This window comes from Paramacrobiotus metropolitanus, unplaced genomic scaffold (assembly GCF_019649055.1).
Source record: "Paramacrobiotus metropolitanus isolate TYO unplaced genomic scaffold, Prichtersi_v1.0 Parri_scaffold0000058, whole genome shotgun sequence".
In the NCBI taxonomy this organism is placed as follows: Eukaryota; Metazoa; Tardigrada; class Eutardigrada; order Parachela; family Macrobiotidae; genus Paramacrobiotus; species Paramacrobiotus metropolitanus.
This window is the reverse complement of record NW_026570278.1, coordinates 277,318-349,406: the sequence shown is the minus strand read 5'-3', so window position 1 is coordinate 349,406 and position 72,089 is coordinate 277,318. Positions and strand designations below refer to the sequence as shown.

Below are 72,089 nucleotides of genomic sequence, written 5' to 3'. Positions count from 1 at the left end.
TGAAGATCGTTCTTAAAGCGATCCACTGTTCCAGCATTGTTTTTCATTTTTTAAAATGAATTTCAAAAATTTTAAAATTCATTTTAAAATTCGGAAAAATCGTGGAAGTCGGGTTCAGTGTAAGAACGATCTTCATGGTTATGTGCATCTGCATGCAAAATTTAAAAGGGATCGGTCCATAATGAGACTTTTGCTACATCTTAATGCATTTAAACTTTTTGCAGTTTTGTTACCCTCATAACTTAGCAGTCGGATGTTGCGCGCGAAAACGGATTCACGCCTAGGTATATAAATCATTTTGCTACACAATGTTAAAAAGCAATAAAATAAAAGTGTCTAAAAGTGCGCGAAAGCGGATATTCCCGTCAATGTGCACGAATTTAGTGCTATGTGCCGGGCCAAATCCCTTAACTTAACTGTTACAGTAAATATAGAATAGAATTAGTCAGCAACACGAATCAGGAATCCCTAAGGAATTGTGCTGAATACTCCTAACTTCCGGTCGTAGATAACGCAGATTAAATAAGATATAAGCATACGTGCTAACAGTAAACGGTAAAAGCCAGTTGGAAAACTGACAGTAACACACCACTGGTGCTAACCACGTTATACTCCGTGATTTATTTCGAACGTCGGTAAGCACAGAGGAATGAGAGGATGTATTTGTTATCTAACTGACTCACAATCGTCATCACAGCACAAGGAAAGTTAGAAGCAAATAGTCTCAAGATCAAAAATCGTAAGACTGATACCGTTAACACAGGAACAGGATCTTATGTAGACTTCGAGGAGCAAGAGATACACCGCCATCAAGACGAGAACAGGCGAATAAAGAAACAACCGCAGTGACGTAGAAGAAGGCGTACAGTAATTATAGTTAAGGCACGTACGTACGGATGTGTGTAGCTCCCACACGTCAATATCTGCGAAAATTAAGGAGCAAAAGTTTCCAAATTTAAAAAAGTTTAAGTAAACTCGCAGGAGAAATGGAAGTCATGGACGTACTGATCGTCTGTTTACCGAGACAGTGACCAAAACTGCAGGAAATGATAATATGTACGAAGGGGTCCGCTCTGACTCATCTTTGATACGGATAACAATATAGAGTGATACGAATCTTTTTGTTCTGTGGCTTAGGGCCTTGTGCATGACGCGCCATATCGTCGCTTAACCTACGGCATTTCTGTAACGTGTTATATCTGTAGTGTATGCTGTTTTTCAACAGATCGTGGTGACTTGACTAGCGGTAGTATGTATATTCGATGTTCTTCGTGACCAAGGATATAGGGAAACTGTACGCAAACAAGAAAGGAAAAACGCACTTTTCGTTGGTCAACGTAAACATAGGTTTCGCTTTTTGTACCCTTTTTGCAAAAACCTGTTTTTCACAAGCTTGCTCATTAAGACAACAAGTGAAGTGCGAAAGTTAAGGATCGATACAGTTAGGATCAATTTCACTGCGGCAACGGCTACCTTAAAGACCTACATTTCCTGGCGTCAAAAGATATGACTGCCATAGCTGGTCTCTTTACTCATCCACCATCCAGAATGTATAGTGCTCAGAAATGTGCTAGTGCATAAATGTGTAAAGGGTAAAAATTTGGCAGTTTGGCGGTAAACGTTATCCACAAACATCACAATGAACGTTACAGCGGATTGTTACATTCTCAGCGAAAGGACCAACAACGAATTACTGGCGAATAATGGCACCAACAAAACGTCCTTTGATTACGAATTAGACTCTTTTAATTACGGAACGTTTACGGTTGAATGGTATGAAATTGTTAAGTGGATAGCATATCCATTCCTTTTGGCTTGTTGTACTGTCGGCAATACGATCAACATTGCCGTGTTGATGTCAGCCAAAAAGCGTACCAGCACCAATGTGTTCATGACAACTATCAGCGTCGCCAACTTGACAGCGTTGTAAGAACAATGGCGAAATTATTTCACGTACCGAACGGGCACAATAATCATTGTGTACTTGTGCAGATGGGCTAACTTCCCAACATATATTTGGGAACTGCCCATCCTTTCTCCGGAGTTCTGGTTGGAAATCCATCGTGCTGTGGGATGGTGGGTGACATATACGATAGCCAAATACCTGCGCGTTTTATGCATGGAAATATGTGATTGGTGGGTCATAACTACTCGTAACATTCAGAAATTCAACCCGTAATGCATTATAATATCTTAAATAATAAAAGATATTTGGAAATAAAATGTTGACAATCCCACATTTTTGAATGCGATGGATAAGTCATTACGATACTTTCAGGACTTTAATTGCATTCGCGGGTGGACGACTGTTAGCCTATACCAATCCGTTTGGAGTGATTCTGACGCACCCCACGCTGCCAGCCCGGCTTACGGTGTGCCTTATCATATTGACTGTTGGCATTGTGACTTCGTATGAGGTTGCTAATGTTTACTGGAAACTTTTCATTATAATCCCGGCGAGCAAAGACCCTACTGAACAAATGGAATTCTTGATGGGAAAGTTAAATCTCACGCCGCACTGGTTATTGCGATGGGCCTCGGCTCATGGCACTTTGATAGTAAGTAGTTTAGTGCACACCGCGCAAACAAAAATTATTAGCTGGAGATTTCATTTTTACCATACTCCGTATTTAAAAAAATCTTGCGGTCTTCGTATGTAATGTGAGAGCACGCGTTAGCAAATAACATATTTTGCACTTGTACAGTATGATATAATGCTGTAAATTTGCATACCATAGTACGTAATAACTCAACCACCTATCAACTCAAATTGAGTTGATAGGTGGTTGAATTAGTGAACTACACAATCCCAGATAGGCAGTTGAGTTACTCAACTACCTATCTGTGATGAAGCAGTTTTTTTGTGATCTTGGCAGGTTTTTAAGAAACTGCTTGGGCTAAATAATTTGTAAACTTTGTTGGAAGTTTTTGGCCTCTGTTAATGTTAACGAGTGGCATTTTACAGGCATTTCTCAGCTTTGAGAAATTTCTTCTCTTGCTGCTGTTCAGCAGTATCCTTATTTGCGCCATTCGCAGAGAATACCGCGCAACACAATCTCTTCTGCATTCCGACCAAACCCGCGACTCTCGCAATAAGCACACCATCTCCCACCATATTCTGCTGTGGGTAACCGTCGCCGTCTACGTTGTCACAAATAGTCCCACTCTGCTAGCCGGTGGTCTCGTGCTGGCCCAGGTTTTTGGGCTGAATATTACACTTATGCACACCAACTATGTTATTCTACCGATCATTTGCGATGTCTCACTGATGGCGAATTATTCGCTGAACTTCTTCGTATATCTTGCTGCCAGCATGGAGTATCGACAACAAGTGCGCCAGCTGCTGACCATGATATGTGCAAAAGTTGTGTCCCAGTGCACCAAACGATCAGCCAGCCCCATTGTATCGTACTCCACGGCGACAAAGGCGACGGCCGGTGGCAAGCGTTCCGCCCATGTCCAACCAGGAACAACTGGCATGCATCCGTAAAGGTCACAATCAAAAACCGTTTCGTTATTTTATTCATCCTCACAATGTCAATGCCGGAGTACAATTTCAGGACCGGTCGTTACTGCTGGAGTCTTGTTATTTATCCGGTCGTTTCTGTCGGATTGTAATTTCGTACCTGCTCGTTCCTGCCGGAGTGCAGTTTCGGACACGAAATTACACTCAAACAGAAACGACCGGATGCGAAACTACAATCCGGCGGAAACGACCCGATACGAAATTAAACTTATTTTATTTGGATGTGATCAAAATCGCAAAACTAACTGGGTGGATTTACGGCGTCGTTTTGGTCAGTTACATTTGTTGTACAACTAAGAGTCATACACACTATCTGTGCATACTTCTTGCAATTACAGTGAAAATATGCGTTTAGTTATAGCTCTCATTCTACCTTTTATCTCACTCCATCGTGTTTTTCTTGCATAGCTGTGAGCTTTGCATAAGCAACCTTCTTACTCGTGTTTTCACTAAAGTTACCGTATTGTGTGCGCAGCTTATGCTTATAGGAAAATCATAGGAAATCAATTGCAATGCATAAAGGAGTTCGAGGTCATTTCTCTAAACGGTATTTCTTGTTTATGTTAACGCGACATGCATACATGTAAATTGATGTAATGAATTAGTATATCACGCTGATAACAAGTCCGCACGGACAAGCAAAAAGCAAGCAGAATCCGGCTTTTACCATTAGATGTTTAATGTCCCATTTTCTCATGTTTTCACTAGTAGTTGTCATACACAGTTACACACCAACGTTGTTATGTGTTTTTATTCTTTGCTCGGCAGTCGGCAGTCGACGTTGACTATCAATGCATTTCAAAATCATAGGAAAACTACGTAGTCACGGGCTTAGCCTATGATCGTGCGCAGATAGCAACACATATGCTATAAACAAAACAATTTTCCAGCTCTTTATTAAACAGGCAAGTGTGCAAACATGGACGAATACTTTAGACGTATCATAGAGGCAGCGATAAGTACGGCTGTTCGTGGGCAGGGGATAAAAGGTGGCTGTGGCACCTGTCACTGGCACCTGGCAGTGGCAGTTGCCACTATGCTTTCTGGCAGGTGATAAAATGTGGAAACTGGCAACTGCCAAGATATGGCTATAAGTGTATTATTATGCACTTTTTAGCGCAGTAAAGGAGCAAATGAAAGCCAACACTAAAATACTGTAAGCATCGTAAACCTGTGCATTCGGAAAATCAGTGCCTACAGAATGCTCATCCATCGTATCTTCAGATATGATGAAAATGCGATAAAGAACAAGACAGAGTAATTTAGCTATACGTTGTCAGCTACATCGGCTATGATATCTGCAGCACAATAAAAACGCGCTACCGAACGTTAACAGTTTTGAACAAGAGCTGCTTGTTCCTTTTTTCAGGCATTGCCTTGCTCTGGCTAACTTGGGGCGCGTTTAAACTTGAACGCCCACTGCAGTGCGGTCGCCGTCACATGCGCCCTATTCATACTGAACAGTAAGCCCCGATCTTCTTTCTACACTGCGTTAGCCGCAGTAGTGACTCAGTGGCCCTTGGATCATTTGATTTAAAATTTTAGTTATTCCTAATCACAGTTTCTGGAGATTTAGTCTATTGTGCAGTAAATATACAAGTTTTTTTTAGACGCTCCATGTTTCAGCAGCTTCATGTGCTTTGGGCAATCCGCTGTTGTGATGCAGAAAAGCACTTAGCGAAGGACTCTGCGATTTCGTTGGGCTCTCGTATGGTTTAATAAACATATCTGGAGCAAGCTGTGATTATTTGCAAGTGATAGATGAATAAATCAATTATTTATGGACTAGGTTCTCCATACTTATACGATCCGTGTAGATCGCCCTTGTTTTACTGCATGCCGCTGCATGAGCAGCATTCCATGGAGCAGCATGGAGCCCCTCAGCCTTCCTTTTCACTCCATGCTGTTACTGCCGATTGTTTCCAGTTTGTGTGGTACTCTGCGTTTACCATGAGGCACCAATTTAGCGGATGCCGTATAATAATGTCGCAAGCAAATAGGGTGTGTTCTGGGACACTTGGGACAGGCAGTAAACAGTGTGCCTGCACTCAGAGCATTAGCTCTCAGGCTCACGCGGCGAGAGATTACTTCGTTGTATAAAGGCAGCTTACTCCGTTTTGAATTATCCTGAGATTTTATACAGAGATTATCGGTGGACGGTAGAACCAAGTCATTCAAGATTCCGGCAGTTGCCACGTTTTATCGCTTGCCAGAACACGTAGTGGCAACTGCCACTGTCGGTGGCAGTTGCCAGTGGCAGGTGCCACTGCCACCTTTTAACCCCTGCCCTGTTCGTGGTTGTCTCAGCGAGGAAAGACGGTTAGGTTAAGTCCCAGCTCTAGAAAGAATTCAAAAACATGACGAATGAGAGGAATCGAACCGCTGGCTACCGAGTGTGATAGCACAGCCACTATAGCACAGTAACACAGCCACTATACCAACGCCGCTTGTTGGCTGAGACAGTGCCGCTCTACAGTAGTATAGGCTACTGGCGTAGCTATACAGGCCTGCTAATGATCATAAAACCCTGATGGGCGGAGCCTAGCTGTTCCGGAAAATAGCATAGATGTCTACGGAAAAATTCAGTTAAAGCCGAACCTTTTGGATTTAATTTGGTCGTTTGCCCATTTGGTTGGTTCTGACAGATAGAGAAAGTCTGGGCGATCAGAACCATATGGATTTGGTTTAATAAATCTGGCTTGTCGCTGAAAAAATCAGGTATTAAACAAGCCCAGCGGAAATGGGCGTCCGATGTGGACAACCAGACATTTTAGCGCCAAGAATACAATAGCACACAATGAAACCAGTCGCATGGGCAAGAAGAAAGCGTGCACATGCCATTGGCTTTCGATAGCATGCCAATTAAACTACAACAGTGAACGTTCTAATTACCAAAATCGGCCGCGTTTGGCATCTTTAGAAAGAAGACGAAATTCTACAGATGATGGTGGTGTTTAAAGTTCCAAAAGTGTGAAAATTTAGTAGATATGGACAGGATAGTACACGATAAATTTTTCAGGACACTTTCTAACGGATGTATCCATAGTTTCCCACAGTATGCGTACGTATGCCACCTGTATCCCGTAAGCGACCTATATGTATCCCTACCGTTCAGTTTTGAGACCCAGCTGTACCCGTTCCGTATCCCACAGTATGCGTTCGTATGCCAAATGTATCCCGTAAACGACCTTTATGTATCCCTGCCGTTCAGTTTAGGGATCCCGCTGTACCCGCTCCGTATACCACAGTATGCGTACGTATGCTACCTGTATCCCGTAAGCGACATTTATGTATCCCTGCCGTTCAGTTTAGGGATCCCGCTGTACCCGTTCCGTAGCCCACAGTATGCTTACGTATGCTACCTGTATCCCGTAAGCGAAGTTTATGTATCCCTGCCGTTCAGTTTTATGACCTCGCTGTACCTGCTCCGTATCCCACAGTATGCGTTCGTATGCCACATGTATCCCGTAAGCGACCTTTATGTATCCCTGCCGTTCAGTTTTGAGACCCCGCTGTACCCGCTCCGTATCCCACAGTATGCTTACGTATGCCACCTGTATCCCGTAAGCGACCTTTATGTATCCCTGCCGTTCAGTTTAGGGATCCAACTGTACCCGCTACGTATCCCACAGTATGCGTACGTATGGCACCTGCATCCCGTCAGAGACCATTTTGTATCCCTGCCGTTCAGTTTTGAGACCCCGCTGTACCCGTTCCGTAGCCCACAGTATGCTTACGTATGCTACCTGTATCCCGTAAGCGAAGTTTATGTATCCCTGCCGTTCAGTTTCATGACCCCGCTATACCCGCTCCGTATCCCACAGTATGCGTACGTATGCCACCTGTATCCCGTCAGAGACCATTTTGTATCCCTGCCATTCAGTTTTATGATCCCGCTGTACCCGTTCCGTATCCCACGGTATGCGTTCGTATGCCACATGTATCCCGTAAGCGACCTTTATGTATCCCTGCCGTTCAGTTTTGAGACCCCGCTGTACCCGCTCCGTATCCCACAGTATGCTTACGTATGCCACCTGTATCCCGTAAGCGACCTTTTTGTATCCCTGCCGTTCACTTTAGAGGCCCCGCTGTACCCGCTCCGTATCCCACAGTATACGTACGTATGCTATCTGTATCCCGTAAGCGACCTTTATGTATCCCTGCCGTTCAGTTTAGGGATCCAACTGTACCCGCTCCGTATCCCACAGTATGCGTACGTATGCCACCTGTATCCCGTAAGCGACATTTATGTATCCCTGCCGTTCAGTTTAGGGATCCCGCTGTACCCGTTCCGTAGCCCACAGTATGCTTACGTATGCTACCTGTATCCCGTAAGCGAAGTTTATGTATCCCTGCCGTTCAGTTTTATGACCTCGCTGTACCTGCTCCGTATCCCACAGTATGCGTTCGTATGCCACATGTATCCCGTAAGCGACCTTTATGTATCCCTGCCGTTCAGTTTTGAGACCCCGCTGTACCCGCTCCGTATCCCACAGTATGCTTACGTATGCCACCTGTATCCCGTAAGCGACCTTTATGTATCCCTGCCGTTCAGTTTAGGGATCCAACTGTACCCGCTACGTATCCCACAGTATGCGTACGTATGGCACCTGCATCCCGTCAGAGACCATTTTGTATCCCTGCCGTTCAGTTTTGAGACCCCGCTGTACCCGTTCCGTAGCCCACAGTATGCTTACGTATGCTACCTGTATCCCGTAAGCGAAGTTTATGTATCCCTGCCGTTCAGTTTCATGACCCCGCTATACCCGCTCCGTATCCCACAGTATGCGTACGTATGCCACCTGTATCCCGTCAGAGACCATTTTGTATCCCTGCCATTCAGTTTTATGATCCCGCTGTACCCGTTCCGTATCCCACGGTATGCGTTCGTATGCCACATGTATCCCGTAAGCGACCTTTATGTATCCCTGCCGTTCAGTTTTGAGACCCCGCTGTACCCGCTCCGTATCCCACAGTATGCTTACGTATCCCACCTGTATCCCGTAAGCGACCTTTTTGTATCCCTGCCGTTCACTTTAGAGGCCCCGCTGTACCCGCTCCGTATCCCACAGTATACGTACGTATGCTATCTGTATCCCGTAAGCGACCTTTATGTATCCCTGCCGTTCAGTTTAGGGATCCAACTGTACCCGCTCCGTATCCCACAGTATGCGTACGTATGCCACCTGTATCCCATAAGCGAAGTTTATGTTTCCCTGCCGTTCAGTTTTATGAAACCGCTGTACCCGCTCCGTATCCCACAGTATGCGTACGTATGCCACCTGTATCCCGTAAGCGACCTTTATGTATCCCTGCCGTTCAGTTTAGGGATCCAACTGTACCCGCTCCGTATCCCACAGTATACGTACGTATGCTACCTGCATCCCGTCAGAGACCATTTTGTATCCCTGCCGTTCAGTTTTGAGACCCCGCTGTACCCGTTCCGTAGCCTACAGTATGCTTACGTATGCTACCTGTATCTCGTAAGCGAAGTTTATGTATCCCTGCCGTTCAGTTTTATGACCCCGCTGTACCCGCTCCGTATCCCACAGTATGCGTACGTATGCCACCTGTATCCCGTCAGAGACCATTTTGTATCCCTGCCATTCAGTTTTTTGATCCCGCTGTACCCGTTCCGTATCCCACAGTATGCTTACGTATGCCACCTGTATCCCGTAAGCGACCTTTATGTATCCCTGCCGTTCAGTTTTAAGACCCCGCTGTACCCGCTCTGTATCCCACAGTATGCTAACGTATGCCACCTGTATCCCGTAAGCGACCATTATGTATCCCTGCCGTTCACTTTAGAGGCCCCGTTGTACCCGCTCCGTATCCCACAGTATGCGTACGTATGCCACCTGTATCCCGTCAGAGACCATTTTGTATCCCTGCCGTTCAGTTTTATGATCCCGCTGTACCCGTTCCGTATCCCACAGTATGCTACGTATGCAACCTGTATCCCGTAAGCGACCTTTATGTATCCCTGCCGTTCAGTTTTTAAGACCCCGCTGTACCCGCTCCGTATCCCACAGTATGCTTACGTATGCCACCTGTATCCCGTAAGCGACCTTTATGTATCCCTGCCGTTCACTTTAGAGGCCCCGCTGTACCCGCTCCGTATCCCACAGTATGCGTACGTATGCCACCTGTATCCCGTAAGCGATCTCTATGTATCCCTGCCGTTCAGTTTTAAGACCCCGCTGTACCCGCTCCGTATCCCACAGTATGCGTACGTATGCCACCTGTATCCCGTAAGCGACCTCTATGTATCCCTGCCGTTCAGTTTTAAGACCCCGCTGTACCCGCTCCGTATCCCACAGTATGCGTACGTATGCCACCTGTATCCCGTAAGCGACCTATATGTATCCCTGCCGTTCATTTTCATAATTGATTTTCATAATTAAGCAGATTAGTATCACATTTATTCTAAACCTCGCAATGAAATCATTTCGTTTTTAATTAATTAATTGTTTTTAAAAGTTGTGTTGCAAGGCAGATTTTTTAGTCACCTTCTTGAATAAATTTGCTGTACAGTAAAACCTCTCGTTACATACACTTCGTTATTAAATTCACTTCTCTATAGCATACAAACTGTAAGGAACCGAATTGGCTCGCATGTTATAATGTAGGGGGATTCTCTTTATAACATTCATCTCTTTATAAGCCATACATACAATTTCCGCGGAACCGAATGAAGTTTAACTAGTGTAGAGAACCTCTGAACAACTTTCAGCTCCGGTTAAATACAGCTGCATACAAGATAGCCGGATACAATCTGACGTTATCTTAACATCTTGGACTAATATGGAGCTACATTAACGTCGTTTGTGTACATGATAATTACTACATGCAGAAGTATATATCTACAGAATAATTTTATTTTCCCAGTTCTCAAGTACTAATCATACTTTATGATGAACTCAAAATGAAGTTTGTATTTTTTAATGTACTCGTATGTAATACAAATTTGGAAGTACTACAGATTCTTGCTACTGCCGTACGTTAGATCTATAAATAGCATGTACTGCGACGCTCCCACCCTAAATTATAGCAGCACCCCTGAAAGCAGTTTCCCTTTATAAAATACACCCTCGTATAACATACGAAACTGATGGAACCGTGCCTGTATTTTATAGAGAAGTTTTACTGTACTGCAATTAAAATGACTACAAATTTCCGAAATTACCTTTTGGCTAGATGAAATGACAGATTCGGTAACTCGTGTACGCTAAGTTACGCCTAAACATGGAGCAAGCGAGTCATTTCGTTGATGCACTTTAATTCCAAACCACGATAACGATATCAGGACTCAATTATTCCGGTTAAAACTAACACTTTCGACAGTACCCATGACAGAAGCAGCATTACCACGCTGAATTGCTAAAGAGATATTCTGCAGTAAATACTCGTGGCTGCGAATGTCGCCGGTATGTAGCGCAATCCTTCTTCCTATCGCTTTAAAGAGGATTTTGGCTGATGAACCGAAGCTTCCAAAAGTTTCAAGTGCGACGGCAGCAAACTCGTATCGTCCTACGAGGAAGCTGTATTTTCGTACTTTATCCGCTTCCGCCTGGTCGGCTGCCGCTCCGGCTTTCACACTTGTATGGTCCAGGTAAGACCGGGCGACCGTATCCACGCATGTCACATCCCACGCCAAGCACAGGCCTCTTGTCCAAGGAAAGGTGGTGATACCGTCGGGGCGTGTTTCATTTTCGTGGTGCATGCCTCTGGGTTCTGTCCGCGCGGGAATGCCTGCCGAACCCAGTGCGCGGCGCAATATGTCGTTAATGCAGTCGTGTCTCGGCCGCCTTCCTGCTGAGAACTTACAGCTCAGGCCGTGGTGGCCGTCGACCGCGACTTCGGTTCCGCACCTGCACCGGTGGTCAGATGAAGCTGGCGCGCCAAGTCTGATTGCGACAGCAATTCGGAACATTTCATATATGTCATTTCATATACGAGTACTATATTTTCCATCAAACATACAATCTTTTCAATGCAGACTATCACCGACAGCATTTGCTGAGCAGATCTTAAGTTCTTAACATTTCCGAAAGATTTCCATTTCTTGGCGTAAGCAGGAACAAGTTTCCCACCTTCCCGTTCCTTGTACAATGGTGAGAAAAAGGCCATGGCTAGTTCGGCTTTATTCCTAATAGGCCATTTTGCAAAAAGAAGGCGCTTTACAGATTGAAGACTGCTCTATCCGATGGTAAAAAGAGCGAAGTGATAAAATTCCAGGGTTATGAAATATAGATTTTTTAAGTTAGCTGCCCAAACTGAGTAACGGTGCTGGCAGTGACTGGCCCGGCTCACCATTACGAACGCAAATGCAAGTTAGCGCACTTGCGATGAAATCAATGGAGATCACAGAATCGTGATACGCATCTTTTGTTCTGCTGCCAGCCATAAAACAGAGCACTGATCAGCGGAATCAAAGCAAACACCGAAAGACAATAGATTTTGATCACACTCAAGTGTGGTAAGAAGCGGGCAATGGCTGTCTGGATAGTCACTATGGTTTGATATATGTGGTGGGCTGAAACAATCAACATGCCCATGAGTGATGTAAACTTGAATGAACTTTCGAAGGCTACCGTTCAAAATGCACCAGATAAAGTTTGAAAACTAACTCCTAATTCAGGCGATCTAACATAATTTTTAAACTTGATGCATTGGGTGTAGAAATACCTTAGAAGTATAATTGCGAGAGCGATTTTGAAAAAAATCGTTTTAACTCAAGTTATTTACGAAAATCGAAACCCTAATATTTTTTTTTAAGTTTGTGAAGTTTAAAACTTTTTTTTTTTAAAAAAGCCCTCGCAAGGTGCAGGAGGAATATGTTTATGATTTTCTGGGTGGTCTATCTAAAATTCTGTATGGTTACCTGAAGACTAGTTAATTTTTTAGCGTGATTTTTTCGATTCACATTTTAAACTGTATGTTTAAAGCCGATCTTTCCGGTTTTAAGTTGTGAATTTTTCTCAATTTAAACTGGATATAACGAAGTATCAAGAAAGAAAATACAATTTCAAATACCTTAAAAAACCGACCTTTTTCATCTGAATATAGCCAAACTAGCCTTGGCCTTAATCTGCAACATCCAGTACGCAGACCATGCTCTGGTTTGCTCCAGCAGCTGCTCTATATCAATTTGTTCTACATGGTTGCAAGTGCTGTACTCAGCAAAGTGCAGTGTACGGTTACCCTGAACTTATTGAGACGTTTTTTACGGCACCGCGACATTTCGTCGAGAACAACTACTACTTGCAGCTAACGGCCGCAGAAATTTGGCCGCAACATTATCTCGTCGCGGGATATTATATCATCAGGGCATTATGCAGTGAAACGCTATACACCGCAGGCCGTCCCGACGAAAATACAGAAATTAACGCGAAGTGGGTAGCAACTCGGTCCTTTTGCGGAAACGGGCATACCGCCGACGCGTTACACTTTTATACTATACGAGGAGAAAGCTAATATCTTCGGTAGCGCAGTCAAAATCCCGAGTGATTTCGAACACTTGGCCCATGCACATTTGACTTTAACAGCCAACCGAAGAAGGCTGTCAATCCTCTTAACTTGACCGTCCGCCGTGGATAGGTGTGCCAATCAACACCGTTCTAGCTAAACGGAGACTGGCAACCTCCTACGGTTGACTGTTTAGTCAATCGTGCATGCGCACAGTCAGTGCCACAGTGTTCGAAGAGTCTCAGGAATTTGAACGCGCTACCGAAGATATTAGCTTTCTCCTCGTACAGTAGCATATGCCACATAACGAAATTATTTTTGTGCTTTAAAATATTATCAATAGTAATTACGCATACGTTGTTACTGAGATATTAGCTTTTAAAGTGAAAAACTTGAAGTCGATTTTTACAGAGTACAGATATGAAAAAAAATATTCTGAAACGGCCATTTCAAAGATTCAAGTATTAGAAGCTTATTATACGGACAGAATTTTGATTGAGAAAAAACAGAAAAAGGAAAAAAATCAGGGGTGCCAAGGAAGTGCTTGGGGCACTCTGCCCCTGGATATTTCTGACCATATCTGCCGAACGAAGCCCTAAGCAGAGATTCTGTCCGTAGAATAAGCTCAGACTGCGGTACTGTATTCAATGCGATTTTATTCGTATTTTTTGGTAAACAAATGTGTTTACAGCAAATTCTCAAAGTTTTTTTACGTTTTGTTCACTGTTAGCTTGCAAAAGTACATCTCTTTCTCGGCTCTGGTGCCGGTACCGAGAGATGGTGGCTGCCGCACACAAAAGCACCTGCACATGTGGAGCAACGCAGAACAGGCAGGCAGCCATAGAACTTTCATGCCGAGTGCACTGTTCAGACTGATCCAGTTATAGACGCTAAAACAAAAGACTGCAATCAGACAGCAGATCTGAATTTATGGCGTCTTTTGTTTCAGCTTCTTGTGAGCAAGCTCAACAAAGCTGGATGGGGCAGTTGTAGATTCTGATCGCACCTGATTGCGATTGCTGCTCTGCAAACCAGTGATGTCGGCGGCGATTGAAGGAATATGGCATTAATCACAATAAGTGCGGCGCAAGCAGTTATTTTGCTGTTCACCTTACGTGCCCCCCTTTACCAGTTGTACAACTTTATTTTTTTGCTTGTTAACGAATTAGGATAATATGCTCTTTACAGTTATCGGGATATGTAGTAAAAAACACGCTCTATAAGTTGAGCTATGATGATTTTTGAGTATTATTTCGAAAATTCGCTAGCCACTTCGCGTTAAGACACTTAACAAAATATCAGAAAACCTAACAATATCAGATTGTGTTCTTCATTTACCATACTTAGGACATTATAAAACCATTTTATGTTCGGTTAGATTATTCTGGCGATTTTATTAACTGAACCGTGGCTGTACCTCGGTCACTCACCCATCTAGCGATTTTATTCACTGGGCAGTCGTGCTAGCTCGGTTAAGGCGGCCTCATAGTTCACCGAAAACAGCAGTTTCGACTTAATGGTTTTCAGATTTCGAGTGACTTTGAGGACACCGTTCCTCGACTCTCCGTCCCATTTTTACGGATGAGTTGAAACCGGATCGTCGAAATTGGTGGTTTCGACGACTTCGGTGTAGGAGAGGATGGCTCCTCCTAACACAGTTTCCGTTGTTTTTTTCGCCCAATCATACATACGTTTTCCCAAGCGGCCACCGCCCACCTGGACGCCCAGATTATTAATACACGTACATCTATATTTTATGTACGAGGACATTTGGGTGCTATGAACATACCCTTCACGATTAGGGTGCGTTGAAAACCCGGGAACTAACTTTACAGAAAATTTTATTTTGACTATATCCAAGTATTTTCACCGAAAGGTTGCGCCAAATTACGGTCCACAAAAAAATATCGTATCTTCAAACCCCATTTTAAAAGATCATAGTGATTCACAATTTTAAGTCACAGAACAGAAATTCCAGAACAGAAACTCCCTCCTGACATGACTAGACTGCTGCGTCCATAGCAGCATTATGACAAGCTCTGGCGACTAGATCCATAGCTGATATTAGTGGACAGTTGAATTTATTACACGTAGCAAATCAGAATAATAAGTAAAAAAAGAAAATCAAAACCTCACTACAACAAATCTAGAACAACAAGATACTGGAAATAAGCAAATATGTGCGAGTACTCGTACTCGTACTGGATGCTGTGCGTTTTAAACTTTAAACTTTGATTTAATTTCAAATTACCGTGATGCCAGTAGGGTTGCGAGCTGCAGAGCAGTCGGGTGTTCATCGCACCCTAATCGTGAAGGGTATGTTCACAGCACTCAAATGTCCTCGTACCTGTAGTTTCATTACAAAATAATTATATCTGTACGTATATTTTTTCATATCTGTAAGTTAGTGCATATTACACATGATTTTCCATCTGGGAGCCGTTTGGAAAGTTTTACGTAAGTTTTACATCTGCTTATTACCGGGTGGCCCTCTCCGCTTTTAGTTTGGCCCTCGCAAACTTCTGGGCGTACTGTAAACGGCTTAGACTCGTTCGATAGACAATTTTATTAGCTACAAAAATCAACATAAGGTTTTCCGAAAAATTGATTGTTCTTCGCCAGCAATGGCGCCAAGTAAAATCGTTTCGAAATTTTTGTTGTCGCAGCTCGCACAGATGAAAAGTTCGTCTAACTTTTTTTCCATGTGTAATATTTTTATTTTTGTAATTGTTTTATCTAGAGACGGACTTTCTCTTTCAACCGGGAAAAAGTTGTTGGCATGGTGCATGCGCTGGATTAACTGTGCACCAAGCAAATTTTTTGAATTTCGCAAAAACTGCAAGTTTTTTATTCTGATTTTTTAAGTATTTTAGTTACCATTTTTTTGCTCGTGACAGGGTGCAACGAAAAACGCCGGTTCGACTGGCAACGGTAGGTGGGTGATTGCCCTTTCAAACAGGGGTTTGACCCACGACTGCTTTCGAAGCGATGGTTTGATAACCGTTTTTAAAAGACCTGCTACCCCGTTGCATGAGGATCAAATGTCGGGAGCATCAAATCTTTCGGTCCCTGGTCGAACAAAGTCACTCGAATGGCGTCATTTCTTACAGTGAAAAAACTAGGAACAATTCCTCTTTCCGAAACAGTAATCTGATTAACAATAATAAACTTGGCTGAATATCTGCAATTTTGGTTTTAAAATAGATAAATTTGAGTTTTTGTTTCCAGGACATTATTCAACTGCACCCATTATTTTATTTTAACATTATTTTAACATTAACATTATTTTAACATTATTTTAACATTTTAACATTATTTTAAAATAATTCAGAAAAAAACCAAATCTGTTTAGACTAATGGTTTGACATAACTTTTATGTGCTATAGACGTTGCTCTTTCGAATAAAACTAATATCATCTCAATCAAACACTGGACAGACCCAGTGCATCTCCGTAAAACAGAGGGCCATTTTGTTCAGCCACCCGGTAAATTGTAGCAAAATGCTTCGTAAAACATTAGCAGCATAAAAAGTTAATACCGAGTAACTCTGAATTCACAGCTGCTGTGTAAAATATTGAAGGCATTTGGGGATAACAATAAATATGGAAAACTACTAATGAAGTATTTTTTGCCAAAAATTACCGTGAGTGGGTAGATTGTGTATTTGTGTTACAGAGAAGTGCGAGGAGCTCACAAATGTCTTTACTGACAAAATAAAGGCTGCGTAATAGCAGGAAGAAAGAACAATGCCAGTCTGGCCAGAATCTAGAAACGTGTTGCTAGAACGTTCTTGAGCGTTTGTCTAGATGTGAAAGAATGCTGGCGGCAAGAACGTGCGTAATACAGGCCAGATGAATCAGCTGTGTAATGATGCGCAGACTGGACTCAATCCAACGCGAGCCTATGGACGCTGAGCGGTGCTGCGAGAAAGGGACGAGAGAGCAAGTACAGCTCAGCGTGGGAGCTGCGTATATACGCTTCAGCGGATGAGTGCAGTGCAGCAGCACACGTACGTTAGAGCCCTGCACGAGCAGCAAAACTGTTGCTCAACTCGCTCATTTTAGTTTTTCGAAGCTTTCTGCTCGCTCAACTCGCTCGCACCGTAATGGCTGCTCGCTCAGCTTGCTCGTTATCAATTTTTTTCATTTTGTGCTCGTTTAGCTCGCTCGTTAGTTTTTCAGTAACAATCAGCTCGCTCGTTAGTTTTTCAGTAACAATCAGCTCGCTCGCAAAATCGTAGATTTTTGCCGCTTCTTGTAAACATATATAATAGTCAGTGCTACATACTGTATATAACGTGCCTACGATTACGTCGAAACGTATTAAATATTGCAATCAAAAATTTATTTCAAATGACTATGTAAAAATAGAACATCATCAACTTTCTCAGGCTTCAGCGACGTACGCCTAGCATCAACTAGAAACCCACTCAGACTAAATGCCCGTTCAGAAGGGGTACTTGTAGCCGGCACCGCAAAAACTTTGAAAGCAAGAGCGCTCAAACCCGGAAACCGCCCTTTTTCTCCATTCCAGTAGTCCAACAGTTCAACTGATTTAAGTGGAATTGACGACAGCGAATAACTGGATACTTCATCGTTGGCTTCAGTCGGCTGCTGTTCGAAACGATCGTGGAAGCTGCTCGAAGATGCGGCAATCGAGCTGGAATTATTGATTTCTAGACTGGAAGAGGACATCGGCATAAGTTTTCGGACAGTATGGTAAATAGCATCCTTTTCTGACTTATTGTACATGGACAACGACTTCTTAAAAGGGTCCAAAAAGCAGGCTACTTTTTCGATATCGTTCAGAACATACTTCTTTTGCAAAACCTGCAACGCCCGCTTTGCGATGATATTAACCGCCACGAATTCACTTGTGAATTTCCCCAAATCATCTCGAAGAATAAAATACCACGGCACACATTTTTGCAGAGACGGCTCTTTCGACGTGCTGAGTTCTTTTGTTGCATCATCAAAAAGTTTGAGTAGCTGTGCCAAATCGTCTACCATTCGTTTTGGTCCCGGTAGAAGTTCCGTGCCTTTCTCACCGTTGTCCTCGCGTGTACGCAAAATGGCTCGCACGTTTTCATACTCCCGCAAGAGGGACTGCAGCATCTGATAAACGAAAGAAAGGCACATTATTTTTTTAAGCAATTGTACAGTGAATATGCACCGATGTCTTTAATTTTAATAAAAACCAACAAAACGTCTCGCAATCTGTACAATGTACATACTATATTTTTTCATACATACTGTACATACAAAACGTCTCGGAATCTGTACATACTAAGCGAACAGTTTCCTAAATAATTTACAACAGTAAATAACATAAACATTTTTGGGAATAGTTATTACTATTATTTACCCGATATTTAGAATTCCATCGCGTTTCACATTCTTGCTTTAAGGTAGTGTTAAGCTGCTTCATGAGACCAGTCTGCTTGAAGTGCGTCACCAGCGCACCAGCGCACCAGCGCACCAGTTCCAGCGCTTTTGTTTTCTCCAGTATTTCGGCTGCTGGCCAGGCAGTCTGCGGCAACGGATCCGATTTTGAAGAAAACGTATTCCTTAACACCGTGTTAAGAATATGTCTGGAGCAAGCTCTGTGCTTAAACTGGATCTCGTCGCGCATGTCCTTTGCAATTACGGCGTTAACAACATTAGGGCCTTCATCGGAAACGAAAATTGTATCAACAAGATCCTCTGGCTTGATACCGAACTGACCCAGGCGCTCCAACAGAAACTTTCGTACATTAACGGCTCTTTTGTCTTCCAAGTTATATTCCGTAACAAATAACACACAGTCCACCAACTACATCACAAAAAATACTGTTACAACATGCGGTCGCACGCCTGAGAACACGAAACAGCATAAAACAGTGCAGGATTGTATGAAATAAAATAATAATCACAATGGATGCAAATTTGTATAATTTCTATGCTAAATAAATAAAGCACAGCAAATTCCTTAGTAACACTTACTTTATTTTCCAGGATGTAGTGCGCGGTTACGCCGAGATAAGAGGTCTTCGTATAATCTTCCGTCCATAAATCCAACGTAATGGCACTACCGCCTTGTAGACACTTGCGCACAGCAGGGCCAACACTTTCGTGGTACTCAGCAGCTGTTTTTCCGACATTTCTGCTTATTGTGGTAGGATCTGGCATCAGCTCGCTTATTGGCTGCTTTCCATGTTTTAATGCAACGTTCATTGCGGTGTCAATTAGCCGGCGGAGACCATCTTGAGATACAGATCCAAACGGTCGCAAATTACGACACACGTACTTGGTACAGGCCGCAGTCCTCTCGAGCTTGGCCGAAGCGTTAACACGTGGCTTTTCGAGATAACCCAAAATCGTCAATGCTGGCTTTTTTTCACAAATATGACGTGATAAACTGGTCGTTGGCCCTCCCAGGGTATAAGAATATACGGCTTTACAAGCCTTACACTGCGCGAACCCGAGAAACTTGTAGCTGATATCGAGAACCAACTCAAACTTTTCCCACACGTCAGAGGTGCCACTGGAATTTGGCGCCGAATGAGCACGGCCGTCATTAAGCCATAATTTGAGCTGTGTTGCAGTAGGTTTCTGATCGGAAATATCCAGTGAATCGTGCATCTTTTTACGCTTTCCCTTGGCGCATGGTCTAGAGCTTTTCACGATCGCAGACTCAACGGTGACTTCTTCTTCCGATTCTGTCATCTTTAAAATCCGCACAACCCTAGCGCTACACTGTCTTTTGGGAATAATTCACCATCAAGAAAATAACTGAATTCAAAGCGACTGATCAGCAAAGTTTGAGTTCAACTTTCAGAATAAAATAAAACTTAAATTGAAAAACACAGTCTCTACTTATAACAACCATCGTGTATACACGCCGTTACGCCGTGCAGTACCGCACTCGAAAACTACCGGTGAGTGGAAATAGTTAATACTCCTGGAGGCTGGAGAGTGGCGAAATCGCCTCTCCACTGGAGGCTGCGTATACGCATAAGCTTCAGTTATATAACGAAACTGCCATACGGCCGGGAATGTGTTGTGCGTTTCAACCGATTAATATGTTCATTCTGGGGCGTTTGTTAAAATAGTGTATTCTTAATATTTTCATTTTCACTTTGTTTAGGAAACAGCGCTCGCAGGTCTTCCAGATTTTCAGCTCGTGCTCGCTCGGTGCACATATGTCTGCTCACTCGCTCGTTCGCAATTTTTTTTAAGCTGTTCGGATCGCTCGCAAATAATCAAACGGGACCCGCTCGCTCGAAGTGCTCACGAGCGGCGAGCGCTCGTGAGCCGAGCCGAGCTGCTCGGCTCGTGCAGGGCTCTAACGTACGTACAAGAGAGAGAGGCGAGACGGCATGTGAGTGAGTGCAAGTACGCCCTGTGTGGGCGGAGCACCACGCGCAGGTTCGTACGCCTGATAATTGCCAAATTGAAAATTTATGAAAAATTAAGTTTCTTAGATTTGACAAATTAGGCAGTAAGTCCACAATAACTCGTTGAAATATTTTGACCTATTGCACAGCCTTCATCCTACTCGTAATCGAGAAACTGTAGCCGTTCGTGTTTGGATAAGACCAGCGTAAAAGCCGGAGCGGCAGCAGATCATGCCGAAACCGAGAAAGCGAAAAAGTACAGCTTCTTGTCTGGGGCCACTCTGGGCGATACGAGTTTACGTCTGTCGGCTTCGAAACATTCGGCAGTTTCGGTACATCGACCAAAAGATTTGTTAATGAGATTGGAATGAGGATTTCACTACAAACCGTAGAGATTCGTAGCCTTGAGTTTTTGAAACAAAACATCTCTTTAGCAATTCAACGTGGTAATGCCGCTTCTGTAATGGGTGCCGTTGAAAATGTTGTTTTGTTTAACAGTAATTAGAGCTTGATATTGTTATCGCGCCATTGATATTAAAAGCACTTGTAATCGACATGTACTGTGCAGTACTGTAATACCAAATAATACTGTACTCGTCTTGCCATAAGCTAATGCCGGCTTGCCGTAATGTGGCCCTCAACCGCCCTGGGCGGTGACTTCCAACCGTTGCAACGGGCAGTTGCCTACTTCCTGTCAAAAGGGTGCCACTAATATAGCCGAAGCACGGACAACTATGAGGAGTACAACTTTCGGACACCACGACGGAACGGTAAGTCGGAGTGACCGTGTCGTGGAAAATCCGTGACCACGGAAACTCCGTCAATACCGTCCCGTCGAGAAATCTTTTCTCCGTCTCAGAAAACGGTTGACTATGGGGCCGCCTTTACACGCTCAGTTCAGCTTACTTCGAACGTTTGATGAAATACGAGGATAGACGGTATAGTGAGAACATGTACCAGAAAACCATTTCTTTGTTGAACGTTGTTTAAGTACGATAATCGTGTAGAACTGCAATTCTAACGTACATTGTGGTCAGAACCTTGGGATGAGTTTATGCTCGGTGTGGCGCGAAAATAATTACAATTACTTAACTCATTGCCGGCAATGAGTAACTATAATTTATTTCTTGCATACTATTTTGCAAATCATTTGTTAAGTACTGCTTCTAGGCAAAAGTTTCAAAGTCACCTTCAAAGTGGGTTGGATCGTTTGCTGCCGTCACGATTCTGGCCAAACGAATTAAAAACCAAAATCACGTGAGCCCAGCTATGGATTGATGCCAATCTATTGGTAGCGTCAGTTTTTAAAAAATTGATTCGGTTTATGAGATCTCAAAACTATTGGGCGCCGCGCGTAGTGTAGATCTCGTACTTAATACAGTGATTTCTTAATTCGTATATTAACGTACGGTATAACTGTGCCATGAAAGCCGGTATCTATGTAGTATGTATCCTTAATATAAAATAATATTCTGCTTGGTTGTATACTTGTATTCATTAACGAGAAGTTATACCGTGTTCGTGGTCTGAGTGGCAAAATCGCTTGTGCTCGTTGCGCGAAACGTTAACATCCGAACCCATACAATTTATAACAACCAGAATGATTATCCTACACACCTACACGAGAGAAAAAAATGTTTGTATGAAATAAACCGAAAAAAACGATGTTTTTCAATCCAAATTTTCAAAATGTAATAACAAATTTCATTGATTCCAAAAAAATTCAACTCCAACGTAGAAGTGGGGTTTACTGAAATAGGAAAAACTCTGAGAAGAGCTTTTCTGTTTAAAGTTTAAAATGCTTCTAAAATTTGCATTTTTGTGCACCGGAAGTCACTTTTATTTTTGTGTTGAGAGTTAGAATACTGTTATAAAGAAAAGCCTCCCTAAAGTTGTTAGCAAATGATTTTTTTATAATCTGATCAAATCTGAGAATTTTATCACGATTTGTGAATTAGTTATTGATTTTACGAATTGAAGTTGGCAAATCGCTCAGAATTCAGCGAAAAACTTTCTTTGTTCTGCACTTTCGCCGAATCTTTCATTTCTGCGCCTGCAGTGCCGCCACAGTTTTTTTGCTCATGTATGCACAGAATGACCACTGGTGAGTAGCGAGCGCTCACGGAACACTGTTATATCTTTCCCTTTGTCTCACGGCTTTTGTTATCTCATCTTGTCCTTACTGCATACACAAGATTTCGGTCTGCTCCCTATTTCACTTGCCAGTGGGCTGTTATTCCTGAAATCATGCAATCTTCTCTAGAATAAAGGAAAGCGCGTTTAGATGGCCGTGTCGTTTCATTGCCAACTGCGGTCATTCAACTAAACGATTTGACCACAGGTGGCAGCAGAGCAGAAAGATCGCCAGTCCGCCAAAACGATAACAGCAATCTTCACAAAAAACTGAATAACTTTTTAAATGGAAATTTGTTTGGGCATTGGTGTGGTGTGAAGTTAGGTCAGACCATACTAATTCCAACCACAAAGTTCGGAAAATTAAAATTTTTGTTACCCGACATGGTATAACTTCTTCTTAAGTTAATCACTGTGTACTGGGCGGTAAGCATTTTACATGGTAGTAGTACTTTCTACGATTCCTAGGCCTGGTGATATTGTCTTCTGCCAACTTACTTATTAAAAGCAAAGAGAGATCAAGTTACAAATCTGTGGAAAATTTAAAGTGCGCAAAAGCGAATATTCCCGTCAATGTACACGATTTTAGCACTATGTACCGGGCTTAGTCTTGAAAAATTTCATAACACTTTTTTCGGTTGCTTTTTGACATTGTGTGGCCAAATGATTGGTGTACATAGGCGTGAAATCCGTTTTCGCGCGCAACATCCGGTTGCCGAGTTATGAGGGTAACAAAAATTCCAAAAAGTTTAAATGCATTCAGGTGTACCAAAAGTGTCATTATGGACCGATCCCTTTCGAACTTTGCATGTAAATGCACATCACCATGAAGATTATTTTGACACGGATCCACTGTTCTAGCATGGCTTTCAAATTTTAAAATGAATTTCAGAAATTTTAAAACTCATTTTAAAATTTGAAAAAAATCGTAGAAGTCTGGATCCGTGTCAAAACGATCTTCATGGTTATGTGCATTTACGCGCAAAATCTGAAAGGGATCGGTCCATAATGAGACTTTTGGTACACCTGAATGCATTTAAACTTTTTGGAATTTTGATGCCCTCATCACTTCACAACCGGATGTTCCGCGCGCAAACGGTTTTCTCACCTAGGTATACAATTCTTCTGGCTACAAAATTCCATAAAGCAATGCAAAAAAGTGTTTGGGAGCGCGCATCAGCGAAAGTTCCCCTGGATGTATACGAACTTGGTGCTATGTACCGGGCCAAATCCCTTAAAGAAAACTGACCAAGCGTTGGCGAGTCCATAGAAATGGCGCATGAAATAAACCTCCGTTCTGATCGGTATGATTGTGTGAATACAAGGGAGCCTCGCGCATCCGTGCTCGGCACTCAAGTACTACAGACAGATAGTATTGGCATTATTTGGAAAGGTCATTTTAAATATGAAAAGGCTAGCAGTATGAAAAGAATGTATTTAAGACTAGAATTGTAATCGTATATACGCTTCTGTAGTCATATTTTATAAGACTTTATTATAAGACTTAATGAAGTTCTAACGTTTTATGTTTTGACGTTCTGCTGTTCTGATTTATAACGGTCTAACGTCTTAGACTTTTGCACGTTCTGACGTTCTTGTATTTTAACGTTATCAGTTTTTGACGTTTTGACGAAAAATTCCTGCTGTTACATAAACCGCCGGGAAAAATTACATATAGTACGAGAGTAGTATGTATGCATTGGGAAATCGGAATACGTCCCGCGGTAGAGTATCACACACACGTTGGCACAAATACAATGCGCGTTCTAACTTCTCACTACTCACTAGTTTCACAATTCTTTTAACTCTTCTCGACTATTAACAGCACTAATTTTTGGAACGATTAGCGAGGATCGGACTACTGAAATCACTTATACCAACCTCTAACATATCTATATTGCGCTACAATGATACAGTGTTCCCAATACATAAAGATGTATGTTTAATGCCAAAGGAATTTAGTTTAGGTACGCCCACTTTACCATGGCCGATCATAATATTTTTTCAAGTATTTCCAAGGGTTACTCTGTCTTCCTGCAAAAACTGAAATTTTGCGGAGCCCTGAGTCGGTGACCGGGCCCTGGCGAGTGTGTGCGGGTTCTAGTACAGTAGTACTTATGTATTTGAATTCTTTCCTTCTTGAGTTAGGCAAGTAGTATAGGCATTAACTTATTTAGAATAACTATCGGGCAAATTTACAATAACTATTGGGTTATAAAACTAACTGTGCTAAAACATATTTCAGAATCGTTTGACAAAACAAAGCACTCGTAGCAGTTATCATGAATTATGCGCTCAACCTTCGATTGCTTTTTACTGGAATAATTACACCGAAATAAGTTTCGATAATTTGAGAAAACATGCAATCAAATCAGTTGTTAGTAAATTGGGAAACTGTTGAGGTTTGCATTCCCGACTTATTTTAAAAGACAATATTTACTGAAAGCGATTATTAGGAAAATCTGTACCTCGAAACCTAAAACGTTAAACGCCGAAGAGTCACCACTGCTGGCATGCATGGAGTTCACTTATGCAGACATCAGTACTGAAGGAGAACGCATTTTACCTCAGAACTAGAGTAAGTGATAAACTGACAAGAATGAAGAAATAAGATCGATTAAAACAACTGCAAACTTGAAAAGACTCCAGATACTCAGGACATTATACACCTTAAACAAAACGGGCCGCGGGCTAGCGCGACCGATACTCATCTCAAGAGTTATACCTACTTACAATCATTATTACGTCTTAATATTTTTGCATCTCGGGAAGTATTTCAGTATCCATGCGTTCAGCTCAGAAATTTGTTCGAAAAATCAGGCACAGGGCAGACTAAATTAAGACGTTTTTTGACAAAAATCATTGTAGTTTCGAAAAGTTTTAAAAAATCTTCAAAGGATCTATCAGTACTTAACAAGAAGTTACAGACTGTACAAATATACCGTGTTCGTGGTCTGTGCGGCAGAATCGCTTGTGCGCGATGCGCACAACGTCGATAGACGAACTGTCAAATATTAGCGCTTTCAAATCGTGCGGTGAAAAAGAACGGAAATATACAGAGGGTGAGCCACCCAGGTTGTTACAGTTTCAGCAGAAAATTCATTCTCAGTTCATAGTCAAACTTATCACAAATCTGCTGATGCAGTTTTGTTGCTTAACCTTTCTAGTACGTGAAACATGTAACTGTTGTTAATTGTCAGTTATTTGTGAGTCCCAAGATTCCTAGTTCTGACGACGACCAGAGTGAAAAATTGCGATTACGTAGTTTCACTTCCGGGTTGTGTTTTACAGCGATTGTAAAATCAGGGAAAGACTTTTTTGCCCAATTGTTATTGTAACTATAGAAGAGGCTGGGAAAAACAGGTTGAGCAGCGAATATCGTCGGGCAGTCAAAATCTGGTTTCAAGAGAAAGAAAACAGATATTTTTCGTACTTCCGGGTATTCAGTTTTTGAAAAATGGTTTATGCAAGCCGTTAAAAACTCGTGTGATAAATGCGGTGCTGCTTGAACTGTCCCGACGAAAACGAAATCGAGTTAAGGCATGTCTCTGAAAGTTATTCTGAAGTTTCGAGTTGAAACCAACGTTTGGTATCTGAATGCCAGGGATTTTGAACACTTCCGGTGAAATTCGGGATTTGACGTTTGGGATTTGGGTTCCAAAGCCCAGCCATTGTTCCGATCAAGACCAAACAAGTTTTATATGGAGCAGACATGAACGGGCAACATTTTATAATAATTTTGTCATTTTATTAATTTTGTCATTTTATTGGAAGGTGCACAGAATTTTTTAAAAATTGTTTTCTGAAACTTGCCCCGATTTTAAAACGCACCCTTCTGGAACCATGTTCCAGTCTTTCCAGTCCTGTAATTCTGAACATTTTTTTTGCCAACCCTGAGTGGGCATTTAAGAACCAGAATACCCTAGGCTATTCGAAAATGGGTTTAGAGAAACTATAGTTGACATACTGACTTTTTAAAAAATGTATTTGATTAGTGTAACAACCTGGGTGGCCCACCCTCTGTATATAAAAGGCACTCGGTATTAAACGGTAAGATAAAACATATTGTGTTTAAATTTTGATAATTTAAAATTTCCCAGTTTTCTCGGACATATGTACATTTTCCGATGATCTGAAGGCGTGACCAATTTTCGTCCTTTAACTGCTCTACCGGAAAAAATTTGGAAAATGTATATATATACGTACGAGATGGTATATATGTACCATGATTTTATGCACGAACGCGGACTGACAGATCAAATTTTGGCATACAAAATAAGTTAACTTTTGTATTTAATTGGCGCTTGTGAGAATCTGTTTCCTCTTTCGTTTCCTAGCATATTTTCCTGGGTTAGTTTTCCGACGCTTAACCTGGTTTTAAACACTTCCCGAACCAGAGGTAGCTTAAATTAGTTTTGAGAAACATCTCCTTAAATTAAACGATCAAAACACCGACGCCAATCAGACGGGGAGAAAAAACAGCATGATGATGCTTGAAGAATACAGCTAACTTACTTAGGCATACCGTACGATACAGTCTCGAAAAAACAGAGGCTCTGGTACCGGCGGTCGGTATACCCACAAAACAGATGAAACTGGCGTGCGTATGCGCGCACAATACAAGTGGAATATGTACGCATACTGTGGGATACGGAGCGGGTACAGCGGGGCCTCTAAAGTGAACGGCAGGGATACATAAAGGTCGCTTACGGTATACAGGTAGCATACGTACGCATACTGTGGGATACGGAGCGGGTACAGCGGGGCCTCTAAAGTGAACGGAAGGGATACATAAAGGTCGCTTACGGGGTACAGGTGGCATACGTTAGCATACTGTGGGATACGGAGCGGGTACAGCGGGGCCTCTAAAGTGAACGGAAGGGATACATAAAGGTCGCTTACGGGATACAGGTGGCATACGTTAGCATACTGTGGGATACGGAGCGGGTACAGCGGGGCCTCTAAAGTGAACGGAAGGGATACATAAAGGTCGCTTACGGGATACAGGTGGCATACGTTAGCATACTGTGGAATACGGAGCGGGTACAGCGGGGCCTCTAAAGTGAACGGAAGGGATGCATAAAGGTCGCTTACGGGATACAAGTGGCATACGTTAGCATACTGTGGGATACGGAGCGGGTACAGCGCGGCCTCTAAAGTGAACGGAAGGGATACATAAAGGTCGCTTACGGGATACAGGTGGCATACGTTAGCATACTGTGGGATACGGAGCGGGTACAGCGGGGCCTCTAAAGTGAACGGAAGGGATACATAAAGGTCGCTTACGGGATACAGGTGGCATACGTTAGCATACTGTGGGATACGGAGCGGGTACAGCGGGGCCTCTAAAGTGAACGGAAGGGATACATAGAGGTCGCTTACGGGATACAGGTGGCATACGTTAGCATACTGTGGGATACGGAGCGGGTACAGCGGGGCCTCTAGAGTGAACGATAGGGATACATAAAGGTCGCTTACGGGATACAAGTGGCATACGTTAGCATACTGTTGGATACGGAGCGGGTACAGCGGGGCCTCTAAAGTGAACGGCAGGGATACATAAAGGTCGCTTACGGGATACAGGTGGCATACGTACGCATACTGTGGGATACTATGGATACATCCGTTAGTGAGTGTCCTGAAAAATTTATCGTGTACTAACCGTGCCATAGGTGAAATTTAGAACCAAGAGCGTTTACCGGAAAAATACCGAGAAATACCAGAACATCACCCACGATTACCTGTTCCGAGCGGTCGGAGTAGAGACAGTGGGGCCACTCGGACCGGAGGCCTCCCGGCTGATTAGCGAAGTGGGCAAGATGATGTGGCAAGAAACAGGCGAGAAACGTGCAACGGAGTTTTTGCGCCAGAGGTTCAGCATCGAAATTCAACGGGGAAACGCGGCATCCATCCTGGGAACGGCACCGGCTTCGGCCAATTTAGATCAAATGTTCTCAGTAATCCGGCCGCATGATTCTGCCGTTTGTTAACATTAGGATGTGATGTTTCTTTTGTGAATTGTAAGATTTTCTTTGTATTTGATCAATAAAAAATCGATATTTTTTTAGGCTGCCAGCAGAAATCGGTGCAGCACTTTCCTTTGCAATATTTTGGATTAAAGATCAACAGAATATTTCTATAGGCTAATTACAATACAGTAGCATATCTGCTTCTTGGATAATCGAAAATGGTATGCACAGTATGTCTGTCTATAGGGAAGGTCCGCAGCATGCTTAATTTACACGCGTGCGGCTGCGCATGTTAGGAGTAAAATAAGTGAAGCGGTGGAGTAATTTTCTTAATTAATGGATTAATCTTCTGCTTATTTACCAAATGTACGAGTAAAATAATACGCCGCGTGACAGTCGGCAGTCGGCACTGCCGTCTCAAAGTGTCCGATAGATATTGTTTTCCGTTTTATGCCAAGACAGTTGCCCCGGCACGTTCGTTTTCTTTTGCGATGAACTAACATAATCGAGCAGCAATGCCGTAATGGAAATTAGGTACATGCGATCCAGTTGAATAATGCTTGAATAATGATCCAGTTAAATAATCCATGTCATTCAACGGACGAACCACTTTAACGCAATTTCGCGCACCAAGTTTCTTTTAATATTATTTCCGATATTCCCGGATTTTGGTAACGAGGATTTTGAATGAAAAGGTCATACATTCTACGTACTTTGTAGCAATTCTTTGAAATTTCTTATATTTATTTCAAAACTGGAAAAAGACCGTAAAACTATGGGCTTTGTTTATCTACGTTGCTAGGACAGCTTCGACATTAATAGCTATGAGATACCCTGTACATAGTTCTGGAGCATACTTTCTTAAACTCTTTATTCTAGTTTTACGTATGGAGAAGTTAACAATTTTTCACCAATGGGGAAAACTTAGGAGGTGGATATTCTTTAACGGAGCCGTAGCGTAATCGTTTTATTGCAAAAATCATAAAATTGCTGAGTTTATTGCACCGCTATTTTGAATTTTCAACAATAAGGGTCGTCTAAATAACAGGATAATCAGGCTCTCATTTCCTGTTAACTGAGGCAACGTAGTGTATCATTATAATCATAACGCTGGTTATTATAGACTCCTTAATAACTGGTGTTATGCTTTAATCACCGACCACATACTGATGTACTAGTGCGGCCATTCAGGCAGTGCTTGTGTAGGTCTGTATTGATTTTCTGCAGACTTGTACCGGCGTTTACGTACGTCCTTCGCTAGTAAGTCAGTGCATCACGGAAGCAAATTTTTTCTGATGTGGCGCAAAAGGGGCGTGTTTCCCCTGATTCCTCTTCGAGATATGTTTCGTATACCACTGTAATTACTCTTGACTGTACTCGTACGTTGATCTTCCGGGTCGCGAAACTTCCTGGATGATCTCGTCAAACGCATCAGACTGCAGACAGGAGAAGCATGGACAGTATTTACGGCTGCGATTCAGAGATAAAATTCATAATACCAGCAGCAGTGCTGTCTGTTTTCGAAAATTCGAAGCGCTGTTTTTTGATTTTTTCGAAGTTACGTATAAGCGTGCAACTACGCCATCGTCAGTATGTTATTTATGGTGATTCTTTAGTCTCATATATGTGCTTGCCAAATATTACCATAACGATTGTTTTAACTTTTATGTGTAAATCGGTGTAATCATCGTTTCGATTCGCCGGGATTATTATTAGCCATCACTTATCAGCAAAATGAAAGAAGATCACAAATCTCAGACCGGCATTTACAAAAGCGAATACGTTTTCCGGCTGCTCGATCCGGAGGGTTTGCATTATGAAAGTGACCTTACCCGAAAAATCCGTAAAAGTGCATGGCTGACTAACTGCTTCACTGTCGCCAGCCTGATTCTGTTCGCAGCCAGAGTCTACATAATCATCGCAACTCCTGTGTTGAACAGAGATGATGATTTGGAATATGGTAGGCGGAATGCGGAATTTTTGCGGAATAAGGTACGTTTCTCAATTTTCCGGCGTGAAATGCTAACGCCAGCTGCTTTCGTGCACAAGCCCGTAAATTTTAAATTTGTGCGGATTTTGAACTGAATTCTGTAGTACGAGTGCATAAATCAGATTTTTATTGCAGACCGAGGAAGAGCGAATTATTCTGACGGATTTGATCATGATTTGGATGCTAGTTCCGTCGACCAGCGTTTTCTTGTTCATCGTTGCGGCAGAAATGGCAGCGCTCATGATTCTGGCTCGTGTTCGGGGTTTGTGCAGTGTTGTACAGTTGCCAACGGATTCGCCCGAATTCACCGTTGACATTGCAGCATTGTGCGATAGTTGTAGAACCGTCAACGCTTATTTTGGAGGAGCCCAGAAACTGATTTCAGCTGTGCAGATTGTGTGGGTGATGTGTCCGGTATATTTCTACTACGAAGAAATGGAGTACAGTGGAACGAACCTGTTCCAACCTCATCCCGAGAATTTCGCGCCAATACTGGTTGTGGAATGCATTAACATCCTCGTCTCCATCAAGTGCTATAATCTGGCGCAGAAGGTGGAAGATAATATCATGTATTACTGGTATTACCGGACAGCCGCAAATAGCAAGCCATGCTCGTTTCCATCGCGTAAAGAGATTGCGAAGCTTCTGTTGGATGCGGAAATCAGAATTATGGAGTCAGACGACGCAATCATTTTGTAGCGCAGCTTTTAGTAAAGCCAATGGATTTCATGTTATTCGGTTAACAGATTTATATTAGACGAGTGGTAAGCGGTCGGCATTCACCAACCGCGAGCATGGGGTTGAATTTTTTGCGAGGTATTTTATGATGAAAAGATTACATAGTTTTCACAATGATTGAATTCTTAGTAATTAAAAAGTAGTTTTTTTTATTCAATATTTTGTTTTAATTTTTTTATGAATTTTTTTCTACTTAAAGGTGTTTTTTATGTTTACCGTTTTCTACTTTTCTTCTTATTTTTTTAACATTTTCCAAAATTAGTGTTTCAGCACTTATACCGTTGCTATCAAATTCTTTTTAACTAATAAACTAAGGCTGTTTTACGATATGCTAACTCGTTTTCCGAATAGTACTGTTAAATGCTAAATAACTATTCCCAGCTGCTAATATATGCAGCACTGCTGCGCTACTTCAGCTGCCGAAATTTCCGGAAAGCAAGGTCCGACCATATATTATTTGTACTTCCGCTGCCATACCGCCTGTTCCGTCTGGCTGTGACCATTTTACCGTTTTTTTATGATTCCTAATTGCTCAGGTCAACCATCCTAACCTGGAATTGTCGCACTTAACTGACTGATTTGACTCTCTTTTCGCTGATACTCCAGTTACTGTCCCTTAACTGCTGTTATTGATTTGTACACTGTTGTGAAAGGGTATTTCACCATCGCACGAATGCATCAAACTCAGTGCATATTACTGTTATACGTAATTTGTTATTATACCGGCAACTAGTTGCTTTTATTATGCAACCCGCGCGCTTGGAAAATGTAAAAAAATTCAAAATAATAAAGAAATGGATACGTGAGCTTGGCACTCCGCACGAAAGTGATAACCGGTCTACTCTGTTGTGGTGTATGAGTGTACGTCCGATACGTACGTACAGGATATCTCGAGATTCTTTGCCGTTGTATTCCTAGCAACGTTCTGATGTACTGTTTGCAGTTGCTGGTATTAAATTTTGTGTTCAGTTGCGGTTTGTTGACTGACGTACTCCCCGATACATACAGAGAAGTACTTGAGTACTACGTACAGACTGTACCTTCACATACCTACACTACATCAGATTCTGTGAACGTATACCCTGTAACAGGTCACCGCTATAGTCATTGCCCACTAATAAAGCTGTGAAAGACCACTTCCGCCAATGAAAATAAGTACAAAAATAAAAATAAGGAAAATGGCTGGCTTTCTTAAAATTTAAATATGGATTAGGTTTTTGCAAAAAGGGAACCCAGTAGAAAACGGCACCGCGACATTTCGCCGCGGACAACTAGTCGCAGGACTTTTGGTCCCAGACATTTCACCGCAAGGCCATCTCGTCTCGCGACGTTTCTACGCAGGACATTTCGTCGGTAGGACTTTACGCCGCGAGACTTTCCGTCGAATAGCCGTTTCGACGCAAGGAAATTTCGTCGCAAGGACATCTTGACTAAGCGACATTTCGCCTACCAGATAAATGATTTACAAAGCTAACTAAAATAGTCAGAAGAGTGGAAAACGGAAACCAAAACCAAACGAACAACCTAAGAAAACCTAAGAATCCTAAGTAACCTAAGAAATCTAAATAATTTAAGAAACCTAGAAACCTAAGAAACCTAAGAAATTAAAGAAACCTAAGAAATCAAAGAAATCAAAGAAACCTAATAAACCCAAGAAACCTAAGAAAACCTAAGGAAAACCTTAGCACAAATGAGACGACCTAAGTCTGAGAAAATATTAAGAAACTTAAGAAAAACTAAGAACATGCCTTAAACATGTCCTTAAACATGCCTTAAACATGCCTTAAACATGTCCGGCGACGAAATGTCTTCGCGGCGAAAAGTCGCGCGTCGAATCTGAGTGCGGCGAAATGTCACACTCCCAATTGTCCGGGTGCGGTAGAAAACAGAGCCGGTACCGATTCAGTGCGCTAAGGCACTGCTTGACCCGATTATAAACACATTACGAACCGATACATATCACAGTGGCTCTTCTTCAAAAAATTCTTGTTATTGACGTACCGTAGCCGCTAGAGGAAATGGCACCATTTTTAGATTAGGCCGCTGCCTGCCCCTGCCGGACAGCGAACACGTTACAGCAGCGTGCGCGCTGTTTTCCGTACACCGGACTTTATGGTGCCCTTTCATCTAGCGGCTACAGTACTGCTTTAGTCCTACGTTGTTAATTAATAGTAGCAACTGCTGTTTTTGTTCATATCATTCGGAAGCAGTTCTTTATACTGTTTTATGGCTGCAAGTTAAGGCCGTGAAGAGATGGCATTTTCATTGTTGCGGTCGTGTTCGGATACAATGGTTGTGGCCCATAAGCAAATGCCTCCGAAGTACCGAGACGCATTGCGTTCAGTAACAAGAATGTCAATAAAAATACATCGTCAACTTTGCGTGAAACTTTTTTTTATTCCGCAATCCCGAACAATGTAAACTACTACAGCCCAAGATACGAAATTCCAGGATGCCGGTCAAGCAACATTTCCGGCCGTCTATATAGAACGAACGTCACGCTGATACGCCAAACCCGTGACAGATGGGCAGTTGTAATGGGGAGACTTTTCTAAACTTAGAAAACAGTGAGTCGCAGATGCTGCAGCGCCGCCATTTAAGCCTTTTTGCAGGCCTCTTCTCCATCTGTGAAGTCGATATGGTGTGACCTCCTGGCCATTTCTCGACACAAGGCAATCTAATCAAAAAGTTTCCGTTCTGACAAACATAAGTTTCGTTGACTTATTGGTCTGCATGTTCTCAACTATTCTAGCAAAAGCGAGAAAATATTTTAAAAACTGAAGCAGTTTTTTTCTGACTGTCATTTCCCTTTTTGTAGCTTCACCCTGTTGTTTGACGCTTAAATTGGACCTCTGTAGCAGAGCTGACGGAATCAAACTCAAAATTATTAAAAATTATTTTAAAAATGAATTTAATATTTGGGGCAACATGGTTTAATTACTGGCGATTTACCCTGCCGCAGCGCCCTGGGACGGAAGAAGTCCGGTACCATAAGGTAGTCAGGAAGTCAAATAATACGTATTACGTCGCTCTCCTGATGCTTAAAGCAGCGCGACTTTAAGAAGCTCCGTTTTCTGCAATAGTAATAAGAACCTGAATACGGGATACAAAAATCAGGCAAACAAGATAAAAATTAAGCGCAAGAAAATTACGTAACAGAATCCTTATGAAAAATTTGCAACGTATTCTTAAACTGTGCCGCGGTGCCGTGACTACGGTATTACCTAGCTAATCCAATGAACTGAACCGATGACTTATTTGGTAGATCTCCAACACTCTGTGCATTCGTCCCATGATAATAACGTGGCACAACGCCTAAACAGACTGAACAAACAAACGTTCGCATGCTATTTTGGGTATGGACCACGATTATGGCGTTGACTGTGTGTAATATGAGAAACGTTGCTGCTGACGGGGAAGGTCTCTTAACGTCGATGCTTTAGTCGCGATTCAAGTTGGCATATTTTTATACAGTGATACGACTGCGAACCGTAGCGACGTCACGACGTTTGCTGGATTCATCGTATTTAAATGAATGGATTTACTGAAATACCAAAGCTCACAACGACAGCACCTCTGCATGAATACTGAAAGTACGGAATGTAGCAGCATACGCTACGCACAGTGATACTGCAGCGTGTGCCACAAGACATGTTATGAGATAAGTGCCTTTGCGTTCTAGATGGTTCTGACAGCGGGTTATGTGACCAGTGAGTATGGATGTTTATTCAGTTGTAGGTGTGTGGTGTCTGTGTTTAAGTTTATGGTATGTCATCAAGGGATAAGTACGGGGCCAGGTAGCCACTAGCCACTACTAAAAATGTTGACCAGCCGTGCATTAGCGTAACCGCACCGCTACATTCTGCTGCGGACCATTGGCACAAGACACAGTTTCTCTGGACTGGACCGCTAAGTAAGCTATCTTTCAACGTAATGCTTTCGGCAAAACGTCATTCAACGATATCATAAAACAGCAAAATTGTCATTCAACTAATTATTCAGTGAGCAAATGGGAGGAATTAGAAATATGTCATCTAGCAAACTATCAACATCCGGAGCGAAGAAGATCAAGGAAATGACTAGTACCCGCTCTAGTCACCCTTGTCACGACGTTTTTGGGTCGCATTTGATTTCCTGCTGCCTTTGCTGAACATATACGGAAGTGAACCCAGAAATTAAATTTACTTCCTCATCATTTATTTCCGATTTATCCTGGTAAGTGGAGCCCGTGACTGACTGTGCTTATTAGAATTGCCTAGTGGCAGAATATATGCAGCTACTCGATCCATCAGCGCACGCTTCCTACACTGTCTTTTGTAAGACGTGAAATGTGTCCCTGGGGTAAATCATGCCTGGTTGTGCAAAGTTTTCCAACGAGCGATATGCCTTTCATTCGTATACGCTGAATTTTAAACAGTCATCACAAAACGGGTAGCATTTATAGAATTATTTACCAGTTACTGCTGACACTGAGTGACTGATTGGCACCAGGAGACAACTAGCGGTTAACCCGGAACTTCGACGCGGCAGTAAGCATCGGTATATAAGGAGATGCAGCTGCGTGCGAGTACCATTAATTGATATCACATTAATTTGGCAGAATTACTGATCATTTTATTTCCGTCTTTGCCGAGCTCAGTTGTATACAATGAAGTCAGCCGCTGCTATCATCACGCTGTGGGCCACCGTCACGCTGCTACTCCATTACAGCGGAGCGGAGTCTGGCAACCCCGGGGTCGAATTTGGGCTCAACAAAATCAACACGGGAAACGGCATAGTCAAATCTGGGAGTGACGCCGACAGGCCGACACGGAAAAAGCGGTAAGGCATGTTTATGAATTTAAAAAAATAGCGACTTGCGGCCCTACAGATACGTTAAACTTTGAAGCACGTTTTATTGGACTGAGCTCCTCCGAAATTAGCCGGTTAGCATAATTCTGAAACACTTTAATTTCACGCAGTTAAAGATTTTATCTGCTTCGGTTACAATATTGTCGTTGAAACCATACAATGTCATGAATCAAGGGATCATGTGTTCTGGCAATTGTGTTCTGGCATACGCAACTGTACTTATCTCCGCATAGAACAGCGACATACAGATCTGTACAATGCGAGTAGAGAAAAACGCAACGGGCTTCGAGAATGCACTAATTGCGAAGGCGGCAAAAACTGGTTTTTAAACGTGAACTGCAAGACAGCAGAAACAGACAAGTGCTTTTTCGACTGCACAGGTGTATGTCTGGACACATACAAATACAAGATACGAAAACTAAAATTTTGTACAGCCGATTCAGATATTTATTACTCCGCGGTGAAAACAAAAGGGGCGGCTTGTACACACTCGTACAAAGATTGAGAATGCTTTGTTAAATTCTGTGCGCTCACGTACAATCCATTCATTATTCACTTTTGAAATCCGTATGCAGCGGTAGTACAGCCAGTACAAAGCGCATACAACAACGCTTACTACGGCAGGTTCGAATTAAAAAGCATATCCAATCGACTATACTTCAAAATTTTGTGCTTGTTAATTTTGTCAACACACGCATACTTCCACAGTCACGCAAATGGTTTAATACCGTGTTTTAATATGGAATGTTCCGTTCGGAAGTACATGTATCTCGTTATATGTAGAGCGCCAACGGTTTTTTAGTCCACATGGAAAAATCTAGGGTTGAAATTCACGAGGCTTAGATCCATTTGTGAAAAAGAAGTGAAATGAAAGTGAAATGAAATGAAATGTGAAATAAAAAATTTAATTTAAACTGATTATTTGGCTTTTCTCAGAGTTGTAAATATCCGAAGCAGTTAAAAAATTAATATTGCAACTGTACACTACTAGTAGAAGTTTAACTTTCAAAAAAATTCGTTGTACGAGGTAAGTGGATTGCTAAATTTATTTTTCAGTACAGACTATACAGTAAATGCATAAAGATTTTGCAGTTTGCTTTTATTAGCAGAAGTAAATGGTAATCGGTATATAAGAACAAGGCTTACAATAAAAATGTCCATTTCTATTCAAGAAAACAACGCAGTAGGGTACTACGGCACGGAATTTTCTTCGAGGTATTGTACATACTAGTCGTATTTGGGCGCGCGGCGCGCCCAAATACGACTGTCGAATAAATCATTATCAAGTTATCATCTCGTATGTCAGGTGCTCTTATAACTATATAGGCGCGGAAGTTTGAGTGACATAGAATGTGACCAAGAAAAGGTGCAGCGAATTTTGGGTGTACAGGTTTAGCGAAGACGTCGACGGCGAACGATTTTAAAACCGTGTGAAATCTGTGGTGCAGCAGAAACAGACACACACATACTGAACGGCGCAAGCCTGTGTTTGGGAGTTTGCGTGGATACGCGGGAGTTTAAGATGAAGCGCAGCTATCGCCAAACATAGTGCTGAACACCAATTGCGCTAGTGGTTTGACTTAACCGTCAACCGTGGATGGTAACCAACATTCGTAACCTTCTACCGTGGACGGTTGAAGCGTGGCAGTGTTGGTTTGGTTGTTGCACACTGCAGCCGACCACGGTTGATGGTAGCGCATGTTGGTAAGGGCTAACATCTGTGGTTCCCATTTTTTGCAGTTCCTTGGATACCAACGTCCTAAAAAGATTTTTGTGTTCCGATCCGTTAATGACTTCTGGCTGTAGCAGGTGTGAGAAATCATGCGCCAACCCAAACCCGTCGCCGTTATGCGCTTCTAACTGCGACTCCACCTGCATCTGCAAACCAGGTCTATACCGTACTTTCGTTCCCTCGCCGACATGCGCGCCTCAAAATGGACCCCTGCTAAACAACTGTAAAGGCAACCCCCAACTGCGTAAAGGCTAAACGGAACTGCGTAAAGGCTGAACATAGGCAAGGCCAGATGGCCGCGGCTACGATATTTTCTGCGATTGGTTGATGTAGAGATTATGCGCTGATTATATATAACTTTCCTGACGGTGTTGCGTACCGTAAGTGGTTGCTTTGAATAGAATTGGTAATTTCAACTGACGGTATTAAAATACCATTTTTGTACATGCTGCGCAAACATATTGGTGCTCTTTTGGGATGGCAGACTGTTTTTCGTTAAATTTTGTGCAGTATTACAGAATTTCCCCGTAATCAAGCAGCCATGTCATGGCACCATGTGCCAGCACAACTGCATGATGTGGTATTTTACGCTTTATTCACCTTTTGTATAACGTACAATTAAACACTTCAAAACATCGCAAAAGTTTTTTACAACATTAAGATTTCATTAAACTTTTCCGCTCCTTCCATCGTCCCCATAACTGATGCCGCATTTCCCCGCTGTATCTCCAGCGACAATCTTTGACTTAAAAACTCATGGGAGCGCGCTTCGCCTGTGTGTTGTTTCAGTCGCTTACCGAGTTCTTTAATAATCGCAATGGCCGACGGTTCCCATGGTCCCATTGTTTCGAGGGCGATTGGCGCAAAAATGTATCTGCCACTCAAATACGAATATAATCTGGACTTTTTTTCTTCTGCCTCTATTGCAATCGCACCTGCGTTGGCTGCTGATGAGTTAACGTGTGAAGGCGCGACAGTGTCCACGCAAGTAACGTCCCAAGCTAAACACATCCCTCTCTGCCAGGCGAAGGTTGCGCAGCCGTCGGGTCGCCGTTCGGACGTGTGCGACGTGCCACGTGGCTCCAACTTCGCCGGAATCCCAGCCGAGACACAAGATCGACAGAATACTTACCCACATACTTCTGATTCGAAGTCAGAAGTATGTAGTATTGTTTACTGGTTTGTATTGCTACCTAATGCAGTTGATTTGAAAATTATTTAAGAGCACGACGTTCCACGTCGTGACACAAGCATTCCACAAATAATGAGTGGTTTGTTGTAGCTCGAGTATGAATATAATGGGAAATCAGGAAATCTTCGCGACAGCGCGACAGGAAATCTTTGGGAAATCAGCGCGACAGGAAATCTTCGGGAAATCAGCGCGAAAGGAAATCGTCCCAACCCGGTAGTGGAATAATAGTTCAGGTAGCCTTTCACAGGCTTCGGTATATCTGGCAACTTATTGCGAAGGCGCTAGTCGTGCGGGCCGTGCATGCGTCTATTATTAAGGACGGGGGCACGAAAGCTTCGAAGTTAAAAGCTATGAGATACATACTGTGCTAATTCTGGAATATACTTTCTTAAATTCTTTTATTTCAGTTTTACGCACGCAGGAGTGAGAAATTTTTTACCGGCAAGGGAAAACTTAGGAGGTGGATATTTCTTTATTGGAGCCGTAGCATAATCGTGCGCTAAATGCGCTCTAATGGTGCAAAAGTTATAAAAGTGCTGAGTTTATTGCACGGCTATGATAATTCGTTCTATTCCGTCATTTTTCAACAGCAAGGGTTATCTAAATACCGCATTATACAGTATTTAGGCTCGCATTACCTCTTAAATGGAGCAATGTAGCGTATCATTATAATCATAACGCTGGTTATTACGGACTCCCTAATAACCACTGTTATGATTTAATCGCCGACCGCATAACTGATGTACAGATAGGTACTATTGTGGTCATTCGGGCAGTGCACAATGCTGGGTAGGTATGTATTGATTTTTCTGCAGCCTTGTACCAGCGTTTAGATACATCCTTCACTAGTAAGTCAATGCATCACCAAAGCAAATTTTGTCTGATGTGGCACAAAGGAGGCGTGTTTCTCCTGCTTCCTCTTCGGGATATACCGTGATTATCGAATTTGCCGCACTGGGCGGCAAATAGTTCGAATGCCAAGGAGCAGGTGCGCTTATTTCGGGGAGGTGCGCTTATTTCGGGGGGTGCCCTTATTTTTCAAACAATAAATTTTAGAAGGGGCCGTTATTTTTCAAACAATAAATTCCAGGAATTATTTTTATTTTAGAAGCGAAACAATAGCGCATCCAGCTGTACCGAAACTGAGCGCACTAGTTACCGGTATATGGCTAGCTCGCAAATGGTAGTAATCGTTTAAAAATTTAGCGTATAATTAACTTTAGCGTATAAAATCTCAAACAAAAATTACGATCTAATTACCGGTTTATTAGACTTAACATTTAATTACGGCACCGGGTGCCGTAATTTCGGGGGGTGCCATTATTTTTCGAACATGATTGCGGCGGTGCGCTTAATACGGGGGGTGCGCTTGTTTCGGGGGGTGCCACAAATTCGATAATTACGGTAATATTAGGTTCACTAGTACTACTATATTGGTCTTGATTGCAGGTTGATCTTCCTGGTCGCGGAACTTCCCGGATGATCGCGTCAAACGCATCGAATGCAGACCAGAAAAGCACAAACAGTTTTTACGGCAGCGATTCAGAGATGAAGTTCAATATAGCAGTCCTGCCTGTATTATCAGCATAATCGTATCTCACCAAGAATTTGAAGCGCTGTTTTTTGATTTTTTTCGAACTATACTTGCGTATAAGCGTGCAAGTATGACTTCGTCAATATAATAATTATGGTCTCTTTACCTTTATGTATTTGCCAGATATTACCGTATCGATTTTTTACGTGTATTTACCATTCTGATTCCCCGGGATTAATACTACCCATCACTTAACAGCAAAATGAAAGAAGAGCCTGGAAATGACAAATCAGACGCTGGCATTCACAAAAGCGAAGACGTTGTCCGGCTGGTCGATCCAGAGAGTCTCCAGTTTGATAGTGACCTTACCCGAAAAATCCGCAAAGGTGCATGGTTGACTAACTGCTTCACTGTCGCCAGCCTGATTCTGTTCGCAGCCAGAGTCTACATAATCATCGCAACTCCTGTGTTGAACAGAGATGATGATTTGGAATACAGTATGGTATGCGGAATGTGGAATTTTTGCGGAATAAGGTACGTTTCTCTGTTTTCCGGTGTGAAATGCTAACGCCAGCTGCTTTTGTGCATAAGCCCATAGATTTTAAATTTATGCATATTTCACACGGAATTCTGTAGTACGAGTGCATAAATAAGATTTCTATTGCAGACTGAGGAAGTGCGAATTATTCTGACGGATTCGATCATGATTTGATGCTAATTCCATCGACCAGCGTTTTCTTGTTCATCGTTGCGGCAGAAATGGCAGCGCTCTTGATTCTGGCTCGTGTTCGGGGTTTGTGCAGTGGTTTACAGTGGCCAACAGATTCACCCAAATTCACCATTGACATTGCAGCATTGTGCGATAGCTGTAGAAGCGTAAAGGCCTTTTTTGGAGGAGCCCAGATATTGATGTCAGTTGTGCAAATTGCGTGGGTGTTCTGTCCGGTATATTTCTTTTACGAAGAAATGGAGTACAGTGGAACGAACCTATTCCAACCACATCCCGAGAATTTCGCGCCAGTACTGCTTGTAGAGTGCATTACCATCCTCGTCTCGATCAAATGCTCTAATCTGGCGCAGAAGGTGGAAGATAATATCATGTATTACTGGTATTACCGGACAGCCGCAAATAGCAAGCCATGCTCGTTTCCATCGCGTAAAGAAATTGCGAAGCTTCTGTTGGATGAAGAAATCAGAATTATGGAGTCAGACGACACAATCATCTTGTAGCGCAGCTTTTAGTAAAGCCAGCGAATTTTCATGTTACTCGGTTACCAGATTTATATTAGACGAGTGGTAAGCGGCCGGCATTCACCAGCCGCGAGCATTGTGTGATTTTTTGCGAGGTATTTTATGATGAAAGGATTACATAGTTTTCACAATGAGTGAATTTTTAATAATTAAAAATGATTTTTTTTTATTTATTATTTTGTTTTCATTTTTTTATGAATTTTATTCTACTTAAAGGTTTTCTAAGTTTTCCAGTTTTCTACTTTTCTTCTTTTTTTTTTAACATTTTTTAACTTAGTGTTTCAGCACTTATACCGCTGCTATCGAATTCTTTTTAACTAATAAATTAAGGCTTCTATACGATATGCCAACTCGTTTTCCGAATAGTACTGTTAAATGCTAAATATGTAACTATTCCCAGCTGCGAATATATGCAGCACTGCTGCGCTACTTCAGCTGCCGAAATTTCCGGAAAGCAAGGTCCGACCATATATTATATCTGTACTTGCGCTGCCATACCGCCTGTTCCGTCTGGCTGTGACCATTTTACCGTTTTTTTATGATTCGGTTTACTTTGTTGTGGTGTACATGTATGTGTGTACGTCCGATACGTACGTACAGTATATCTCGAGATTCCTTGCCGTTGTATTCCTAGCAACGTTCTGATGTACTCTTTGCAGTTGCTGCTATTATTAATTTTGTGTTCAGTTGCGGTTTGTTGAGTTCCAGTAAAGATGCGTACTTGCCGATACATGCGCACTACGTACTTTCACTTACACAGATACACTACATCTGTGTACCTATACCATGTAACAGATCACCGGTGTGGTCATTGCCCACTAATAATGCAATGAATGATCACTTCCGCCAAAGCAAATACAGAAATAATAAGAAAAACAGCTGGCTTTCTTAAGATTTATATATGCACTAGGTTTTTCCAAAAAGGGAACCCAGTAGAAAACGGAGTCGGTAGCCGATTCAGTGCGCCAAGTCATTGCTTGATCTGATTACAAACACAATACGAACCGATGCGTATCACAAGGTTTCCTTTCCAAAAAATTCTTGTTTTTTTGACATACTGCTTCTCGGAGACGATGGCTGTGACTGAAAAACATTACAAAAAAGCCGCTTTCGAATGTTGTGAAACAGCAACTGAATCTGCAACCACTAACTAGTAAACGCGATATCAGCCACTTCCGTATGCTAAAAGATGGCTAAAGTTTTACCGTACCAAAGTGGCTAATATCGCATTTGTTAATAACTGGTAGCAATTGCTGTTTATTGTTTCTCGTTTCTCATCATCCGAATTAATTATTAATTTTTACAAGCTGTGGCCATAAAATAAAGGGCATGTTCATTGTGGGTGCCATTTTCAGAGATAATGGTTCTGGCCCATAACCATTATCGGGGAAAGATAAAGCATCAGTAATAAGAATGCCAATAAATATACTGCGTATGTGTACTGACTTCCCGCGAAACTTTTTGATTCCGCACAACCGTATAATGTTAACTGCATTCTACATGCCGAGCATCTCAGCAACTTCCTTGGGCTAATAGCCAGGTCCCCATGGGGTGCCATGGGTAGTGCAACGGTAAAGAATGTTTATCATGAGGCTGGTAATCAGCACGAAACAGGTAAAATCGTAGAAGCTGTTTGCAAATATAGCTATAAGCGCTATAGAGCTAAAAACATAAAGCGAATAGAGCTAAAAGACAAAACCTTTCCAGCAAGTGCACATCATGGTGCCAATACTGGCAGTACAAGTTAGAAATTGCCGTTTGGTTCAGTTTATAGGTATGACGCATGCGTCTTGGTAGTCGGCGGGCAGGTTATGGGTCAGGATAGACCTGAAGAGACTTGGCAGATGGCTATTAGCACCCCCCCCCCCAAACATCGGCGTCCGCAGACTTAGCTGAGCGGGCGTCGTTTCCATAGGCAGCCCCCCCCCCCCCCCGAATACACTGCTAGTCGGAGCCTTTGGGTGTTCTGGATTGTGCCCCATTAAGATGCCCAGCATGGTCAAAGGTCGCCGTGCAGTCCTGTACAAAACTGACAGCTTGCCGGGACCGGCGTCTGACTGATCCAGTCTTGTCGGAATTATTGGCAGCATTTGCTCCGTTGTCAAGTGCGGATGTCGGCCCATTTAGCAGGACCTTGGGTTTACTTGACTTCGTGCCAGGAACACCCTTTGGAGGGACATTGAGAACGTCGCCCAGCAGTTGCTCCATCTCGCTGCGCAGTTTTTCGCCTGCAACGAGGTTGTTTTAATCTGAACCCTGGTCGAGCATTCAACCGCATTTAAAACCAGCATCGGAAATATTACGATGACGCCGCGGTAGCTGTTTTATCGGACTGGTATAAGACCAGTTTACAGCATCGCCAAGTAACGTAAAGACGATCATAAGTTAGGAGAATGAGTGGTTGTGTCAATAATCTACAGCCTTACGAGTGTAAATAGCATTGAAGTTGGCAACAATCACCGGAATGGGAAGAGCAATGGCGATCAGTCCAGATATCGCGCAACAAGCGCCGACAATCTTCCCGAGAAGCCCTTTGGGCGTCACATCGCCATAGCCCACGGTTGTCACTGTTCAAAGAGAAGGGTTTTCAGAGTGAAGAATAAATAAACCGGTTTTTAACGGTTGACGGAATTTCGTGCGTGCGTCAACATAAGAAAATAAAATTTTCGTCAGCTGCTCTATTAAACACAAGGCGAAACTAACATTTTGCACTGTCAAAAACATAAAGTAAAATTTTATATTTAAACTGATCCGTTTTGAAATTAATTATTTGAACAAGCTTCTGTGAATATCTGGCAGCAGAATATGATGTGGCGTACTTGTAACAATCGTCCACCAGAATGACTCCGGTATACTGTTAAACTGCGTCTCCTTCATGCCGATCTCCGCATAGAATACCGAGCTGCTAAATAACACTACCGCCAACCCAAGGAACATGAGAAACAACCCCAACTCCCGCACTGACACCACGAACGTCTCGCCCAGCACCCGCAACCCGTGGGAATACCGCGACAACCGGATCAGCCGGAACATCCGCATCACGCGCAGCACCCGCAGAACCACCATGATCCCGGTTTTATACCGGCTGCAATTACTTCGCGCCACATGGAGACACGACACTGTCACCGCCACGTCGATGTAGTACGGGAGAATCGCTAATAAATCAATGATGTTCAGCGGTGCCCTTAAAAATTCCAGTTTTGACGGCGAGGAGAGTAACCGCAGGGCGAATTCCACGGTAAACCAGGCGATACAAACCGTTGCGATGATGAAGAACGGATCGGTAAACTGAACGTAATCATCCAGCGCCGTTAATTCCTCATCGGTGTCGTTGGCCTTTGTTCCGTTGGTCCCCGACGCCGACCGAAACTGTGGCATGGACTGTGCACATAAAATCACGACGGATAATAAAATCATGATGATATTAAATGCCTCGAAAGCTCGGGCACCTCGGGAGCTCCCGGCGTCCGTCAGGAACCGCCAGGTGGCGCGCAGAACCCGGTTTTTGGGCAACCGCACCGGAGGGTAGGGCTGAAAGCCTTCGTGGGCAGCGATCTGGAGGAGAGCCGGTTTATCCAGTTGGAAGAAGCGGCATTCAGCGATGAAGGCGGCCAGCGGGATGCGAGCCGGCCGGTGCAAAGTGCCGGTATGGTAGTATTGGATTATCCGAGAGAAGCATTTGGGGTCGCGTGGGAAGTAGTATTCGGCAGTGGATGGATCAAAGAAGAGTGCCAGTTGAAGTTGATCGCCGAGGAGGGTGTGCGGGTGTTTGTGGAGAAGAGCGGCCGGGATATCGTACTTTTTACCAGAGATATTCAGACGGATGCGGTCCGGGCGGGTGGGCAGGATATCCAGACCGATAACCGTTGTTTCCATACCGGAATACATTAGAATTTAAATTTATTCCGACAACAGTAACTTGCATGTAATAAATTGCCGCTGTGTAAGACTGATGTGGTTTTTTGCGGTATCGATTTGCAATTCTGGCGGCGCTATTGACTTGTGGAAGATTTGCTTCTCTCAGTTTGTCTTGGTGATTATTTTGGGACGTTGGGTCAACATGCACTGTCATTTTTTACTGCGCCTCGCAGCATATTTGATCCGTATCTAACCGGCGTCTAAGTAATGCCACTGCTCACGTGTGTATACGCACCATTTACGCGGTGCCGATCGGAGCATGTTGTAGGCGTCTTATGCCGGTAAAAATGGAAGTGTGTACAATTCAGTGTGCACAGATACAGTACCTACCTTCTACCTAGTGATGGCGACGGCAGATTTACCGAGTCGGTAAATAAATCAACAGCAGCAAAAAATTATTATGTACACATAATCATAATAAATTTTTATGAACATCCAACTGCAGATCAGCAAGAATTAGACAGGACAAGATAAATCGATGGTCTACGCGTACATACATATCGATTCCGTTAAACGTATTCAGAATCTATCACACTGAATTTAAACATTTACGGCTTCGTCGAAATTCCCACGAACACAACCAATTTGAAAATCAAACCATTAACAGCTTATTATCTTTATTAACCAAAAGCAAATAAAATGAAGTGTAACAAAAAAGCATGGCTTCAGAGGCCATCTACGAATTTTCTAATAAGTACTGCGCTCAGAAAGGATCATTACAGCAACAGTCATCGTTTCTTGCTTCGTGGCTGCTCCACGTGGTGCTTGCCCCGGATGAAGATGTGGTGTTCGGTTGGGGATTGCTTCCCGGACGTCCGGTAGTGGCAGCACTGCCACCTGGTTGCGTTGATATCCCGGTAGTTACGACGGAGCAGCGGCAGTGGGTCTCTCATGGGCGGTAGAGTGGCTCCTGGCTCATGGCGCCTGCTTGTTGGGTTAGGGTGTCAGAAAGTCAAAAGATACAGCGCAGTTGCAAGCGCAGATAACTGTCTTACCGAATCGTTGATTATGGCTATCAAGCGTGCCTCATTCACTTACTGTCCCGAAGCAGTAATCGGCAAAACAAGCGACAATCGGAACAATTATGTAAACGAAGATATTTTCAGCCATGCAAATTCGTATGACCCTAATTAAATCAAACGCAGTTGTTTAACATGAGTCTGGAGTGTGGACTGCTGTCGTGATAAGTGTGTTCTACTTCTAACGGCAACATTATATGTTACCGTTCCGTATAAAGTATAAACTGCCTTTCGCCGCCGGAGTTTTTCTGTGAGCCCGATGAACGTCAAAGCGCAACTGAAGAGGACTGTCTCCTGGAATTATGCCGAAGGAAAAATAATTCATTGAATTTCCCTCAGACAGCCTTACTAAACTTCGAGTGTATTGGTGGCATAATTTTTACCTGGAAAATATTTTTTTCCGTGTGGAGCATGCAGATGCTTTCAGATAACTTGGGCAGGCAGTTTTTAGAGAGCTGTAAAATTTAACTGTTTGTACTGGAGAGTTTGCTAGAAACGTTCATCCGAAGGAAGTAATTCCCAGACACCACTTGAACGGACCCTGGCATTCGACAGGTTGTATGTAGACTTCCATGAAAAAAGAATGCGCTGGAGCTGCCGAATGCCGATGCATGCATGTGACAATCGGTATATAAGGCAGGCACCCGTAGTCAAGGTTTATACTGCACCACTATCATTAACAGTACTCGTTAAAAAATGCGGATTTCTGCTATTGTTTATTGTTTTGCGGCATGTGTCGTTGCTTTTGCTGTTTCCACCGAGGCAGACGACGGTAAGGGAACTAGAGATTTTGCTTAATATTTATAGCAATATAATTTGTGATGATAAATAATTCAGTTCTTTTTGTGCAGTTTCTTCGTCTGGACAGTTACCATGCGTCGACCGCAAAGCGTGTTCTGATAACAACGACTGTGACACTAACTGCGCAGCCGACTGCAGTGGTGGACGTGCAAATGTGTGGGTCTCGATCCAAAAGATAAGAAGGTGAAAGGAACGTGCAAACGAGCGCCCCAGAGCGCAGCGGCAGACAACAACGGCCCTGTTAACAAATTTAACATGATACCGGTAGCCGACACAAAGACTCCAAAACATTCCGGTTATGCCGTTTCTCCTCGTGTCCCCGGGCATGCCCCCGCCCCTGCTCCTGCCTCGGTGATCCCGATCGTGAACGCTCCATCTAACGGCCGACCGCGCCCTCCTGGATTTCAGGTGCCCCCTCGCCCTGTGACGATAAACAAAGGCTAACCGACATGAACTAATTCTGCTATTTAATTGAAGAAGATTTCCTGTCGCAGTGCTTATGCTTTTCCTTGAAACCCTTAAGGCCCGCTTTATCATCGACATCATCATTATTAACAGTGGCTTCATCTTATTATTATTTCACTCTTCCCGTTTATTTTGATTCGCCATGTGCACGATACCCTGGCAAGGACCAAGGCAGTAATAACTTAATAAGGCATTAATTACATATTAAGTGGATGTTTGGTTTCCAGAAAATATTTTCTCAACATTCAACGAAAGTCGTAGTATTACAGTGACACTCTTCGTAATTCTTGCACAATTCTCGAGCAAGCTCGTTTTTTTCTGCCGTTTTGAGTGAGTGGCTACAGTGGAAAACAGTGCACTATTAGAAACTCTCACTAAGAACATTTGTTGCTGTCTATTTGCACCACGCCTACACGGTGCCGCGTGAATTTACCGCCGAAACAGCTAGGAACAGTTTTCGGTATGTATCCGAGTTAAAAGACTCACGCACTGCGGCCACGTATAAAGCAGCAGATGTACGAGTACCTATAACATAGTTATTGTGAATGTTTATAATTATTATAACTGCCACTCTGGCACAAACTCCCTGCAACGGGCCTTTGGACGTATGTATGTAGTGCAGTACACTGTACAATCATCGCATTCACCACAGTACACATGCTGAGGCTTGAACTGCTGCGTATAAAGAGTGGCGGTGACTGTAGGTCTGCAGGCCTTTCGTTGTAGTGCAGCGGCTCGCATGGTGTGGCTTAAATGTGTCCTTGTCGGTTTTCTACACCGCAAATAACTTAAACGGGAAGCCGATTTTGAAATTTTCAAAAAAAAACACACTTTCTTGAACCCGCCAGAACAAAATGCTGTGGGCAAAACAAATCAGGAGAGAAATAACTGAAGCTTGCCCACCTAATCAGTAAAGTTGAAATCAGCGCATACTCACCAAAATATGAGGGCCAATGTCAAAACGCCGGCAGAATTTTCTGCCGACCGAATTTCTGTGTGGTCAAAATGCCGGCCGAATTTCCTGCCGGCAGAATTTTTGTTGGGTTAAAACGCCGGCCGAATTTCCGGTGGTCAAAACGCCGGCAGAATTTTTTCAAAATTTTCAACTGTAAGTAAAAATACTAAAAAATATTACCTGCATCGAGGCATACTTGCCACGCGGTGTATAACAAAGGCTGGGACTCTACACATATACAATTACACAAGTATCTTTATCGGTAGATTTTCAGTTTCGTTGCCGCTGGCATCGTGCGTCTAGTAATCTTCCTCCATGTCGGATATGGATGCCAATCATGCCATTAAGCCGGAAGATACCAGTTATCCAAACGCATATTAACATAACATATGACCCATCGCGTCACTAACTGCTATGCGTATCCGTCCCAAAAAACGTTTTGATTATAATGCTATCAGCGCTTCGAATCCGATCGCAGCGGTTGCTGTGCTGCGCGACGAATAATGCGGAATTTAAATTAAAATTAATTGATCGATGAATTATTTAGTAATTAAATTCAAATATTACGTAACGGCCATGGGTGGGGGGGGGGTGGTCTATCAAAAGTGTTACACTTTGTTACATGGGGAAGGGGGTCCAGAAATTTTTGTTACGTGCGGGCCGACACCCCATAAAAAAACTAAAAAAATTAGTATACAGATATTTTAATTGTATTTTATAGAGGGGGGTGGTCGGCCTCTTCATTACGTATGCAGCTGGGGGGTAGAAAATTTTGTTATGTGGTGTTACAAGGGGTGGGGGGTGGTCAAAAATCGCAAAATCGCGTTACGTAAAATTTGAATGACGCCTTTACGAGAGTCAGCTGTGCCAGTCTACACTCAGAAGTTCTGACTTATCTCAGGTACGTTTCAAAAGGGATCAGACTAGATAGCACTTCGGTGTTATTGCCGCTGTGGCATTGTTGAACGCCTTGTTTGTCTCTTTTGCGCGGCTTTTGCTTTCTCTCCCGGTCTCTCGGGAGTTTCTATGCACGCTGTCCATGCAGCAGCACTAAAAGCGTGCCGATAAAGATCCTTATGTAACTGTTATGTAGAGTGCCCAGATCTTTGTTATACACCGCGTGGCAAGTTTACCTCGAGGCAGGTAATATATTTTAGTATTTGTATTATAACTAATTTAAAGTCGAAAATGTTGAAAAAATTCTGCCGGCGTTTTGACCCAACAAAAATTCTGCCGGCAGGAAATTCGGTCGGCATTTTGACCACACAGAAATTCGGTCGGCAGAAAATTCTGCCGGCGTTTTGACATTGGCCAAATATGGGCCTTATATCCTTATATCACTTTGTAGAATAAAATGTGTAGTATTTTAATAAATTTTTTATTTTCCGGTAGGTATTACTAATTTTGTGTACTAATCATCCAAACCAAGTACGGGAAAGCGTTCCGTGACGTCTATGCGCGCACATCAAAGATTGCCGCCCATCGCGCACCTGAGATACGAATCTTCTCTAACGTCGTGTAAGAAAGACCTATCCAGTTTAGTGGGGTACTATCTCCACTTGTCCGACCACGACACAATCGGATAGAGCGACTCTTATCTCAAACTGTTGGGAAGAAGTAGTAGGATGGTAGAAGTAGAAGTCGAAGATCAGGAACAAGTCAGGAACTGCTGGAACTCAGGAATCCCTGCTGTAAACACGAGAAATATGCAAGAAGAAGAAGAGTATACGTTACCTGACCTCACGCTAGATGGTAGCCGAAGCGTATGGGAAACTATCCATCAACTCGGTACTACGAGGCATGAAGATCGAAGAACAAGAAGAGACCAAAGGTCACGGGATGCAAGTGGGAGCTAGTGGGTAACCTATTACGCCACGAGACTATCCGAAAATGATAATGCACGTCGACGAAGTAGAGGGAAAACCCCTGACATAAGTGAAAGGTCACTAAGAGGTCAGTTAGCAAGGTCCTCACTTGGAAAGAGATCCCAGGGCAAGAAGTCTGAAGTTGATCAGGTCGTGAACAAAGCACTACTTCTTGTTGAAAGAAACTCTTAACATTTGTGTGGGCGACGAGCGCCTTATATAGTCTGGGCACGCGCAGGTGCGACTCTTTGTACGCGCAGGTACGGTTCTCAGAACAATAGGGATTTAGAAACTAGCCAATACTCTACGATCACTGACACGTGGACTAATCAAAGACAGCATCAACACAGTATTAACTAATCAAGGAAAAGGGTCAGCTCGTACACTAGAACAATAGGTAAAGCTACGTCATTGACACGCGGTCACGTCGAAATGGCAAGTCGCGGTCAAAGTTCTCTGCTGGACATTTCTCAGAAGTATCGACTCGAACTCGGGGTCATGACTCAAGTAGTCGTTGTAGTAAGGTCTAAGCCTAAGCCTTGGAGAGAAGTAGTAAAGATGTGTACTAAGAGACGCCAGTACACGTCACTAATGCTGATCGCGGTATGCTGCATCGCATGGTTATCAGTCGGCAGATCATATATGCGGATTCAGTGCGAGCTGAAGTGAAGTCAGCTGTATCTTCTGAGCACTGAACGGCATAATTTTTGTTTTTGATTCGTAGAACCAGAAAAACTGCAATTCAAAGATTACTATACTTTAAAACGTATAAAAATAATAGTAATTTGTCGGCACTCTATGCAAACAGAAAATTAGAGCGAATGACAACTTCTTTTTATCGCTTACATAGCTGCCGCACCGGCAGGCCAGCGCTCAAGATCCGAATGAAGATCGGTACTTATCTCCGATGCGGCATCATGGGCGGCATCTTGATGTGCGCGCGTAGACGTCACGGAACGCTTTCCAATCTTTGGTTTGGATGATTATTACACAAAACTAGTAATACCTACCGGAAAATAAAAAATTTATTAAAATAGTACACATTTTATCCAAGCGATATAAGTCTCATATTTTGGTGAATATGCGCTGATTTCAGCTTTACTGGTAAGGGTATGTTCCCATTCACTTATGATAGTGACTCACACAAGTGTCATTACGGGTAGGAATTATCATTTTGTTAAACACAGTCCACTCATTTTGATAAACACAAGTAAAAATATTGGTACTATGGCTTCTCCACACGAAATTAACGAGAATCCAGCATGTTCCCTAAGTTTTGAAAGGATCAACGTTTCCATATTATGGAACTTTCGCGTTAATGCTTCGAATAAACTCGTACAATAACGTCTTGCACAATAAATGTTACGAGTAGCAGCGGTAGGCCTAATCGCCTCTGATATTAGCAAAAATCTGCGGATAACTGCGCTCGCTACGGGGCGGCGGCACACGAATTTGCGTGTTGGGAGAATGTGGTTAAATTGATATTTATGCCATTTGCACCCCGCGGAATCGGTTTCGCACAGTCGACGGGCAAGAAAACATCTTCTCGAGACAGTGGATAGCTCCTTGCGTACTTCCGGAAAGCGTACACCTCGCCCGCCTGGTTGAAATCCTCGTGCAGCAGCAATGAGTTATTAGACCACCACTGGCGGAACCAGGCGAAGTCGCAGCCGCAATGCAATCGCCATAAATATTCGCGAATTCGTGGTCCAAAATCCCGTGTGGGTTTGGTTCCGGTGTAATAGATACCGTGTTCCAAACTGAGCAAACGCAACTCTGACAGATAACTGAAAGCGCCGATATGCAGACTGTGGATTGTGGTGTTAGAGAAAATCAGCAGGCGCAACTTTGGGAGCAGCTGAAAGTCGTCTCGCTGGACGTCCAGATCGCTGCAATCCGAAATGCAATAGTCCAACAGACTCGTCAGTTGGACTATTGCATCAGTCAGTTGGACTCGTCAGTTGGACTATTGCAGCAGCATTGGCGTCCCGCGGCGCGCTCTGCGATTTGTCACGTACGATGTTATTTATTACGTCACCAAATTGTAATTTCTATATATAATTACAAGTACCAAATCTTATTACCACTGAGTTGTATATTCAGTTGCACAAATCAGATAATAAAATATTAACATAGAAGCAAGAAAACTTATGCGTGACTGTACTGTATTAAAAGCGGTTAGCATAGCAATAAAAGGTCACAAAAACACAGTTTAAGTAATTTTGGAAAAAATATTAAGCTGAATCATTTATTCGTCTTGCGAGCAAGACATCTCCGAATCCGATTCTTCTACGGAACGCTCGTCATCGGATTGGCTCATTTCCGAATCACTTTTGCCAATGGAATCTGCACGATCGTCACTGTGAATTTCCGGATGGTCACCTGAAAAAGTAATGATAAGGGTTTATTACCGTCATTGTATGTATTGTGGAACTCAGCAAATTGATTACCATGGAGTGCTTCTTTAGCCTTATCAATATAGGATTCCAGGTTATCCATTGCATTGGAAATATCCTTTTCATTGGAGCATTGAGTCAGATATCGGTTAGCAACGAGCTTGCTGACACGGTTAATTTCACTTGCTATGGGAACAAAGGATTCACATCCTACAGTAAAACGCAGAAAGACTTTTATTTTCGAGCAGAGTAAATACAAACCGTAACCTACCAATCGAAAATCTGGTCTTGTTCAACTTGGATTTCAAGTCAGCACAGGCGCCTGTCAGTTTAGTGATATGCTCGGCTCTACCGTCACCATAATTGATTACAGCATTGGATAAGTTCGATAACTCTCCCCATAAAGCCAAATAGACTTTGGATCTGGCTTTGATTTCTGTCTTTAACAAATTTGCCACTGGAAGAACCTTACTGGCCGTGCCAATGTTAGTGCGCATATCCTTTTCCAGGAGCTTGGTTTCATCTTTTTTCTGTTTGTTGTCAGCGATGATCTTATGTATTGGTTGGTAATCGGCTTTTGCATAATCTTTAATTTCATCAATCCAGTGTCCCTCGCCAAATGCAGGCATACTTTCTGGAGGACATAATTGTAAATGCTGTTCGACCCTCTGAACGTGAAATTGTTCCATTGCTTGGGCAGCGTCTAGCAGCTTCTTCAACAATACAACGAGTGCCGTGAACAGCTTTTTCTGTTGGTGATGCAAATAAGCAAGATCATATGAGCTTTTCCGGAATCGGCGTACTAGCTTCCCCTGCAACATAATCATATGGGCCGTTGTATGTGATATACAATACAGATATAACTTACTGTTTCAGTACGCCACTTCTCAGGTTGACTGCTCACGTGCTTGGTGATGTATTTTGCTGTTTTATTCCGATAATCTTTGTGGCGGATGTAGTCAATGCTGGCCCAGTCTTGGAAATATTTGGGTAGCTTTGTAGAACGAGATTCGGCGGGGCATCTAATAAAAAATAAAATGTATTATTTTCCAAAAATGTTTGACGCACGCTAACTTGGCTGACAGTGTTACTGTCTCAAATTCAAACTTTAAAACACGATTTCTTTAAATGCAACACGTATTCCAAGCGTTTTTTTTGGAGCATCTTTCATTTGCGTGTTTTAGTACAAAACAGGCAACTGAATGATACTACAAAAATTAACACTATGATGCAGTGGACTGCCTAAACTAAGGGACATCATACATTTAAAGAGAACAAAACTAACTATAGAGTAGAAGAAATCCAGCTATTATTTATATTTCAATATCAAATGTGTAGATTTTTGCAACACCTCGCGTTCGCCCATTCTGTTAATTAAGCAGGCGTTACGTTAGGTGTTGCAAAAAGTAACACAATGATTCTGTGTGAAGCGGATCAATAAAGCATATAAAAATAAAGACAGAATAATCCATATGTTCTGAATAGATAACTGGCATTTTGTAAATGCGTTTATATATCAAATCATCAAGTAAAATTCCGCAACATGTTGGTCAGCTTTAAAATATACCGCCACAAATTCCAGCGCAACAAAATGCTGCACGTTAGTTTGTTTATTTATACAGAAGGTACTAGCAGCTTTAATGTTTACCAACCAGACAGACGACGAGCAAGCAGCCTCAAGGAACGGGCACTTTTCCGAGTAAAGTGATATGCTTAACCATGAACTGCCGGGAGATCCCGACGACTCCGGTAAGCGAATCTGGGCAATTTATATATTTTTCACGTTGTCAACTGGAAATGCTCTAGGATATGAAACGGATTCGGACCGTTCCGACAGCTCCTATGAAACAGAAGAAGAAATTGGTAATTAAGGATTTACATTTCGAAGGCATTAGAAAATCTCCTTAATTCAGATTTCGACTTTCAGGTGACTGTGACTGTACCGAAGAGCAACGCGGGGTCAATGGAGAATGTCAAGTTGCCTGTCATGGAAAATCTTGAGGAAACGGAAAAAAGGAGAATCCGAGCACATTCTATTTAAAGAGATGCTGGAGCTCTTGATAAATTTCCGATAGGTGTTCAACTTTTTTAACACCCAATATATTGCATTTTCCACTATTAAAGATTACGCATGTGCCCTTTTCTAGCTTAACTGTCATTCCCGGAAATATTTCAGGTTCATAATATTTGTCTGCAGTTGAATGACCGATACTCTCCAAATTTTGTCGATTAATCTGACATGAACCAATTATGTTGACAACCTGATATTTCGTTATACGTGCTCTCTTGTATCCCATAGCGACAAGTTTTCGACAAAAGTACCGTGCGTATTTTTTCGAATCAGAAATCGTTTTTCCACCATTAATAGTTATTTTTCCGTTGCGATATAACTGACAGTGGAATTTATTAGGGAAAATAACGCGCCACAAAAGGCAGGAAAACTTTTTTGGATTATATTCTGTGATAAAATTTCGGTTAGCATTAACGTATTCCAAATTAATTTCCTCATTCAACTCTGCAGTCGCAACAATATTTGTTATGTGAGCCATGTATCCCAAAGTTGGTTACGATCTCAGATTCCAGTGGCCTTTCGGTGCATTAATATGTGGTCCGACAATGAGCGGAAAAACACAATATGTTCTCAGAATGCTGAAAGGTAGTGCAATGGATGTTATGCCAACAAGAGTCGTGGTAGCTTATAGTCAATGGCAGGACTCTTATGAGGAAATTAAAAAAGTTTTTCCGTCAGCAGAATTTATAAAGGGATTACAAGGAGACCTCCTCGAAAACGAATACTTTTCCAAAACAGATAACAATCTTTTAATAATTGACGATTTATCCGGTGAAATGGCGAAGAGTGAGCTAGCCACAAAATTATTCACACAGGGCATACACCACAGAAACTTATCGGTAATTTATATAACGCAGAATTTATTTAAACAAGGCAAATCAAGTAGAGACATAACTTTAAATACGCAGTACATTGTGCTATTCAAAAACGTGCGCGATAACAGTCAGCTTGATTATTTATCACGGCAAACAGGATTTAAGCACTTGAAAAAAGCCTATAATAAAATTACATCAATCCCGTACGAGCCTTTGGTTTTGGATTTAAAACCAAACTGCCCGGATTATTTACGAGTTAGATCACATGTTGTACAGGAGAATAAAACCGACATACAAACAGCAAGAATATATACGGATCCAAATTTCTGTGCCATACCATCACCATGACCAGACATTTAAAGGAACTTGCGCCGTTTTTATTGTTTCTCTCGTCTCTTAATGCAAAAGATCGAAAGGCCGTGGCGAATCATTGCAACAAAAAGCATATTAAAGGGCTGGAAGAGTGTTGTTTAAATATTGTGAAAAACACTGTAAACTTGTCACCAGCTGATACCCAAATCTGTAGGCGCTGGAAGAGACCTATACGATTATTGGCATTGCGTCGGTATCCTGTAAAATCCAAAAAAGCGCTCCTGACACAAAAAGGTGGTTTCCTTGGAGCTGTTCTTCCAGTGTTAGCCAGTGTACTAGCTGGCGCTCTTAATGCTCAATAAAAAAAACAATGGAAGTGCATTACATTGTTCCGGAGCGAGACATTAAAAAGCGGGCAGCTGAACTCACTGTTTTGCAAGCTCCGCCCGAAGCAAGTAACATTTTATCGTTGGGTGACCTGACGGCAAAAATTCTGTCAAGTACAAACTTGAGCGAATGGCAAAAAGCCCAATTACTTAGCAAGAATTTAGAGCGTTTCATGGCATTAAAGCCGCGAGCACTCCAAGAAGGCAATCCCTTGGACAATCTTCCTATAAATATAAACGATACAACTTCTGCGGTTCCATCGGTCCTATCGACCCCGTTGGCTGAGCACAAGAAGGTCAAAAGAAAAAGATCGCGAAACACTACGGCCACACCGACAACACGGAGAAAAATCTACAAGAAAGCTCTAACGGATATTGATTCTGACAACGCGGGGTCGGACGGGTCAGGGGGATATGATACGGAGCCTCCGTTGTCGTATCTGGAGCCTATTGTGAAGATAAAACGCGGAAAGCGAGTGCTCGAGCAATCAATGAACGAAACGAAAATATCGCCACAAAACAAATATCAAGCAGTAAGCCCAAAGAAACAACTTCCCCGAAGGGGAGCTCGAGAGCGAGAACAGACAAAGTTTTTTATTCAAGGACAGGGTATTAAAGGCCGTTGGTTAAAAGTTTTGTGAAAATGTCTGGATGCGTGCCTTTAAATTTAAATTTCGGGCAAGGAATGAAACTGAACTGTGTTTCATCTTGTTGCTCTGATGACAGCGACGAAAATAAAATAGAAGACTCTTCTAAAGAAGTAGATAAACCGAACGTACCAGTCAAATTCGACCAGCCTGTATCCAATGGATCAACACTACCTCAACCCGAGCGCACTGAGTAGTCTGGGAGGATTAGACCGTTTCTACAAAAATCTGCCGGAAAATGCTTCAAAAGATGAAGCAAAGCGAGTTTTGGAGGGTATTGACGCGTATACATTGCATAAACCTGTAAGGCGAAAATTTAGAAGGAACCCGGTTATTGTTCTCAACAAAAATTCACAATTACAAGTCGATTTGATGGACATGCGAAAGTTCAAAAAATGGAATAAAGGATACACTTATGTGCTTGTTGCCATTGACTGCTTTTCTAAGAAAATAGAATGCGAACTAATCAAGTATAAAGACGGTCCATCTACGGCCGTGGCATTGGGTAAAATTCTGAACCGCATGGGTCCATTTGACAAACTACAGGCTGATAAGGGTCGTGAATTTTTTAATAAGCATGTAAAACAACTACTCCGCCAGAAAAATATTGTGTTATTTAGTTCGGAAAATGATGACATAAAATGTTCAATGGCAGAACGCGTCATTCGCACGTTACGTGATCGCATCTGGCGTTTATTCACAAGTCGAAAATCGCCCCTATATCATGATCAGTTACAAAACATTGTGAACGCATATAACAATACCCCGCATTCTTCACATGGCTTAAGCCCTTTGGACGTTTCTGATGAGAATTCTCTTCTCGTATTTAATCGACTTTATGGCAATACGAACCAAAAAAGAAAGAAAGCAATATTTAAGGTAGGCGATTCAGTCAGAATTGCAAAGAAAAAAAGAGATTTTGAAAAAGGATTCGAAACAAATTTTCAAGAAGAGCTATTTAAAATTGCAAAAGTCATACCTCATACGCCAGAACCTGTCTATCGGCTTGCAGATTCAAAAGGTGAAGAAATATTAGGAAAATTCTATGCAGCCGAACTAACACGGATTCGAAAATGAATAGTCTGCAATATCAGCAGCCATTTTACGTAACCCTTCCCAGTGATGCATGTACGGATATTTATATGGATAATACGGCCTCCAGTTGGAAAACCAAACTATGCAAAACAATTTCATTAACTGGCAAGTGGGAGGTGGCTGTTGTGGAACTATGTTATCCGAATTCCATGTACAACCTTCCCGGAGAACAGACGATGGACTGTTTTCAAGTGTATGATATTGTTCCAAATTCGGAAAGTAAAATCGGAATGGAAAAATTTATTTTTGAAAAAAAACGTATAACCTTGCACGCAGGAAACTACACTAACGATCAGATCATTGAGGCAATATCTCAACAAGCACCAAAGCTTCTACTTGCAAAAGGACAAGAATCCAAAAAAAGGAAAGCGTTTTCCATTCAGCTACTTCCCAATAATCAGAAAGTGCAAATCATAATCGCAGCCAATACAGTTATTTTAGCGATTAATAATGAGTTGCTCAAACGAATATTAGGAATTCACTATCGACAATTGTTTGGCTATCCAGATTCTGTAAACACGAGTGACCAACCGCAGAGTGTCGACGGTTTAAAACAACTAGAAGAATTTTTTATTGAAAAGAAAAGGCAAGAACAAATTTCGACAGCGGTATCACCAGCGGCAAAAATCTCAGCACCCGTAAAGGAGGCAGTATTACCGCCTTCACCCGAAGTGCGAATAAAACCAACTCCAACTCTACCTTCTGTGCCAGTATCCACTACGCCGCCGAAAATAACGCAACCGAATTTAAAACCTGTCGAAGGCAGTCAAGCATCAAGTTCAAAGAAAACAGGTCCGTCCCAATCTTCTAACCCTTCAGAGCCGGTACAAAAAAAATCGAAGCCAGCGCCGATTTTAATAAAGAGTTTTACGTGCACGGCACAGGAAGCTATCAACGCGAAGATTGGAAATCAATCTTTGTATATTTATTGTGATGTCGCAGATTTTACTTTGCTGGGAGACACATACGCGCAAATTTTAAGAGCAGTGCCTATTAAGGACACCGAGGCATTCAAAATTATAACCGAACGCTTTGAAATGCCTCATTATGTTCCACTTTTACGTCCGATTTTCGACAAAATTGAGGTAACTATAGCTACGGATCTCGGTGATAACGCTAAATTCTCGACCGGAAAATCAATGGTTAAACTTCATTTTCGGCCGGCAAGATATTAAAAATGGGCTATAAAAATTTTGTTCCGGAAGCAAGCTTATTTGATGATTTGTTGGGACATACTCAGCTAGGTGGTGGATTTGTGCGTTATCGCGGAAGCTACCAGAACGGTGGCGGTTTCGGAAGTTTTCTTCGGGCCGTATTTTCCAAAGTGGCGCGCTTTGTTGCGCCAGTTGTTAGGGCTGCTGCGCCGCAAGCACAAGCTGCTTTAGCTGCAGCGACTCCTCATTTAAAAGAAGCGGCGAGCACGGCAGTACAAGAAGTAGCCAAATCTGTTGGCAGCAGAATTGCACAAGCTCATGCCCCAGCCCAGCAGTCATCTAACGGTGGCAAAAAAGGAAGAAAAGGGGTATTAAAGAAGGCATTCAAACGAAAACGCATTACAAAAATCGGACGTGTTCCTCCATTTGATCTCCCAGATTACATATAGAAAAATGACTTCCATAATTGAAGGATCGGAACCCGCTATTGCCGCTGAATCGCATATCTTCGCAATTCCTCCGTCTTTTGCAGACCGGTTCCGAACGGAAGAGGAAAGAATAGGACCAACAGCAGCAATTCCGGAAAATATTCCGGCCGGTGGTGACATTAATTTTTACATTGCCCCCTCATCAAATGCCATGGTTTCCCTGCCAGACTTAAGCATAGAATTAGAAGTAGCATTAAAAAAAAGGAATACAGACAACAGTTGGGACCGAATCCAAATGACGGATACTTGTGCTCCTGTCAATAATCTAATTCACTCAATGTTTCAATCAGTTCAGGTTTCAGTAGCTAACCGACTGGTTAGCGACTGTGCAATCTACTACCCCTACCGGGCAATGTTTGAGTGTCTACTGAGTTATACGAAGGATGCAATGGGAACACAGCTGACTTCTAGCGGTTTCTATTTGGATAAAGCTGGAAGCTTTGATGACGCTGCTGGCAACACGGGAGAACAAGCTCGCCTAACGCTTTTTACAAAATATGAATACATTCCCCTTAGCGGAAAATTATTTTCCGACATTTTCATGCAAGACAAGCCATTGATAACAGGAGTTCCACTACAGATACGTTTTGTTTTGCATAAACCAGAATTTTATTTACGCGATTGGGCAAATCCGGTAACCAGTGAATATAGGCTGTTTATACGCAACCCAAGAATTTTCGTACGACGTTATGTTGGTAAGCTAGGGTTGATAGAAATTATTTATTCCAACTGAAAAAAATTAACAGTTTTCTTTGAAAAAGTTCAATTATGGCTATTACAGGTGTTCCAGAGTACATGAATGCCATTAGCAAGCGGTTGCTGACAACAACGGCAAAGTATCCAATTGAACGCGTTCTCATGCGTCCGATCGAATTACCGGCTAATATTCAAAGCACTGTATTTAACAACATTCACATTGGTCAGGTTCCGAAAGTCTTATTTGTAGCTTTTGCCACTGCGGATGCTTTCAACGGCACAAAAAAGGCTAATCCTTTTAATTTTCAACATTTCAATTTATCTCAAATCAGTGTTGAAGTTGATGGACAATCCTTCCCTAACCGACCGTACGAACCGGATTACGCAAACGGAAAGTATTTAGACTGCTACGATGGTCTTTTAGACACTTTAGGAAGGCGCAATAGTCCTTTCGGTGCGCTGCCATTTAATCGAGACGAATATGCAAAAGGATTCTGCATTTATGGTTTTGACCTGACTCCTGGAGGAACTGGGCTTGGCCCACTGAGTTTGATTCGTCAAGGGAATCTGGGTATTCGTGTAGTCTTCAGTGAGCCGCTGAGACAGCCGACGATCATGATTACGCTTCTTACGTTTGACGCGGTGATAGAAATTAACAATTTCCGCCAGTTAATTTGTGACTTTACAAATTAATATGGATAATCTGACAATAACCAAACTTTTATGTGAGAATTCGGAAACAGCAAGAATATTTCAAGGGGTTTATGCCCGTGACGCACTTCCTAAACGAACTGAAAATTTACCAGCAGCCTACATTGTCAACACGGACGTATCCACCGGACCTGGTGAACACTGGTTGGCATTCTATCAAAGTGAACCAACGTCAATTGAATTTTTCGACTCTTACGGACGGCCTGTGGAGCTTTTTTGTCAGATTAAAGACTGGATAGCTAATTTAAAAGTCGTTTATCAAATGGAACGCATACAACAAACATTTTCGACAGTCTGCGGGCAATTTTGTATTTTTTTATTCATAAGCGCGCTAGCGGAGAATCATATAAAGACATTATTCATTATTTCACTGAGAATTATGCTAACAATGACGCAATGGTTTGTCAATGGATAAACAATCACTTTAACATTAACACAGCAATGTATGCAGAGCTTACGTAGAATTAAAGGAGACAAAGAAAAATAAAGCAACATCAGCACATCTTTTTGGGTTTTACATTTCCTTTTTTTGGTCCCTGAGGTAGTAAAAACGGTATAGTAGTAGTAACAGTATCGTTAGCAGCAGCAGCAGCAACAGTAATAAACATGAATTTTTTTGGGGTTTTACATTTCACAATTTTTTTTTATCACAAGATGCATGCAGAAAAAGATATTAAGCAAACGAGCACACAGGAGAACGCTACCGTCTTAGGCGCTATCGGTGTTGGAGTCGCCAACGTTGCCATCGCTTGCACTGGTTCCATCTTCGGCTTTAATGGCGTTGTTAGGTCCTTTCGGCTTCCCATTGACAACTTCCGTAAGCTTCAGCTTCTCCACGGCAATTCGCTTGACGGATTCCCATAGCGCTTCCTTGTGCTGTTCCAGAAACTGCTTGGCGTTGAAACTCAGAATGTTGTCGAATCCAGTAAGTTGACCCCATGGACGTAGCAACAGCATCATCCCAATCAACCGCTTACCGTTACCGAGCTCGGTAATGATGTCGTTCGTCATCTCGTCGGTTAAATTCAGCGGATTTATACCCCACTCACACGAATGACTAGCCTCACGGACAGTCGGCTGTGTAAACAGCGTAAGCATTTCGCCACATCGAGCACAGTTTTCGTGCAAGCGATCCAACCACATACCATACATGGCAAACGGCAATCCAGTCAGCAGGGAAGTAAAATCGGCATCCGCCAAAGTTGCAGTTGAAACCGGAGACTTACGTGCTTTCAACAGAGCATCAATGTCACGAAACATTGTCAGGTCCTGTATGGTCGTGCGAAGTGATTCAAAAGACTTGATGCCGAACGAGACGCCGTTTTTCGTGGCCTGCATGTCCCCATTCCCTCGCTTACAAAACTGGCGGATGTTTGCCAGTGCCACATTATCATAACTGGACCATACAAAGTAGACATCATTGCCAAGATGGAAGAGCGTTGACAGATTGCCACTACTCAGCTGTGGGTCGCGAATTAATGTGGCATTGGCAATGTTGTTCTAGATTAAGCCGACAAGCCGCATAAACTGGTCATTAGTCAGAAAAATGTGCTTCTCACCGACCGACCACTTGGCATCCGGACCTGGGTTGCTGGTGGTAAAATCCCCGATTACAAACTCCATGGCTTGAGTTTCGCTGTTAATTCGAGAGCAAACAAACTTATCGTAACCGAATTTCATCGTAGGGAAGCCTTCGTAATAAAACGCAATCTTTCCGCTGGCAAACTTTCGCTTGGCTTCGCCGACTAGATCATTTTTGTCGGGAACAAACGAACGCTTAACTGGTGGCAGGCCAGTCATTGCTTTTGTAAAGACTGCTGCTGCTGTAACACAATAAATCTGAATTCAATCAGAACCAAGAAAATCAAAATGAAAAGAATGACAAGAAGACTGACGAGAGTGCAAAGCAGACGCAGTCGACACAAGTGTTGCTGCTATATATCCACTGTCTTATGTCCATCAACAACAACTCTTCCATCGGGTTGCAATAAAATGAAGTGCAGCAAAATATTTCTCTGTTGCACAAAATTCTAGTGCGTAACAAGTATTACAAGCGCGTTGCTGTTATAACTTGCCAGTCACGCAAGTTCTCACGTCGTATTTGGCATCGTTAGGCGATCCAGAAGGTTAGGCTGATAGCTTATTTCATCAGGAGTAATTAGAAAATACCTAGATCCCTAATGGATCGTTTCGCAGCCATTCGAGGTACGCAGCAGCAGCGGCCTGATCCGCGATATCCAGCAGAGAGTGTTGAGAACCGTATGGAAACATTTCGCAACTGTGGGGGTAAAGTGAGCGAAGAGAATGCTCGAAAGTATGCTGAACTGTTTTGGTACTGCTCGGGAATCAAACATCAGATTCGTTGCCTGTTCTGCCACAAAATTAAGGGGACCTGTGAAGAAGGCATCTATCCAGTGGCTTGCAATGATGTTTGCACTGGGACAGTAGCTTTCAGATATCGGCAAGCGGCGTCAGCTAAAGTAAATGGAATTGTTGTCGACATTGATCAGGATAACATTGAGTACAACCACAGGGCGCCGAATAATCCAGAGTGCGAAAAGTATAATGCAATGTTGGCTAGAGCATTTTCTTTTGACGACCGGCCATGGCCTGCCGACAAACGACATTTGGTTTACAAGCTGGCCGAAGCAGGCTTTTACAATTGCGGTAAGTTTACCATGTGCGTGTGTGCGTTATAAGCAAATGCGATTAACTGCCGCATTTGCAACGGATGCGGCACAGCACAACTGCTCGGCTTATGGGCGACCGTTTAACCAAGGCGCACGGGGGTGGGGGACCCCCGTTGCTCGCTTCCGAAACGTTCGAAGAATGTATCGGAAGCGGTAAACAACGACGACCGGAGCGCTTCGCGCTCCGGGCGTCAGTTGTTTACAGGACAACACAAGTGTTTTCTCTGTTGTTGTGCCAGGGCTAGCTTCACCGGTACCCTTACTACCTCCGGATATCATTCGCTGCTTCTACTGCTATGTTTTTATTTCCGGATTACCGCAAGATTTTGAGCCATGGATTGAGCATGCACGAGTCTCTCCGGCTTGCGTCTATGTCATGAACGTGAAAGGCAAACGGTTCATCAATGATGTCATACGGGCTTGCCGGTCGCCCATTACCGATATTGGCTTTTAAGGTAAAGAAAAATAAATATGTATAAACTTGACACAACTGCTTCTGTAATTCTTTCTCAATATTGCAAACAGTCTTATATAAGATTTTGTTGTACAACAATTTATACATGAAAATACTTGTGTGATCCGCAGGTGTGCTGGTTATGGACACGAAAGCAGCTCTCTTGGGATACGAACCAGCGGCCATCGAACGGGCGAAAGCAAAGAATAAGGGGCGTTTCTACTTTTGGGAAGAAATGGAAGAAGCGCTCGAAAATCCGGACGTGTAATTTTTAGAGCAGACGTATTCACTGAAGGACGCTTTGGAGGTGCCTGTTGGAGACGATGCGAGCACTGTTGAACGACTGAAGTGTAAAATTTGTCTCGTCCGCTACGCCAACACGATGATCACCCCGTGCAAGCATCTGGTCATGTGTGGACAGTGCGCAAAATCTTCACTGGAACCAGGAAGCCAGTGCGCATTCTGCCGTCAGGCAGTGGAATCCGTGACGTCGATTTACTTTACTTGATAGCACGTTTTTCTGTGCAAGAATTTGTCGTGCAACAAAATATCACACCGCAAAATACTGTGCCTCATATTACTTCTAGTTTACATATATATTTTTACATGTTGAAGATTTCATGGCTTGTGTGTTTTTTTCCTACTCTTTCTGACTCAGTTCAGATTTACTTGCAATATTGTTCTCATGGTTTTCGATTTTACGTGTCATACACCCACACAACAATATATCTGATTAAAATGGACAACAATTTCAGTTTTTTGGATGATACAGAAGATATTTTGAATGTGCTGTTGAAGGAATTTAATGCTAATCCACTTCCTCTACCACCACCACCACCACCAACACCAACAACTACTGCGACGGTGACAATGTCATCGTCTTTACCATTTTTGTCAAATTCTGGTGCATTAGGTAAGGGAAACAGCAGCAGTAATAAAACTTTTATTAGTCTTTTAATATTACCCAAAACGGCAGTAAAAATAACCAGGGATCGGCAACAATAATATAAGTTGTGTCTATTATTCAAAACTAAAATTGAACTTTATGAATTAAGCAGTGACAGCTGCAACAACAACAGCATCAAAAACAAAAACAACGGCAACAGCAGTTACACTTCAACCCACGGAAAATTTGCCGCATAATCAGCTGTCTGCACAACAGCCTGAGATACTGTCAAGTCCGTGGTCGCCACAACCGAATCAACCAGTTTTCAAAGGTCAGAAGCCACATTTGTAATTACTAATAAAAAAATCATAAAATTATAGGAAACTTGATAATAAAATATTAATTTTTGAACACTTTTGATGTTCTGTTTTAATATGTTGCAGACGAAACAACGGGAGCTGAAATCGTTCATTATGGTGACATAAAAATATATATACTGGTTTCTGATATCACTATTGTTAAATTGTCATTTTTTTCTTGCGAATAAGAGTATTTAAAATATACAAGGTCTTTTTGTGTTACAGTAGGTGACCAGATATTTCGTCTAACCACTTTATATGGACGTCGAGAGGATTTGAAACGTAATACTTGTGTAGACTCACATTGGTTACTACGTGCTATTGGAAGGGGCAGAAAAATAAATTTTCTTAATAAATTCTCCATAATTTTGCAGCTATTAATCCAGTACCTGGTTACACTGCGCGATATGAATGCTACAATGAGCGCCATCTCTACATCGTCTTGTCACCCTACAACATCCTCCCGGAATTGTGCTACGGTGATCAGCAACTACCCATTTCGTCAATCGAAGAAATTTTAACTACACTGCCCGCTATACCAACAGCTGTGGCACCCGCCACTACATCAATCCAACACCCACTTCAAACTGTTTATGCCGTTCCTACGTCCTCGACGACCGCTCCCGCTCTTCCTCTCTCCGAGGCAATTAATGGTAGAATTGCGCTTTGATTAAAACTTTACTTTCATTTTATAACAACGTGCTAAAATGTTTTTTAGGTACTCTGCCTACTGCTACTGGTGCGCCGACTAACAACAACAACAACAATAAAGACGACGACAACGAAGACCAGCATCTTGTTCCAGCAGCTAAGCGAACTAAATTGTCCCCAACGGCTTCGATGGAATGGATCACACAAAACTTTAGCAGTAAAAGAGACGAAAAGACATTGCGCAATAACTACCAGTTGTACCGAGACGCATATAGCATTCTGTACCGCAAAGGATCTACGAGTCCTTTTATTGCGTTTTTTTGCTCGTCAAAATTTGCGACAGTCGAATTTGTGATTGCCCGCCACAAAAATGCTCGATGCAACGAGCTCGTCATCACTCTGGATATTCTGGGCAAAATTGTTGAATGGACCAATTCAAACCTCTTTGCCAAAGGCCGCCACAAAGCTGTTTCCACCTCTACAGCCAATGCGCATGCGGGAACACTTTTCTGGTACGTTATTGATAGCCACACAAACACACAGGCCACTTTTGTTCACGAAAAGCGTTCCGCCACTGCCAGCGATGATTCATCGTTGGTGTTGCGTATAAAATCCGGAGACACCGCCTCCAAAAATAATATCGCCGACATAAAATCGGACGAGCTGGATTTTATAAAGCAGTGCTATAATCATTTCAACACAATTAAAGATTTGCTGCTGTAAGACTGATTTTTCTTTTCCATCTGTCAAAATGGCACGTGTGGTTAATGGTGATAATGCTGAGCATGATAATGGTAATAATAATGCTGATGCTGTTAACGATGTTGATGATGAAGATGATGCTGCTGCTAACGACGTTAATGATAATATCGATGAAGACCCTTTTCATATAAGAAATTTTTTTATTCTGAAACCAATAAACGATTATTATAATCGCCATTTCAAGATGACTTGTAAAAGATTTCAGTGTAAGGTACATCATCTTAGTCATATTCCGTTTTCCGAAATCCCTGATACAATTGCTGCTATTTTGGATGAAATTCTGAACAAAGTCCTAACTGATATTCCTGATCATGAAAGGTGTCGCATTAAACTACATAACCGTCATCTGGCGTACCCTATACATACACCTTTTATTCGCCGTGATCAGATGACAGTGGAGCGATTGATGAAAGAAGTTTCGCGCGTGTTGAATTCAAACCAGGAATTTGTGCTTGATGAATCCTTTGAGCTGGAAATTCACCACTCCAATCTTCCTGCTGGCTCTTGTCAATACGACGTACCCTTTCTATTGCGCAGAAAACTGGAGAAGATGAGCAGTGTTGTGCGCGTCCGTAATTCCGATAACCTTTGCTTAGCCCGTGCCTTAGTAATTGCCAAAGCCTTGGCTGATGAAGATACACAGTTATATAATCGTTTGTACCACTTGAAAGGTCTCCGTACAGCTTCCGATAAATCGCTGCAAACAAAAATGGCCAAAGAGCTCATCGCTAATACAGGATTGGACTTGCGGCAATACACGCTTGAAGATGTTCCGCTTTTTCAGCAGGCGCTACCCGGTTACCAAATCCTGATTACAAGTATCGACCATCTAAACTCAATTATTTTTGCTGGCGAATATGCAGAAAAAAAACTGCAAATTCTTCACCATAATAATCATTTTGACGTATTGAAAAGCCTACCAGCGTGGTTCAAGTCTTCCTACTGGTGTGATCGATGTAATCAAGGTTACGATCACAAGAACCGCCACCGCTGTATGTATCGTTGTAAGCAGTGCTTGAGGCCTGATTGCTATCCTGCTGGTGACGAAAAACTCTACTGTCCAGACTGCTGTCGTACATTCAACGGAGAAAACTGTATGGACCATCACCGCACCGCCGGTTCAGCAGGGAACGGAATCACAATTTGCCAGACCTACTTTGTATGCCAGTTATGTAAGTTGTTTGTTTCACGGGCGTCTCGCTCCACAGAACATGTCTGCGGAGAAATATTTTGTAATATCTGTAAATTGCACGCTCCGCAAGATCACGTCTGCTATATTGAACCGGAAGTTCTGACTGAGCAAGACATGGAGAAACACGAAAATGCAAAGTTTTTATACTTTGATTTTGAAACGTTTCCCTGTCCTGAGACCGGTAATTTCATTCCAAATTTAGCGGTAATACAGGATGACTCGGGTGAAGAGTGGATTTTTCCATCCGACATTACACAAATTGGCCGCGATATAACAAATGAATTCTGTGAATTCCTTTTTTCGGGCCTACACAGAAACGTCTACGTTTTGGCTCATAATTTGAGAGCCTTCGATGGGTTCTTCGTACTAAAGTGGCTTTTAAAAAACGGCATTGTGCCGAAACTCATCATGAATGGTGCAAAAATAATGCAACTAGATGTTGCTGATTTTGGTATTAAATTCAGAGATACTCTGAATTATAATCCTCAATCACTGGATGCCTGGGCCGAGGAATTTGGCGCTGCGGAACAGAAAGGAAAATTCCCACATCCAGTTAATCGACCCGAAAACTTTGGGAAAATTATTGCTTACCCGAAGAGAGAAGATTTCAATTACAGCCTGATGAGCAACAAGGACAGAAAAAAATTTATTAAAGCATTTTATCGAAAAGACCGCCGAAAGAAAAAAGGATTATATAACGTTAATGAAGAATTGGTAAAATATTGTCAGCAGGACGTAAACACACTGCGCGTATGTTCACAAGAATACAGGAAATTGTTCATGGATATTTCCAGTGGGCTGTGCCCGTTCACTTCGGCTCTCACCATCGCAGGAATTTGCCACTACTTTTGGCGGGCGCGGATTTTGGAGAAAGATTTGCTGGCTGTTGTCAAAAGTCCAAATCAGCGCTTGCGCTCTCTCAAATGCAGCAAGTGGCTTAATTACATTGAGAATACTGAGGGGAAGCAGCTGTTGAGAGAGTACAAGATTGGAAAATTTTTTGTCGACGGCTTTGACGAAGAAAATGAACTGATTTACGAATTCTATGGAGATTACTGGCACGGCAATCCGTGCACAACGAAGGCTACTTTCGTAAACCCGACACGAAAAATAACCATGCAAGATTTGTATTCTGCAACTATGGAGCGAGAAGTAGCGTTACGGGAGATGGGCTATTCAGTTATCCGGATGTACGAAAGTGAATATGATAAGCTCATTACAGAGGACGAAGATTTCAAAAACGGTATAAATGAGATTGAAATTATTCCGCCACTGCATCCAAGAGATGCCTTGTACGGTGGCCGGACGAACGGCACTCGCATTCACTACAAATGTGCCCCAGGAGAAGAGATACGGTATTTTTTATATAGAATAAATTTCTGTGTTCAGAACATATTTAACAGTATAATTAATATATATCAACTGTCTTCCAGGTTTGCAGATGTAATTTCCGAATATCCATTTGTGAATTCAAGAAAGCGCTATCCTGTCGGACCGCACGTTCGCATCGTTAAAGATTTTGATCAGAACCTGGAAAACTACTTTGGACTAATGTGCCTCACTATTCTTCCACCGAAACAGCTCTGGCTACCGGTTTTGCCATACAGAACGGGAAAGCTAACCTTTCCTCTCTGCAGAATTTGTGCTGACACGCAGCAGAACGCAACTTGCACACATACGGATGCTGAAAGGTCGTTAACAGGAGTGTGGTGTTCAGTGGAGATTTCTAAAGCTCTCGCCTTAGGATATACTGTCAGAAAAGTCCATGAAATCTGGCATTTTCCTGAATCACGGGAAGGCCTTTTTGCTGAATATATTCAGCATTTTCTTAAGCTCAAAACCGAGGCCAGTGGTTGGCCGTCGAACGTCCAGACCGATGAAGACAAGGAACGTTATGTTCAAGAATTTTTAGTGCGCGAAAGCGTCGCAATAGAACCAGCCAAGGTTATGAAAAATCCTGGCCTCCGTGCCTTAGCTAAACTGTTTTTAAATAAGTAAGTTTAATATATGCAAAACTGACAAAAGTCATTTTTTTATTATTTTATTTAAACATTTTCAGCTTCTGGGGCCGGTTGGGAATGCGTGAAGACCGGCTGACGACTCAATTCATTTCGGAACCGAAAGATTTTTATGAAATCCTCCTTAACGACGCTATGGAAACGCATAACATTGAATTTTTTAGCGATACTATACTACAGGTTACGTACAAATCAAAAGAAGATTTTATCAGCACGAACCCAAAAACTAATGTCATTCTCGCAGCATGAGTTTTACCTCTTTATCCTTTGAGTTATTTTTAACTGCAGTTAAATTCTTTAATTTTTTGTCAGGTTCACAACCGCCCATGCACGGCTCCGTCTGTATTCGTACATGGCCCAGGTGGGTAGGCGGCTTATATACTTTGATACGGATTCCCTAATGTGGATCCATCGACCTGGGGATCCAGAAATTGCATTGGGCAATTATATGGGAGATTTAACGAATGAATTACAGGACGGGAATATATTGAAGAGGTCACCGTATGCGCACCCAAGTCCTATGCATATGTCACCAGCAAGGGTAGACACATTTGCAAGGTCAAAGGATTCACGTTAAACCGCTCTACAAAAAAGACACTAAATTTAAACACTTTCACTTCCCTCTGGACGATGCCAGGCCCTCAAGTGTACCTGCTGCGCTATTCCTCTGTTATTCGCAGGAATAAAAGAACACTGGAAATCGATGCAGTAGATCAAGTCAAGCGTTTTCGACTCACCTATGACAAGCGCAGGATTTTGCCTGACCTTTCAACGCTCCCGTTTGGGTACGTTGAAGAAGATGTGTGATTTAAATTTTGGTGCTGCTGCTGCATGATAGCTACTGCTATAGGCAGAATAACATCTCCTATAAGCACTACTACCACTAAAATTATTACGCAGATAACGGCAAGTGCCTTTAGCGCAGGTTTGGATTTTTTCGGTACCTCCATCTTTGTTTTCAGTTACGCAAATTTTCCATTTCATAAACTTTGTGACTTTTAACTTACTTAAATAGTATTTGTCTCTCTTTGACCTATGATTGTTACAGTGTAATAAATGACTGAAAGGTGTAACGAATCGCTGCGGATATAATTCTAACAATAAAAATATATCACGCTTCCATAAAGAAGCGTATGTTGATTCCGTGTTAATGGTTAGAAAGTTTACCGCAAAATATTTAAATCATTTAGAAAATAATTTTGTTTAACGAAAGAATTATTTTATACTTAACTACAGCTTACCCAGACGGTCCCGCAACTTGTTTTGGCTTTTTGACTTTATCAGCCATTGTTCGACGTTTTGGCATTGCAATAATAATGCTATCCACGCTGTAACGTCCTACCAAATATTCAATATATTATTAAGGAAAAATGAGCAATATATTATTTTTTTGTCTATTTAAATCGTCTTACAGTTTCAGTAAAAGCATATGACAACGTTGTTCTCTGAATTAAAAGCGTATTACCGAGACCCGTATATCCACACTTTTCGGAGGTTCGTACTTGCCCAAATGTAATAGGCCTG

At 42.4% G+C, this 72,089-nt stretch overlaps 3 protein-coding genes across 7 annotated transcripts; 2 read left to right on the top strand and 1 right to left on the bottom strand.

Moving 5' to 3' along the window:
- The first annotated feature begins 35,209 nt into the window (after nucleotides 1–35,209).
- On the top strand, nucleotides 35,210–41,843 carry LOC129593025 (uncharacterized). Of its 5 annotated transcripts, XR_008691035.1 has the most exons (4): nucleotides 35,797–36,020; nucleotides 39,065–39,207; nucleotides 40,424–41,042; nucleotides 41,176–41,843. XR_008691035.1 is itself a non-coding variant. In XM_055489207.1 (2 exons), exons 1-2 carry the CDS (start codon nucleotides 35,848–35,850, stop codon nucleotides 38,035–38,037), a joined length of 351 nt encoding a protein of 116 aa, XP_055345182.1. In that variant the 5' UTR covers nucleotides 35,797–35,847; the 3' UTR covers nucleotides 38,038–38,412. The 5 variants fall into 5 exon arrangements, 2 of the variants coding, with proteins under 2 accessions (XP_055345182.1, XP_055345181.1); XR_008691034.1 differs by lacking the exons at nucleotides 39,065–39,207; nucleotides 40,424–41,042; nucleotides 41,176–41,843 and adding exons at nucleotides 35,210–35,414; nucleotides 37,791–38,412 and having other exon boundaries at nucleotides 35,839–36,020; XR_008691033.1 differs by lacking the exons at nucleotides 39,065–39,207; nucleotides 40,424–41,042; nucleotides 41,176–41,843 and adding exons at nucleotides 35,643–35,728; nucleotides 37,791–38,412 and having other exon boundaries at nucleotides 35,800–36,020.
- A 1,860-nt stretch (nucleotides 41,844–43,703) lies between these two features.
- Nucleotides 43,704–45,688, bottom strand: LOC129593008 (potassium voltage-gated channel subfamily A member 7-like). The gene is made up of 3 exons (XM_055489187.1): nucleotides 44,579–45,688; nucleotides 44,186–44,326; nucleotides 43,704–43,987 (listed from the first exon to the last, which is right to left on the bottom strand). Exons 1-3 carry the CDS (start codon nucleotides 45,645–45,647, stop codon nucleotides 43,704–43,706), a joined length of 1,494 nt encoding a protein of 497 aa, XP_055345162.1. The 5' UTR covers nucleotides 45,648–45,688.
- Nucleotides 45,689–60,111: 14,423 nt separating this feature from the next.
- On the top strand, nucleotides 60,112–61,535 carry LOC129593007 (uncharacterized protein F54H12.2-like). Its single transcript, XM_055489186.1, has 2 exons — nucleotides 60,112–60,841; nucleotides 60,928–61,535. The coding sequence occupies exons 1-2, from the start codon at nucleotides 60,112–60,114 to the stop codon at nucleotides 61,533–61,535; spliced, it is 1,338 nt and encodes a 445-aa protein (XP_055345161.1).
- Nucleotides 61,536–72,089: the final 10,554 nt, after the last annotated feature.

Excerpts from the sequence above, each read along its gene's own strand:
- LOC129593025 (XM_055489206.1), top strand. The coding sequence starts at position 35,848 with ATGAAGTCAGCCGCTGCTATCATCACGCTGTGGGCCACCGTCACGCTG. Across the intron at positions 36,021-37,790 it reads AGGCCGACACGGAAAAAGCG|TTCCTTGGATACCAACGTCC; the intron begins GTAAGGCATGTT and ends CATTTTTTGCAG.
- LOC129593008 (XM_055489187.1), bottom strand. The coding sequence starts at position 45,647 with ATGTATTCCGGTATGGAAACAACGGTTATCGGTCTGGATATCCTGCCC. Across the intron at positions 44,327-44,578 it reads CTGGTGGACGATTGTTACAA|TGACAACCGTGGGCTATGGC; the intron begins GTACGCCACATC and ends CTCTTTGAACAG. Across the intron at positions 43,988-44,185 it reads CTTCAATGCTATTTACACTC|GCGAAAAACTGCGCAGCGAG; the intron begins GTAAGGCTGTAG and ends ACCTCGTTGCAG.
- LOC129593007 (XM_055489186.1), top strand. The coding sequence starts at position 60,112 with ATGACTTCCATAATTGAAGGATCGGAACCCGCTATTGCCGCTGAATCG. Across the intron at positions 60,842-60,927 it reads TTTCGTACGACGTTATGTTG|GTGTTCCAGAGTACATGAAT; the intron begins GTAAGCTAGGGT and ends TGGCTATTACAG.